The 72,089-nt window shown below is 35.1% G+C and overlaps 2 protein-coding genes across 2 annotated transcripts; one reads left to right on the top strand and one right to left on the bottom strand.

Annotated features, from left to right (window-relative positions):
- Positions 1 to 40,952: 40,952 nt before the first annotated feature.
- Positions 40,953 to 45,224, top strand: LOC149954420 (uncharacterized). The gene is made up of 4 exons (XM_090169115.1): positions 40,953 to 41,001; positions 43,208 to 43,428; positions 43,640 to 43,938; positions 44,945 to 45,224. Exons 1-4 carry the CDS (start codon positions 40,953 to 40,955, stop codon positions 45,222 to 45,224), a joined length of 849 nt encoding a protein of 282 aa, XP_090025241.1.
- Positions 45,225 to 55,243: 10,019 nt separating this feature from the next.
- Positions 55,244 to 71,270, bottom strand: LOC149954419 (angiotensin-converting enzyme-like). Its single transcript, XM_090169048.1, has 14 exons — positions 70,955 to 71,270; positions 65,204 to 65,469; positions 63,791 to 63,949; positions 63,104 to 63,215; positions 62,852 to 62,995; positions 62,289 to 62,480; positions 61,739 to 61,836; positions 61,149 to 61,318; positions 60,868 to 60,992; positions 59,717 to 59,815; positions 59,502 to 59,646; positions 56,967 to 57,065; positions 56,336 to 56,458; positions 55,244 to 55,608 (listed from the first exon to the last, which is right to left on the bottom strand). Exons 2-14 carry the CDS (start codon positions 65,435 to 65,437, stop codon positions 55,419 to 55,421), a joined length of 1,890 nt encoding a protein of 629 aa, XP_090025174.1. The 5' UTR covers positions 65,438 to 65,469; positions 70,955 to 71,270; the 3' UTR covers positions 55,244 to 55,418.
- Positions 71,271 to 72,089: the final 819 nt, after the last annotated feature.

Here is a 72,089-nt window from a genome sequence, read left to right as displayed (position 1 = left end):
CGTTAAAACATACTACAGAAACGATACCCAACTTGACCGGATTGCTAAATTTAACATTTGGGGATTTTTTTTTCATATTAGAGAAAAAACCACGTGATTCAGTACAAATTCGGCCATAACTCGTAAATGGTTCATCTTACGGGCATGTGGTTGGTCGCATTCGACTCAGGGTGAAATGTACCACCGGGACCAACACCAAACACGGCTCAATTCGGTGAAAGCAAATTTTGGGGGCAACTGCCCCTCCTGCCCCCCTTGCCCCCCTAAAACTGTGTTGTCCACCCCGCATCGCTGCGGACTCATCGGATCCTCAAAGTAGACATCAAAATAGAATTTTTAGGCCACATTGCAAGTTGGGACGAATTTTGCCGGTGAGCTACCCTCTTTTAAACACTAATTTTCTGGCTCATAGGGTGGCAAGAATAAAAATGGGGTACGCTTGGTACACTGCACAATTTTCTATAGACAGTGGTACTTAGATTGTTTTTAAGTCTTGTAATTTTGATATCAAGAAAAGGGGGTATATGGTTTTCTTCGAATTCGTGGGTAAATTGTATATTAGAGTCAATGGCATTTAAAGACTTTAGAAAATCGGGAAAGATATCAATCCCACCTTTCCATATTATAAAAACCACGTCTACATAGCGAATATAATGAGGTTTTTTTTGTAATATTTCTACAATCATGTTTTTTATTAACGACCAATTTTCTTTTGATGTAATCTTTGACGGTTCTAATTTTCATTGTCTCTGAAGATGATCGGCAAAGCTGATCGAAACTTGTCTAGGCCTTTTTAATTGTAAATATATATGCAAATTTAACGAAGTTTTATCATTTTCTTTAACAATTTTATCTAGCATATAGAATTGCGGCCCTTTTTAACAATTTAATTTAAAATTATATGAATTAAATTTTAATATTCCAAATATTATAATTACAATTTTTTAATTTAAATTGCCATAGGAATACTACTTATTAAACACTTTGTTTCTTTTGAAAAGATGGCACTTTAGATATAAATCAAAATGGCGTCGGCTGTTAAAGCAATACACTGGAGCTGAATGTGGTAGTCCCGTTTTTCCCCTGCATCAATTAGTAATAAAATATTTTCCCGCTTAAACATTCATTGAAACGGTATGAAATGTTCCAAAGGGCAGGGAAGCCTCACTGATTTATGTTACGTCACATATCATAATTGTACGCCTGAAACCAGAATAAATAAATATTTTAATAACAATCCTGCATACTAAAAATATAACTACCAATTTATGTTTCTGAATTATATAAGTAAGAATATATTTCTATGTGTAAATCAAGGTTTGTAGTCTTATTATAATAAATTCGATTCGAGGATTGGTCACGGCAATTAGGGCTGCGGCTGTTACAGTTTGCTACGAGGGAAGGGGGTGTCCCAAAGTTCGTTTTTCTGGTTTTTGAATTATTTTAATACTTGGATTTTTTTATCTCTTACTTGTTAGTGCAACCAATACGTTGGTATTTGTAACATTGGTTACGCATTAAGAAGGTTTTACCATAGGAATGAAATACCCTCATGACAAAACTATGATAAAACAAAAATACCAACGCAGTTTAAAGGCCGATAGAAGGGAGGTGGAATAGGTTGGGACCTATCAATGATCAATTATTTATGATATTTTAGATTATGAAACTTTTTTTTGCAAAAATATTAAAAAACGTATAGTTTAGTTTATTTCAAACATTAAAATCAATATAGTCAATTTTATCACCTTTTCGTAAATTGATAAATATATTTATCAGATGTAAATGTTTATATTTTTAAACTCCTTTGCTTAAATTTGAGCCTTGAAACCGTAATAGTAAATAGATCAAATATCACATGGTAAATGAGTACTTTAGTAGGCGCGGATTTAAATTTAAGAGACACTTTTCAAGCCAGTTTGTTGCTACTGCGCTTGTATACCAAAACCAGCCCGTACGCCCTCTTTTCGTTGTCATCGAAAACTAGGTTACATGCAAGCAGGCTCTACACATCTGTTTTGGAAAGCTTATATTTGATCCAGTTTTTGTTGTTGACATTTGAGGCGTCGTCTTCTACACTGACGTTACTCATTTGAAGCCTCTCCTGCAGTTTTGCTCATAGTGTTTTGTAATAAGCATTAAAATTTTATTGGGTTGTAACATCAAAATTACTATGAATTTTTTCGGTTAAAATTTTGTACACCTGATTAATGATTACTTAACATTTGCAATGATTCCCTTTGATTTCTATTGATTCCAAAATGATTACAGTGATTTCGGTGATTACGATTATTTCTACTTGATTACCAACGAACTCCAATGATTACCTTTGATTTCTTGTGATCTCTCTTGAATACCGGTGAATACCGCTGATTACCTTTGATTTCCTGATTATTTTTGAATACCGTTGAATACCGCTGATTACTTTTGATTTCCTGATTATTTTTGAATACCGGTGAATACCGCTAGCTGATTACTTTTGATTTCCTGATAATTTTTGATTTCCTGATAATTTTTGATTACCGTTGAATACCGTTGAATATCGTAGAATACCCGTGAATACCATTGAATATCTGTGAATACTGATGAATACCAAATTTTGCTACCTTATTTCCACGTAACTTTGTACACAAGTCCTAAAGAGATACGTGATTTTGGACATAAGGTAGCTATATAACCCTTGATTTTTTAAAAATGGTCTTCAATGTTTGGCGTACTAAATTTTACTGTCGCTACCGTAGTTCCAAAACCAACTATCTCGAAAAGATTTAAAAACATTGTATTATCATAATTAACAAAAATAAGTATGACAATTAATAAAATTTACCATGAAACTGATTTACATTGTTATTGCGCAATCAAAGTTTTATTTCAGCACAGAGGGCTGGCGTCACCAGGATTTTTAATTTGAGGGCGCTTAAGCCGATAACCCAATATCCAAAATGGTTAATATTTTTATTGGCTTAGAAAAAAAATGCGAATTAAAGGTATAAAAGAAAACATTTTCTTAATAATTTATTAATATAGGAACCGTTTTATTTGTCTAATCTAACCAATGAGATCAATAATCTTTCACTTTTAAAAATCTAGTACTAACAAGCACTATAATATTCGACAAAATTTTACTAGGAGCTTTCCTGGAATTTTAAGACTACAGTGGCCATTGTCTAATTTCGCGCTATTTCAAGCTGAACTCTTTTAATTTTGTAGTTTAACTTATAAAAGGAATATCTAAGTGTAGAACAGTCTCTTGTTTAGTGCTTAAAATAATTTTGACAATTTTAAATTTAAAAATAATTATTACGTTTTAAACAAGTTGGGCAAGCGCCCAAACTACCCTTTAGTTAGGACCTTATATCTCGTTAACTATTAATATTAGAATTATCAAAATTATTTTAAGCACTAGAGGAAGGTTGAGCCTAATAAGAAAAATTTAATTCAATTATGTAATTGTTAAAACATAAACGTTCAGCTTGAACGAAAAAGAGGCTTTTACTGTGCTTCCCCCTTAAGAGGCGCTATTAAGAAATTTTAGGGGGTGCTTCAGAAATGTTTCAGGTGGCTCAAGCGCTGCCTAAAACCCCCTGGCGTTACGAAACTTCCACCCAAGCCGTAATATACGGTTTCCGCCTTTACTCTAGTTTCACGAGTGGTGATTTTTTAAGGATTTGGAAACATTTAATGGAAGATATAGCAAATGAAATATTAATAAAAGTTTAATAGAAATAATTATTATTGAAAAATTTGAGAAAACGACAAACCACAAAGAACTTCCAGGAAATTTAAGTCTTTGTAAGCGCTCCACTTAGCCTGAACCTTTTCGGCTTGAATTTCACAAAATTTACTAAGAATCTGGATATTGCACCGGGTACATTTATTGTCGGAATATTATACTTTAAAATTCTTAACTTTTTGGTTCTAAAACCAGCAAATGGCAGCCTAGCCACGAAACGAAAAACCATTAAAGAAAAGAGATACGATAATTTACTTCCCTGGTCAGTTCAAGTCCAAGTCGAAGCTAGTCGAGATTATTAGTGTCGAAAAAAGGTTCCGTTTGAATAGAATAGCAAGTGTCGTACTCATAGATTTATGTTACTTATGGTATTATCTCTCGGTTATTTTGCATTGCTTTTTCTAAATGAAAAAAAAACTTATTTTTCGTGCTATGCTAAGTTACTAACGATAATAGTTAGTGTAGGGAGCTGTTGGCTCGATCGCGTGGCATGCAGGGCTTGCCACCACCCTCCTACGCAGTGTAACCCGGCCACCCGAATTAAAGGCTTCAAAAGTCGCTTGATGACTTAGGCCTTAGGTGGTGCCTTGGGTATTAGCCTAGCTGATTATTACTAATTTTGCAAAAAAAAAATAAAACTTTTGTTTGCGCCCGAAAGTCGGTTTACTAACTTTTCTAATTACAGTTAACAATTTGACGGAATCTTTCGGCACCTGTTTTTCTTCCGGGACTAGCCCGCGCCGCAGGCCCTTTAATACACCAATGTTTGAGTCAATAGCGTAGCCACGGTTTTTGTTTCGAAGGGGGCAAAAAAGTAATATAGAAAACTTTGTTCGGGGGACCGTGCTCCCTCTCTGGATACGACTCTGGTTTTTTATTGTATTTAAGTAAAAAACTCGAGCTGTACAATTATATTATAGATAAAGAAGTTGCGTAAAATACGAATTTTTATATTTCATGAAATTTTAATCAAACCCTGTTTAACTTTTAAACTACGCGTAACATCTTTGTTTAGGGTAAAAATTTTATCATTGATATCCGGTCGCGAAACAGTAAAAGCATAATATTTAATGACATAACAACAATGAAATTCCAATTCTACCTGATTGAGCGAACCATCTGGGTTCCAATTGAATCAGCTGCAAAGCACGCCGACGCCTTTTGCAGATTTCGGGGATGCTTTGGTTGGTACAGAATTCAATGAATATTCTCTTTCTTTTCCTTTCCCTTTCATATACGAAAAGTTAAGGACCAGGCCAATAAAATACCCCTTACCAGTATCTTTCTTAAAAAGTGCCCAGTCTGATATACTTAGTTGGTCTTTTTTTATACAAGCTAGATTTTGATTTTTGATAGTAAATCTATCAAAAATCGAGATGTTAAAGTTTCAGAAAAACTAGTAGACGCTTTTTGAGAGACTCTGTGTAGATGATCGCTATTTAAACTGTGATCCCCTGTGCTTAAAACCCAGCATAATGAAGATTTTCGTAAAACAATCTTTCTACCAACTTTGTTGGTAAGAAAAACAAACTTAATAGATTTAAGGTGATCCGTTATTATTTCCATATGATCAAGAGTATAATCATTTAAGTTAGAACCACCTGAAGATATCAGTATACTAAGATCTTCTTTTAAATCTATTCCTTGGTCTTTATTCAAGTCATCTTTGTTGGACATAGCGATAGACACGTTTCGTGAATTAAGTTCATCCGAATCTGAAAGGTCTAGGCCTAAGGAAAAAGACGATGTACCAAATAGAATAAAGCCATTCAGTGGGAGTCATATCTTTTTTAAGAAACGGTGCTAAAGACATCAGCGTGAGTTTTAGGTACTGCAGTGTATACCTTCACTTTCGGGTATATTTTAAAATAAGTTGTGTACTTTTTCGTCACAAAGATTTTCAACCGCCCGGAAGTTCATCTTATCCTTAGGTTCTAAATCAGTTTTGGTAAGTCCATGTTCATCCTTGGAATATTTATCTAACAACATGAACAGGTGAAATGAGCTAACTAGATTCGTTCCAAAAGGCATAAAGTTAGTTTTTTTTTTAATTTAGTTCGCATTTTGGTCCCAATATGTACCGTGTCTTGATTACAATTTAAACCATTACCGTTTCTTATCGACTGGCGTCTTTGGTATATCTTCAACGTGTCTCGTAGCCTTTAATAATTGGCTGTCACCGTCGATGAAACACCAAGTACTTCTATTCCTAAACTTTTTAAATTTTCTGTTATTGATTTCCATATAGCAAGTACATTTTCAGCTGTTAATTTATTATCCGTTCTGTAGATAGATAACCAAGAAGCTGGAGCTCTTTCTTGAAGAGGTTGAGCCATTATTACGTATGCTAAAGAAGCAGTTTGGTTTTGATAATTGTGACTATCAATTTCTTTCGCCGTATTAGCCGGACAGGATCTATCCTGTCCGGCTAATACTGGTACGCCTGTGTGTGTGGATTAGCCGGAAGTACGAGTCCCACTAGTTGGTTCTAATTCGAGTCATATTCAACTTTCTCGGTTATCCTAGTAGCGTCCTCGCTGAGCCATACGTTTAATGGCAGGTTCTTTTCTAAAAGAAAGTTCAATTTTTCACGCAGTAATTGTCTTACTACAAGATCCGTTCCCTTTTCAGATAGATATCTCAAGACAGTCGCTATTGACGGTAAAGGATGATAAAATACGCGAAAAGGTAGATAAGTTCATAATTAAAAGGGATAATAAAGCTAAAACCTAAACAAATTTGAAGAAAATTAAAAACTGACTAATAACTCGTACCGATAGGTCTTCGAGCAACGCCAAACTCGGATCAAATAGATCTTCGAATAATAAACTAAATTAAAAATAAATAAAATAGCCAGAAATTCCAACGGTAGACCGGTTTCGTTCTATTTGGAACTCGTCAGTACCGTGCGGGAAATCTGGCTGGCGACTATCAAATCGAAAAGAGAAACCAAGCCTAAACATTAAAAATTTCAAAACGCGTTGCATATATTATTATTTTTAATTTAGTTTATTATTCGAAGATCTATTTGATCCGAGTTTGGCGTTGCTCGAAGACCTATCGGTACGAGTTATTAGTAAGTTTTTAATTTTCTTCAAATTTGTTTAGGTTTTAGCTTTATTATCCCTTTTAATTATGGACTTATCTACCTTTTCGCGTATTTTATCATCCTTCTCAAAGTCCATAGGTGGTTTCTTCTTAATTGACGGTAAAGGTATGTTGGCATGCAAAGTTTCGTTTAATAAACGACCACCAACTAGGAATAAATAAGTCGAAAACATTTGAATTGTTTCGTCGTAACGTTTTCCTGGCTTCTGCTTTTTGCAATTATCTTCTGCGGTTTTCATAAGGACCGAAATAAATGAATCTGTGTTTTCGTCGATGTAAATGGAAGAAATTTGTTTCGATGATATAACGTTAGAGTTTCTGAATGTTTTGAGGTGTTCATTTAAGTGACGATTCTTTTTAATTAGTTTCTGAACCTCATTTAAAATGGCGAAAGAAGACGTAATAATAGGCTGATGACTATTCACTAAAATCGAACTTAAATTCCGCTTATTTCTTTCTGACCGACTATATTTTGGCAGTTTCCATTTACTTATTTGGGGTGGGACTGGATCATCTATGACGCGATAAGTCCCGATATCGAGCCATAGACACCTCCCCCAACTTCGACACTTCCTTTTCGAATCGAGGCCTTTTAACCTCAGAATTTAGGGTATTCTCTAGATCTCTCTCTGAGTTGTTGTCACTATTTCTTCGCTTACGTTTCTGGCCGTGTTGCTGATGCTTATGCTGTTTGTCAATGACCTTGAGGAACTTTTAGAATTCTTTGAAATATTGATGAGGTTCATTATGTCATTGCTTCTTGGATTTTTCGCTTTTAGCGTGCCGTGCGATCGCAGATGTCTCACGTAGTTTGAGATAACTCTTTTCAGTTTACCAGTTGGTGTAACAGAATATGATAATTTCACATTGTTATCACAGATTGAACATTTTACGGTTGCAGAAATGTTCGTTGCATCTTTGGAAATGGAATTACCATCGATCAAAACTACCACTTGAAAATCTGATAAGTTTACTTAAGATAATATATCCATGATAGTTTTATCGTTAGAGTTCTTCACGAACTGAACTAGTAAATCTTTCAGAGCTTGTTCCTCATTAATAGTTTGCTTGTCAATATCCGATTGGTTTTCGGGAGTTCCTAATTAGACAGTTGGGACTGCGAGGTTTGAGTTTCTTTTACTTTTGAGGGTATTTGGTTTGGCTACTCCTTGATTTGTTTTTAAAAATAACTGGTCATATTTAACGAAGTAATCTCCAGGTTTACTGTATATACACTCTTTAACTCCTAGATGCAAACGCTTATGTCCCAGTACAATACAAAAACTATCTTGCATTTCATGAAAAATTCCAAAAAATCTTCCGTGTTGTCGGAGTTCTTTAGAAGCTTTTTAACTGTATCACTTTTAATGTCTTCGATGATACAGCATTTTCAAAACCCATGAACTTCGTTATGTTTTGGATATATGTCGGTATTTCTACTCCAATTCCATTTAGTCTATATAATTAAAAGAATTAATTAGCAACTGCTAGTACTTCGAGTATCGGATAAACTCTCTTTACATACGTATCCCACTTTCCACTATTATATCATAATTTTAGGGGGGGGGGGGGGAAGCTTCGTATCGGTTTTTCTGTCGGGAAAAAAGTTATAAATAAAAACGGAATCCCGCTTGGTAAATATCAAATACTTTGGGCGAGGGGCATGGCCCCATGCCCCCTGTGTGGGAGAAGTCAGATGAGCACCAGCCTAACTATTTTAATATTTATATTATTAATATTTTATTAAATTCATAAGGGGAAACCCTTTAAATGTTAAGTCCCGAATAAAAGTGCTAGATGACAACAGCGTTTAATTTCAAATTAATTTTGCTTCGCTTCACGGTGTATTGACTAATACTGCTCTGACGAAATATTTTGTAACCAGAAGTTAATTATAATTTTTTCGCTCGAAATTAGTTAATTTATGGCCGAGATATATTATGTTAACTAAGTAAATTAAAAATAGCTATAGTTGCCTTAGAACAACTAAAAGCCTTACACGAAATATAATAAGTTTATACAATTTATGTAAGTATGACGCTTACTGAGAGCTAGTAACAAAAAAGACTGTATAACGGACTTCGGCGGCATATTGCGTCCGCTCGCTCTCGTGTCTCGCGTACCCTTTTTCTTACAATGATAACGTCACTCAGTTTCTAGCTCTCAGTAAAATATTGAAGAATATTATAAATTTATGGCAATACTAAAGGTAAATGTCGAGCGTTTCTTGTAAACGAAACGGTAACCAAATTCCCCACTTAAAATTATAATTTATTTAAAAATATTATAGGTATAAATAAAAAATCTAATTACTCTGAAACCTGGTCTAATATCTATTTATAAAATAAAACAAACCGCAGCCTTCTTATTTTATACCTTTTTCTCACAAAGTTACCCGTATTTGAGATTGTTTTTAAAAATAACTAAAGGGTTAATCAAAAATCGATTTACTCAAAACCCTGAGGCTCATATTTTAGTTCACGTTTCAGAAAACAAAAAGGCTCTACCTTAATTCAAACGCCTATAAAATGGCTTATAAAATAAATAAATAAACCGTTTTCGCAGGTGTCATCTGACGTAAAATTAATTATTTTAACGACCGGGTATGTTAATAAGGGTTTAATAACACATGTGAAAAAATAACTGTCTATATGTAATAAATCAAGCGTGAGTCTTATTCTAAATAAATTCGGTTTTCCAGACCGCCAGTTTTAAAATCCTTGCGCCCCCCCCCCCCTTGTGTGGAGGTTCTTCAAATGTGCACGTAAAAAACTCGAATGCAGTACCAGTTGGCACATTGTTTTTGCAAAACATAAAGCCGAAAAAATTAATTAGCGCGATAAAAGTCGATTTAAACTGTCACGGCGTCATTCCAAGACAGATTTTCCCACTTGTTCACCCGACCATCGTAAAATTTCGTGAAAACTTGTATTTAGGGTTATTTTGGCCGTAGAAGTCGATTCTGAAATTTTCAGAAAGATTGATCAAGTGGTTGCTGAGATACAGTGTAGTCACATTTTTGAAAATGACATTGAACCCTACCATTAACCATTTTTTATCTCAGCTTCTACTTAACCCAAAAATTCGAAAGAGGGTTCATTTTAAAGGAATTGAAGAGCGCAATGTAAATAAGCACTTAGGGTCATGCTATATATAAGATAAAATACAATAAATCAAGTTTTAAATAGTTGACATTTGACCCTGAAAATAGCTCATTTTTAATTTTCAAAATTTAATTTTTTTCCGCATTCACTATAAGCGCTTTAGTTGCAGTCAAAAAATTGCGAGGGTAATATTTTTTATTTTCGAGAAAAAAAAATATTTTGTATACCCCTCCTTAAAAAAATATATAGAAATTTAAAAAATATAAACAGGGTGATAACTAAAAACCGATACAGAGCCAATTACTCAACATGTGTTTTAAGTAACAATTTTAAATTTGCAGGTAACATAGAGGGTGCAGGGGGACAAATGTTAATGAAAATTTCAATGACCTTGAACCGGGTCTTCAAGGTCATTCAAATTTTATCTCGAGAACCATTAGGATTAGAAAAATAGTTCCAATTAGAAATGTGTTCAACGTTTAATTTTAAGTATAAGCAACTTTGACCCGATCTAATTTGACTAATGGGAAGCCGAGAAATGTAAGACCAAAAACCATTAGGTCGTGTGTGGTATTCTAATCTTAAATTTCTATATATTTTTTAAGGAGGGGTATACAAAATAATTTTTTTTCTCAAAAACAAAAACTATTACCCTCGCAGTTTTTTGACTGTAACTAAAGCGCGTATAGGGAATGCGGAAAAAAATTAAATTTTGAAAATTAAAAATGAGCTATTTTCAGGGTCAAAGGTCAACTATTTAAAACTTGATTTACTGTATTTTATCTTATATATAGCATGACCCTAAGTGCTTATTTACATTGCGCTCTTCAATTCCTTTAAAATGAACCCTGTTTCAAATTTTTGGGTTAAGTAGAAGCTGAGATAAAAAATGGTTAATGGTAGGGTTCAATGTCATTTTCAAAAATGTGACTACACTGTATCTCAGCAACTGCTAAACAAATAACCATAAATACAAGTTTTCACGAAATTTGGCGATGGTCGGGTGAACAAATGGGAAAATCTGTCCTGGGATGACCCCACGACTACATTTGCAAGAAGAAATACAATAATCAGAACTATAACATTGACTAAGCGTTAGATAGTGACTATCGCGGGCAAGATAGTGCGGGAAAGTCTGCCACTCTTTCACAATTTTCAAAACTGCCATCTTAAAATATTTCACAATACGCGAAAAACCTGTCTTTGTCATCAAAGATTGATACGTGTTTACCTACTTAGCTTGCAATGAAAGTCAGTTTTAAATGTCAGTACGTTGAAAGCTTTGGCCGCAACGCATCCTTCTCTCCCTTTCTTTAGTGAAACTTGAGCGGCTCTAGGCTGGCCATTTTCGGGGAATAACACGATCTGAAAGGGAATCCTCCTAGGAATGTCGGTACTAATATCCGCTGGTGATTCTTGGTGAATTCGAAAACCTTCCAAAATGATTTTCAAATACCACTGTTACTGAATTTTTTCCGCGATTATTTGTTTTCCCTTCGTCGTTCGTATTATAATTCGATTGCGTTTGAATACCACATGATTATTATTGATTACCACTGATTACCTAGTTTTTACGTGATTATTTGCTTTTCCTTCATCGTCTACATTATAATTTGATAAAATACGCGAAAAAGTAGATAAGTCCAAAATTAAAAGGGATAATATAGCTAAATCCTAAACAAATTTGAAGAAATTTAAAAACTTACTACTAACTCGTACCCAATAGGTCTTCGAGCAAAAAACGCGAAACTCGGATCAAATAGATCTTCGAGTAATAAACTAAATTAAAATTAAATAAAATAGCCAGAAATTCCAACGGTAGACCGGTTTCGTTCTATTTGGAACTCATCAGTACCGTGCGGGAAATCTGGCTGGCGACTGTCAAATCGAAAGGAGAAACTAAGCCTAAACATTAAAAATTTCAAAACGCGTTGCATATAGCAACGGAAAGCCGAAAAGGGGGGAGTGTGGTGGAGAATAGAATATACGATAAGTTAAGTTAGAAGGTTAGGTGGTTTCTTCTAACTTACATTATAATTTGATAACGTTTGAATACCAAATGATTATTATTGATTTCAGCTGATTATTGGTGAATACTACTGATTTAAGACTACCCTAAAAAAGGAAATTATTCCCAATTTGGAAATGTGAATACCGTTGATTATCATTTGATTACGTTTGAATACCACATGATTATTAGTGATTACGTTTGAATACCACATGATTATTAGTGATTACGTTTGAATACCACATGATTATTAGTGATTACTTTTGAATACTAGTGATTACCAGTCATTACTGGTGAATTCTACTTATATTTTATTTCCTCCCCAAAATGCAATGATTACTGAATTCAAATAATCGATTACTCGAACGTTTGTACACCCGATTATCCAAGTGAGTAACCCCTCGAATAAATTAAATTGTGTATAAACATAAAAATATAAACCCTTAATGAGTTTGCAACTTTTTATGCAAGTGAATTTTCGTTCTTAAGTTTTCTTGAAAAATTATGTAACCAAACTACATTTAAATTAAGGCAGGTGTTGAATTTATATGAATTTACAAAGCTAATTTTAAAGGTTTAGCACAAATAATAAGTAATTTACATATCGTTTTTTTCATTTCATTTTAATGTACATGTTATAGATTTACTGGTGTAATTAAAGAATTGTTTTTTAAAATATAAGTTTTTTGTATTTTACTAGCAATCTGTACCTTTGTCCTATTATTTTATGCGTTTTCTATTCCTTTATGTGAAAGCTAATGGGTGATCATCAATCAAATTTCAATAAAGCGTTTACATTTGTTGATACTTTTGGATGCTTGATATTGCATAAAATATTAATTGCGAAACACAAATGAACTCTTAAGTTGGTTCAAAAATTAAAAAAAAACTTAACGAAAGTAGAGTTTTTGTTTAAATAGATAAGTTTTTGTTTTGCAAGAGGAGCCAGGTTTGATCCCAGCTTGACACTGGGCAAAAAATGAATCAAAGTTCAATAGTATAAGCCAATTGCTTTAAGGGTTCGTTGGCGAAGTGGTTAGCACCTTCGTCTCGCAACAAGAGGAGTCAGGTTTGATCCCAGCTTGTGACACTGGGTGGAAAAACGAACCTCTCCTTCTGTGTAGAGCTTTCAAATTCTGTTCTCACTGGTTAAAGTGCTTTTTCCTCTTTCTCTTCAGATTCCTCTTTCCATAAAAACTTGCAGAGGTTAACGGTAGTACTTACGAGGAGACTACCCGAGGTGATAATCACCGATTTTGTTGAAACTAGGTGGGTATGTAGACCTTATGGTAACATGAAATTTCACAATGGGAAAAGTTGCAATGGGCATTAGTTTTGCCATGGCAACCGAAAATGTTTTTGACAACACAGTCTGTATATTGTCCCATTGAAAATAACAATTGATCAATTTTTACATATTTTGATCAAATTGACCAAATTCATCAACATATCATAAAATTCATTTCATTTGTCAATTTTGATCTATTTTTTTTTGGTTTTGAAATTTGAAATTTTTTTTAAATTTTTTACAGGGGGTACCCTTAGAAGTGCTCAGATTCCCATGTTATTTTCAATGATAAAATATACATACTGTGTTGTCAAAAACATTTTCGGTTGCCATGGCAAAACTAATGCCCATTGCAATTTTTCCCTTGGTGAAATTTCATGTTACCATAAGGTCTACATACCCACCTAGTTTCAAAAAAATCTGTGATTATCACCTCGGGTAGTCTCCTCGTTAGTTTAGGGAGCTGTTGTCATGAAGGGCTTGCCCCCACCCTCTTACGCATTGTAACCCAACCACCTGTTTTAAGTTACTGGAAGTCACAAGATTACTTTAAAATGCTTTGGTATAATTATTTTTGGTTCAACATAGTTCTGTCAGGAGGGTAGTTCATTCCTATGGTAAAACCTTCTTATTGCGTAATAAATGTTATAATATCAACGTATTGGTTTCACTAAGAGAATACAAAAAAATATATTTTCCATGTTTTAAAATAATTTAAAAAGCAGAAAAAATAAATTTAGGACTCCCCCTTCCCTCGTATCAAACAGTAACCGCCCCAGCCCTAATAGCCGTGCCAAATACTCGAATCGAATTTATAATATAACTACAAACGTTTTTATTACATCTAGAAATATATTATTTCTATTTTAATTCAGAAACACAAATTGGTCGTTGCATTTTTAGTATTTAGTTGTTATTAAAATATTTTAAATTTGGTTTCAGGCGAACAATTATGATATGTGACATTACATATATCAGTTAGGCTTCCCTGCCCTTTAGAACATTTCATACCGTTTCCATGAATGTTTTACCGGGAAAATATGTTATTTTATTGGTTATTTAAATGAAATAGTAAAATTAAGTTTCTATCAATGGAAATGATGTGATCTCCGTATTAAGTCACACTATCTCTCTCTAATGCTCAAACAATATCAGCTCACTCAGAATGCTTGAAAAAACCTGGTTTTCCTTGAACTTAGTTTTAAGTTAAATCAAGTTATAATTAAGCGTACTCAATTGGCTAAGCGACCAAAGCAGGGAAGTACTGGTAGACTTTAATTCTTTTATGCTTGTGTTATTAAATAGTTTCTTCTTGAAGCGATTGTAATATTAATAGTAATATTTACTTACTTGTTGAAAATTTATCTTAACATGGATTAGTTTAAAACAAGATTTTTGGTGAATTTACATTTACGAGTTTTTAAAATAAATAGATTTGTAAGTTTTGTAATTTCTCCATCATTGGGCTAAGATCAAAAAGTACTATATTTTCACCCACTTGGCCTAAAAGTTGTATCGTATTTTCAGCATAAAACTAATAAATAATTAAGGGTCATTAACCCTTAAAGCGTTAAGATCTTTACAGGGTTACACTTGAATGCCCAAAAACTTTAATGACATAAAGGTTACTCTATATTTATTAAATTTCATCCCAGAAATAAGAATTTTCAAAATGGTTTAAATATAATTACCTAAAACACTATTTAATACATGTAAAATTAAAATTGGAAAATTTAACCACTTCATTTGAAATAGTGCAAAATTCTCAACTGCGATGTAAAGGTAATACAATGGATAATAGAAATGAAACTTCTAGACTTTGATTTTAACGTTAATGTTTTAATGCGAAGAGCCAGTTAAACTAATATGTATGAACTAATCAGGGGCGGCTGAAGGGCCGGGCAACCCGGGCAACTGCCCGGGGCGCCGGTTTGAGAGGGGCGCCGAAATTGAGTTGCACGCCTTTTTGGTTTACCAAGAATTGGATTAGTTTATAAAAAATTTAATGAAAGCATAACATAATTCGAAAAATCTTTAGCTAATTCTGAACGAAAATGTCCAACATTGTCGAGGAACGTTTTTTCTCTACTATTTACTTTAAATTATCCATAAAATAACAGTGGATAGTTCTGACGGATAAAGCATTTTCCTGGTATTTTCATTAGAAACCAGGGTATACATGTATAATATGAAGAAGAAAAAGTGATTGGGCGATACTACAAGAATAGAAGGAAGCCCAAAGGAATACAGTACTACAATGTATGTTGTCGTTTATCCAGCTTTATGATAAATAAACTAGCAGGACATCTTCGAAAATTCTATTTGTTTTTTAGGCTCTTATGAACCGGCATTCAATCTTCTAAAATGCATTTACACCGTTTTCGATGGCTAGTTCCGAAGCAGTCTATCGTTACGATTTATTCTGTCGTGTGTCCGTGGTTACAGTTAGTCTCTTCTATTTTACGAGCACGCGCAGAAAGCCATTTATTAGTTTTAGTTAAATAGTTTTAGTTAGATAGATATTAATTAGAGTCACGTTGAATTGAATTAAGATGTCCGAGATAAAGAAGCATTCAGGTTCTTTTTATAAAAAAATGAAATTAAGAGAAGCCGTTGAAGTAGCAAAGCCAGAGACAGCTTTGAAAAAGTCCATAAGTGTAAGCCTTAAAAAAATCCCGCAAAATAGTGTTTTAATTAAGATGTTAAAGCAATTGATGTAAGGAAAAAAAATTAAGTTTACTAAGGACAAACCGATAGTTAAAAATAAAAATAAACATAATTATTATCTTTAAATCACGGGTTCTTCGTAAACTTAATTCTTTTATTTCACATATATTAAAGTTCTAAAGTTTTGAAGTATTTTAATTCCACGTCAGAGTAAAAGAGAAGGTCAGCTTAGAGCTGACCGAGATATTTCACGTGTGAAGTTTACGCGGTTTGGGAGGGACTTCAGGTGGTCCGGGAGAGAGCTCCAGTCCTTGATGGAGGAGGGAACAAATGCGTGCTTCCGAAGCTTAGTTTTCAGATAGGGGATAGCATATTATTGGCCGGTTTTAAAACCACGGGGGGCACGCATCCACGATGATATTGTATGCGCGATTGGTGAAAGCGCCGCATTCGCTTTATGGATGATGGAGTTTATCGCCACAAGACGTTTGATGCGGCGACGCGACGCGAGAGTGGGCCAGTTAACATTCTTAAGTACTTTTGAGATACTGATGTCCCACGAGTACGCGACCGATGTGGCAAAACGGACGGCCTTTCGCTGAACCATTTCGAGTTTGTGGGTTTCCGTCGCGGTGTGTGGGGTTCACACATCTGAGCAGTACTCCAAAATCGCAGTGACGTAGGTTTTTATATGGCTGATGCTTTCGTGGGAAAGGAGCAGCCGTGGAGGGTTCAGCTGAGGAAACCGAGAGCTCGGTGGGCCCTAGAGACAGTCATAGAAACGTGGACATCCCAGGAGAGCGTGGAAGTAAAAGTAACACCGAGATACTTGAAACCTTGAACGTGATCGATGGCCGTGCCTTCAACTTGGTACCCGAAGGAGGTGGGTTTAAACCCTGGGCGGTGAAGGCTTAGCACTTTGCATTTTTTGGAGTTTAGTTTCAGCTTCCAGTGGCAGCTCCAGAGCATGATTTGGTCGAGGTCCAGCTGCAGGGTTTCGTGATCGCCAGGGCAGCAAATTGCTAGAGACAGGGTGACGTCGTTGGCGTAAATGGACAAACGAGAGAATACACCAGAGCCTACGTCATTGACAAGTACTGAGCCCTGTGGTACGCCTGAAGTGACGGCATACCAATCTGACTCGGCACCAGGAAGGACTACACGGAACTCACGCCCCTCCAGGTAGGAGGCTAGCCACCGTAGAGTGGGGCCACGTACGCCGTAGTTATGTAGTTTCGAAAGGAGAAGCTGAAGAGTCACCGTGTCAAATGCCTTTCTGAAGTCTAGGAAGACCACATCAACTTGGGGGGGGGGCGGTCTCCAGACCGGTAGACCAAGCGTCCTCGCAGGAGAGGAGATTGGTTTCGGTACTGTAACCGCGGCGGAAGCCGTACTGGGCTGGAGTAATGGCCTTATGGAGCTCCAAGTGGGTGGTGACGAAGGAGGTGACAACGTGCTCAGCAACCTTTATGAGTTGGGCCAACCGATAGATTTGTCTGTATTCCTCAGGATCATCTGGGGGCCCTCCCTTTGGAATCGGCGTCACGTTAGCTCGCTTCCAGTCCTGGGCTGTGTGGCTGTGGAGGGCGAGCAAGCAATCATGTCCGCCACCGGAGAGGCCAGCGGTCCCGCGCAACGTTTCAGGATTGCCGGGTGAAGTCCATCGGGCTCTCGCGCTTTATGGGGATTTAGCTGCTGAAGGAGCGTTACGATTCCCGTGCTTGAGATTGTGATATCTTCCACAGGGGGCAAACCGGGGGGAGGAGGGGGACACCGAATCTGTATGAGATGTTGCGTGAGGGGTGTGACGTAAGACCGCCTCAGAGAGGGTAGCCTTAAAAGTGTCCCACTTGTCACACATATCCTGGTTTGGGAGGCACAGTAACTGGAGTTCAGCGGAAATAGCTTCAGTATCCACTTTGCCGATCGCTAGGTAGGTGCGAGGGGGGGCAGTCTAGGTGGTGAGGGGAGAACCGGCAGCGTGAATTGAAGGATGTCCTGGTCTCCGAGACCTGGGCGGTGTATCACGTCGCCAACAACTCCTGCGGGAGAAGAGAGCGCCAATTCTGGTAGCACTTAGAACTTTTGCGCCTCTCGTTTTTAAAGAGAGACCGGGTTGCCGTAACCGTTTCCGGTTACTCTGATTTGCTTTGCCGGAAGTTTCTAACGCAACCAAAACACGCGGCCACTAATATCAGTCCTTCCATTCCTGGGGCTTTATATTCATTGGTCAAGTTCAGGCCGACACGGTCGCTGTTTTGGAAGTGTTTTTTGGCACTGCTACTATTCAGTATGGACATTTAAATTAATGTACTTAAGGTATACTTGTCTTTCCACCTTACCTAGTGTTTCAAGCTCCATGTAAAATGGCTATGTACCATAAAGAAGGTATTAAGTATGTAAATTTATAACACGGACATACTGGTAATTTTTTTACGCCAAAGATACGCCTTGCCCGGGTGAAAAAAATTACTTGAGCCGGCCCTGGAACTAATAGAATTTTATAGGCTAATTGTTACTAAAGAAGCCGAGATTTAAAGGATGGATTACAATTAAACTTAAAACGGTGATGATACTTTTGATCGACAACTATATATTTAGGTAAAACTAAAGAAATTTTAACAAAAATGGCTGTGCTGATTTAATTGTGCCCTATTTGGAACAAGCTTGGTTTTGACGTGATTTTATACCGAAAGAAGAAATTGTCACCTCAAAACTAAAACCAAGTTTATTATAATATGCTTGTTGAGCATGTTAGGCGACTAAATGAAGTATAAGTATTTTATCTAATTTTAAACTTTATGAAAAACAAATATATCCAGGTTTAATGATTTAAAGGATATAAAACAACTTACTCACTGACAAACCCTAGGCTAGATCTCTAATGGTAAGAGTTTTTGAAAATATGAACCATACAATTAACCTACCGAACCACCGGGCTACTAACCCATACATATAATTGATTATAACTTATAAGTCTTAACTTAAAATATCGGAGTATTAGAAGTAATAAAATTTCTAGAAAATTGCCACGTGATTTCGACAGTCTTGTGACAAAATCTAGGAAAATATGAAATTTTAAATAAGGACGTGCCATGATTATAACCATTTAACATCCAAATAAAAGTGACAAATTAAGTGCTCGTAAAGTGAAAAGTTGTTACGTTCATAATTGGAAATTTAAACTCAATCAGGGTTGAGTGGCCAAATATAAAATAACGTAATTCTAATTTTCAGAATATCACGTTGCATACTTTAATAAACTAACTTTAACTATCCCGAAAAAAATTTCGTTCTTGTATCGGTGGGAAATAAGATTTGCGCTAAAAGCTAAATCGTAGCGAAGGGTTAAAAAATAGCGTGGCTTATAAGTTTCAGCTGGCGAAATTTTGCCTTTCAGGTAAAGAAGTGCCTTGGATGTATTTTGTCCCAATTGAAAATTAACAACAACATGTAACCGCACTTCGTCATCCCGACAATGAAAACCTTTAAGAGAAAGTCCTCTGCTATTTAATGTTTAACGTCTAGATTCTCAGATAATTACTACTTAGAAAATTGGTAAGTTACTCTCAAAGCTCACGTTTCTAAATTAAGGTGATACTTTATTGTGTATTTGTTCTTTATATAACATATCTGCGTATTTTTATCCTGTTAATGGAATTATCAACGAAAATAGTTGATCGATTTTTCCTAAAAACGCTTCGAAAACGGACAGTATTAAAAGCAGAAATAAATAAAACGATTAAGGTGGCTCGACAGATGAGACAACTGAACATGTCTCGCGATATTTAGGTGTACCAATAAAATCAATTCATATATAGATGTATGTAGACATTAAGGGAGACTAAAATTGATTTTGTTGCTTAGGATACAAAATAGTTCTTAGCACACCCTAAAATAAGCTAGCATTAATAATATATTAGATTATAGACACGCTTTGGAAGTGAGAATTCGGTAAACATTTTAAAATCATTCTCTTGTTCTTACGATTGAAAGGGTTGTGTAACATTATGGAAATTTATTTTATAACAAATCGTTAGATACAAACCCAAATATCTCTATCTACTCTGGCTGATTTCTGTTTCAATAGCGAGGAAAACTGTTCGAAAAATGGAAAATACTCCCACCACAATAAGGATAACTGGAACCAACGTAAGTCAATTTAAAAAATCTGATTTAATTTAATAAATAAATGGTATTTAAATTGGTCTCAAAATTCTTAAACTCCCACTGAAAAAATAAGTGTGTCATTTCCCTATATTAGGCAATATAAATTTTTACAGAAAGTTGTTTCTCAAATGACATTACATTATGCCAAGTATACGCACTTACCGACTCATCGGCATAATAGGCGCACGCATGGAGAGGTTCCATGGCGTAGGACCTTCGCGTGATAAACTCTTTTTCTAGTAGTGTAATTTTCTCGATAGATGTGCTATTTTTTTTCGGTATGACGTCAGTTCTACATCAATTCACACATAGTTATCAAAAACGGTTTCGACTAACAGACAATTTTATAGGTCTCAATGTTTAATTTTGAATTAAATTCCAAAAAAGGAGTTAAAGATTTTGATACAGAATTTTCTTTGAGCGACTTCTATCCTGACTTCAAACTGTCATTGTCCCCTTCCCTTTCCAATAATTTGGCAGTGATGGACACTAAAATTAACAGGAATTTTAAAGAAGGGGGAAATTTCCGGAAGTAACTTTCAGCACGAGTGGGCACTGGTCAGAAACGGAGAAGCTTTTAGGTTTCGGCACACTCTAAAGATAAAAAAGGATGTTCAGCTTTAAGTGTTAATTCTTCAAAATTTTTGAAACTCACAAATTTTATAATTTAATTTTAAATTCAAATTATTTTAAAATCGAAAGTCGCAAAAGTTTAAATAAACAAAGAACTTTTATTTTGTTTTTGTAGAATTTTACTACCGCTTTGATTTGCTGAATATGCCCATAAATTTCTTATTTGTTTTTCATGTCAGGTTATATTACGACAAATTTTTAATTAAATGTATAATAATAATAATCAGCTAGACTAATACCCAAGGCACCACCATAGGCCTAAGTCATCAAGCGACTTTTAAAGCCATTAATTAAGGTGGCCGAGTTACAATGCTTAGGAGGGTGGTGGCAAGCCCTGTATGCCACCCGAGCCAACAGCTCCCTACACTAATTATTACCGTATCCAAACTAGTTTTTTCTTTTGAAAGAAGGAACTAGAACAGATACGCACATGGATATCGGTAGTTTCGCGTTTAAATTAGCAACCTATTATTTTAATCGCGTTATACATATTTATTTATCAGGATTTTATTTTAAATTTTCTATATATCATTAACTTCAATGTGAAAATGTTATTCAAATATTTATGAACAGATATCGCCTTAGTGCACTGAAACATTTATAAAGATATTTTTGAGTTTTTGATTTAGAATAAGTGTTTTATATTTAAAATAACGTAGCCATTATGTGAAGTATAACTTTAGAATATCGCTTTCAAAACGTGTTTATATCGAAATATCTAAATAAATATGTTAAGGCTTTATTAGTATACCGGGCGTCTTAATTTAATCGGCCCAGGCGTTTTTCTCAAAAACTGTAGTTGCTAGAAATGTGAAATTATTAGGATATACTCTCTCGGGGAGGACCCTTTTCCTTTGGAGTTTTCAGAAAAATCGTGAAATTTTTCACCGTTTTGAAATTTTTATTTTTTGAACGATAGGTGGTAGACGAAACTTTTCAATCAACAAGTTGTAGAGCGTACTCGAAAACCTTTAATGAAATTGGTTTGGTCAAAAACGGTAAATTTTTCATTGTAATAATAAGTCATGAAAAAAACAAGTTGGTACTACCCAAAAAGGTTTACGTCTCATGAAAAAGAAACCTATCTAATTTGTAAAGATAAAAAAGGGACTGTTTTTTGAGCCAAACCATTTTAAATATTTTTTTAGAGAAAATACAATTTACATAGTAAAATTCCAGAAGTCACGCGTCTTATTTTAAATAAGGTTCAATAATTCCACCGTCCGCGCCAATACAAATCCGTGCGTGATGAAGCATATTTTGAAATGAAGCACGGATCATCTTGGGAGTTACGAGTTGGATCGCTGTGACGCTTATCTGCTGCAGATCTTCTTCGTTAGTGACAGGCGTTTTATACACTTCCTCCTTGACGAATCCCCACAGGAAAAAGTCCAGCGGTGCGAAATCTGGGGACCTCGGAGGCATTCGTACTGGACCGTTCTTGCCTATCCATCGCCCAGGGAACTCGTTGTTAAGGTACTGTACGACGTGTCTTTCTTGGTGGGCAAGTGTACCGTCCGGCTGCAACCAAAGGGACGTCAACTAATGGCACATCTTCCAACTCGTCTGCGACTTCATTTTGTAGAAAGGCCAGGTAGTTCTGCCCATTGAGTCGACGCGAAAGAAAAAAATGGACGAATGACGCGATCTCCCAGAAGACCAGCCCCGAACGTTTAAACGGAATTGTACCTTATTGTGGTGAGGAAATCCCCAGTGCGGATTTTCATCACTCCACATGTGGTTATTTTGGCTGTTAAACGGGCCGTCTCTCCCAAAGGAGCACTCGACGGACACAAGAATCAAACGGAGGAAATCTTCGTTTCCGTCGGCCATAGTACAAAACCAGTTACTGAAATCCAGCCGAAGTCGCTGATCACCATCGTAAAGAGCTTGGTGGAGCGTGGCACGAAATGGGTGATAGTTATGATGGTCCAGGTTAGCGGAATCTGTTAATCACGTTGCCTTCGTATTCAAAGTCACGGACAGCACGGAGAACAGTGTGTTGATTTGGAAGACTGTCAGGATACAACATTTGAAACAATCGATCCACTTCACGTGCATTTCGTTGACCATATCTGTAGTATAATTCGACCATCCTGGACCGCTGTTCACAGATATAACGAGGAATCTTTTTACTTTACTGGAGTACGTTTAGAGAATGATTTTAAAACGAAGCTTAGTCTCTTTAAATACTAAAATGGAGCGACACTGTAAGCGACAGAGTAGTGCAAAATAAAAACCCGTGGGAAATTCAGTTGGCATATATAAGACGGTTTCGCGGACTTCTTGCAACATTCTTGCCCCAAATAAGGCGCGTGAATTCTGGAATTCTACTATGTAAATTGTATTTTCTCTAAAAAATTATTTAAAATGATTTCGCTTAAAAAACAGTCCCTTTTTAGGTTCACAAACATACGATCATTTCAAATTAGATAGGTTTCTCTTTCTTTTTCATGAGACGTAAACTTTTTTGGGTAGTACCAACTTGTTTTTTTCCATGACGTATTATTTCAATGAAAAATTGTCCCATTTTGACCAAACCAATTTCATTAAAGGTTTTCGAGTACGCTCTACAACTTGTTGATGGAAAATTTTCGTGTACCAACTATCGTTCAAAAAATAAAAATTTCAAAACGCTGAAAAATTTCTCGATACTTCTGAAAATTCCAAAAGAAAAGGGTCCTTCCCGAGAGAGCATATCCTGATAATTTCACATTTCTAGCAACTATAGTTTTTGAGAAAAACGCCTGGGCCGATCAAATTAAGACACACTGTATATACGTAGATAATCAGTTGAATATTTCAGTTTGGAAAACTTCACCATATGAAAATATAAATATAAATGTGCTCTAATCTAGAAATATTAAAATTGTAATATTGCTTAATTTTAAACTTTAGGCTCGACCATGGCTGCTGTGGCCCCCAAACAAAGCTCTTAATGCAACTATCTACGATATGGGCGGAGTCATGTCTTATTTATTACGAGCTATTATACCACGATTGAAATTAAAGTAAGACCAGAAGAAAATTGCTATCAAGCAAACTGTAGAATTTTGTGCATATTTAAAAGACATCAAAAGCAAAAATGTTTGATATTTTTACATATTTAGAAGCTTGCCTCCGATAGAAATACAAAAAAAACTTATCTTTTAAGTCTTAAGGCTAGGGGGCAGAAGTGACTATCATGGTTTAATCTTAGCTAAAATGAAATACTGGATACGGCATTTAATGTTTTACACTGTTGGGAGAGGTTTGAACGACTTGGCAAATTTTAAGTATCAAAATGCTTTTTGAGACCCATGATAAAATAAACAATTAAAATTTAAAAGAAGGAAACACGGGGATATTTCAGTATCCTCCTTAAATCGTACCAACACATGTCAGACCACTTGCTTCGAATCCATTTATAAACACTTAAAAATATGTAATAAGTATAAACTATTGGAAACCCAAAGAGCTGGATCACCTGTTACGATATTTTATGCTGTCAAAAACTAAACAAATCAAATTCTATTTTTTTATATTTTATTTACGTGATGAATAGAGGTTAGAGGGACCAGTCTTAAGTCACGTTTTCATGACGGCAATTTTTCGCGAGAGAGCGGAAAAAATTAAGTGATGTCGCGGGCGATTTTTTGGTTAGGAAATCGCGATAGCGCTCCATTTTATTGTGGCGATATTTTGTTGCTAGAACATTCGAAAACCGTTTTTTGCCTTTTTTTAAATGACGGTCTCCAACCGGAGGAGCCGTTTGCTCAAATTGCTCTTGAAGAAAAAACTTTTATTTCTTCGAATAAGTTATTATCTAACTTTTATTAAGAAAAGAAAAAAAAACACCTAAAACTGGTGGAAAAATCCTATTTGGGAAGGGGATGATGAAACATTGGTAAGTTAAAAAAATTAATACAAAGACAGGCATGACAATTTGAAATGTTAAAATTTCAATGCTTTTTAAAACATGATCCTTCCATGTTCAAAACATACACCAGAACAATTCAAGCATTTGTTATCAATTGTTGGTCCAAAGATAAGAAAAAAAGTTATTAGTGTTCCAATTCCACCAGGTTTAAGGTTGGCTCTGACGTTAAAGTAAATATTAACTAAGTTTATTAAGACGAGGAAACAATTCGTTAAAACGCTAATATAAGTATCTTGCCACTGGGATCTGTTTGTTAACCCTAGTTCATCATCTTTGTAATTATTAATTATGTTGACAATGTCATTTTTACATTTTATTTTCTCGGCTGATGGGACCTTATCCATATGCTTAGTGACATACATTAAGAAACCTGAGGTATGTCCGAGGGTATGCGGTTCCTTTTTACACGCATTTATTTCTCTAAACATATAAATTAATTACTTATAATTTATGGTATTTACATTGACGTATATTATTTCTTGTCAAGTTTTGACATTTCAGCCAAAAAAAATCGTGTATATCAGCTATGTTTTTCTTATTTTAACAGGTTTTGTTTTTAAATTGAAACGTGGCGAACTAGTAACTTCTTTATTTTGGCTTACATCAGGTTCAGTAATCATGAATTCTTGGTTACCAATAGGAATAACCTTAAACAGAAATAATTATTAAAAACCACCCTACAGAAAATTTAAATTTTTTGTAATGTTTAAACAAAAACATTCCATATAAAAATATACAGGAAAATAAACCCCTAATGTAAGATTAAAATAGATATAATATTAACCATAATTATTAATTTAGTATTAACCATTATTATTAATTAAGTATTAACCATTTTTATTAATTAATTATTAACCATTTTTATTAATTAATTATTAACCATTTTTATTAATTAAGTATTAAACATTGTTATTAATTTAGTGTTGCATGCCTGGTTATTTGGAATTAATTAAATGGAGCATTTAAAAGATAAAAACTATTCTAACAAAAATATCTCCTTGATACCAAATTATAAATATTTTTACTTAAATAATACAATATTTGATATTATATAAATAATAAATGAACAATATAAATCATTATTATATTTATTACTTCTGGCCCCATTATTGTAGAAACTGATTCATCAATGTTTTCGTTCCCACCGCAGGTATCTTAGCGAATATAAATTGAATATGTTATTTGAACATTAACAGCGTATTAATTTTAAAATCAAATCTTTATATATAATAAATTTAATACTCACTCTCATCGTGACACTACAGCCTTTATAAATTGAAGCATTTGGAAAAAATGCCCCTCAACTGGAGTTGAATGGTTCTTCATCAAACTCTTGTTTGCTTTTTGTTATTGTCACATTTTCGAAATGGCCTCTTAATTTCCATATTTTCTTTAATTCGTCCACTAATAATTTTCATTTCTGGAATTATAACTTATTTATTACGCCCAACGACCAACATATTTTTAGGCTTATTTAATTACCTGTTTGTTTCATTTTCGTTGATACATCATCCCATGGATGCGCATTGTTCCAAGTCTCTGTTTCTATATTCTTCAGTCCGTGTATCCCAAATTGAAGGATGATTCTTAATTAGCTCGAACAACGTTTCTCTCCGCTTCAATCCGTTTTGCTTCCACTTTCTTTTTTTTTAATTTATCTTTTTTTATTAAGGCTTTTGTGGTTTTTATTACACTTTCCATTTTGCCAAACTGCTAAAGGCCCAAGTCCCAAACAAACAACGACCACGTGATGCCACACGCTCTGGAGGCTCGCCTGTTTACCCGGTTGTGTTGCGCAATTTTGAAATGCAAGTACAGTCTCATTTGTTGAAACCAACCACGTTAGTAGTGACGTGCAAAGCTCTCGTAAAAATCGCCGAGCGAGGAGTGATAAACTCTAGTATGGTTAGAAGAGGGCGATGGCATTTTCATCCTTCCCGCTTCGCAATATCGCTACCATGAAAACGCCCTGAAATTCTCTCGCGCGACTTTTAAACATATCTCTCGAAAATTGCTCTAATGAAAACGGGCCTTTAGTGTGACTTGTAGCCCACTTTTACCAAATTTCATAAAGCTTAGTTTATAACAAAATATCTAGTAAAAAAAATTAAAAATATTAATAAATCAGCTAAACAAAGTTAATTGACAGAAATACAATTTGCAATTTGGGGGTGATAATTTATCTTTGAATATTGCATTTTTTTAAAACTTTTTCACAGATGGATTATTTTGTATTATTATGTTATAGTAAAATTTATCATACAGTTTAACGACCACATAAAATATCGAGTTTCATTTTTTTGTCGTTAGGCAGATCGGTGGATTTAAAATATAATTGGACCTTGTTACAGTTTCTATAACTAGTGTTAAATTCAAACATTGGCTTTGGGTTACTATTCATTTTTTTTTAAATTAAATTAACACAAGAGAATCGATATATTTGCTTTACTTATCAGACCATAAAGAATCAAAAAAATATTGGTAATATGTTTCTTGAAAATGAAAATTATTAGCTACGGGACTATTCCGGTTACAGACGATATATCCATGTATACTTAAGTTCTTAGAACTAAATTTAATTATAAAATTTTAAAAGACACATTATCAGTATTTACCCGTGCAAAGAAATATGAAAATATGTCCAAAATTTAAAAACTCAAGAAATACTAGACAAAACGAAGAGTAGAAACTGATACTTTTCAACTAAAGAAACAATAACTTTATTATGATATGAATGAAGGTCGCTCCGAGTGAGGTCCGCACTTCTTTAGAGAAGCTACTGCATATAACAAAGGTTTTGTTTAATGTGTTCTTAGGGGGTAGGTCTAACGGGCCGAAGATCAAAGGACCAAATAGGTCCAACGGATCGAAAACTCTCGGGCCGAAATAAATCGTCAAACCTGTCGAAAGTTAAAAAAGTTTTTTAGACGTGTACAGGGGAAAAGCGCTAAAAAAATTAAAAATTATGTAGGCCTTTTTTTGTTAGTAATGGGGTTAGCGATGTCTAAGGATCGAATAGGACGGCATGATTTAAATATCTATTTTTAATTTGAAAAAGAGACTTTGGGTGGAGAATCAACTGAGAAATAAAACTGAAATAAAATATTTTAAAAATTAGAAAAGAAAAACACCTGTGTATACGGTTATAGAAGACAATACAACTTTAAAATAACACAGAAAAAGTTTAATTTTAATAAAAATTAAAGTTTTACTGTGTTATTTTAAAGTTGTATTTTATTGTCTTCTATAAAATATTTTAATTTGAAAATTTCAAACCTTAAGAGCCTCAACAAACTGATATAGATTTGGATTTCTACCCATTACAAGTTCCAAACAGAAATGTCAACCTTCTAAGTAGTTATTTGTACGCTGTCCAAAATTAGCATGGGGGTTTCAAATATATTTTGGGAAAAGGACCTTTTTGTCATCTGACAGCCATGTTTAAACAACATAATCTAAAAACAAAGTTATGCCCGGAGCGTCAGCTTCAGAAGGGGATACGGCTTCCATTTGTAGCCGCGCATTCTCTCTATCATCTAATTTTAGACACGCTAAAGCGATAATGCGTTTTACTGTACCTATAGAGAAATTTGGAACTTTAGGTCTTTTATGAAATTGAATATTTCGGGATATAAGGTGTAAAAATTATCACCATCGTCACTTCTTCATTTTAACAAAAGGCAGTCACCAATCCTTTATCTTGTACATTCCTCCATATGGCTTTGGAGTAATAGAAGAGGAAACCTCATATTTCCGCGAGAGGAAACACCTAGTTCATTGCCTGATGCGCGGCCGCTCCAAAATCCATTTGAAATGCTCTTTGGATTTAGGTTTAACCCGCAGTCACCATATATGAACGGAACAATTTGATCTTCAACTCGGCCATGTTCATAGAATAAAGTTGGAAAAAGAGGCTTGGTGAAACGGCAAATGTAACATTCATATATAATATTTCAGATTTGGTTAAGTAGCCAAAATACACTCCACTGCCAAAAGAGAAAATTTTAGTTTTAGTTCCCTCTGTAACTTTTAAGACATTAAAAATTACGCTTGATAACCAATAAAAAAAAGATTTTCTCCCTTTTTAAAATTAGTTCAATCACCCCGCTTTATTGATGGCAGCTCGCTACTTTCGAATACTTTGGTTCCTTTGTCACCTTAAGTAAATAAACGACAATTTATCGATATCATAAGGATTCATGGCGCTATACTTACATTGTGGTACCTTTCATGTTTTTCTATAGTTAGGCTTAGTAAGTGAAATTTAAGAGAAATAAAACTAATCCGTTCAGTTCTATATTTTAAGAACGGTTTCTTTTTACAATTTCAAAACGCGTGTCTTTAAAGTTATCGTGTCTCGTTCCCGTGCGTGTCAATTCCCCAGACTACAATTTTTAAAACCCTTTAATTACAAAGAATATAATTAAACATATGAGGCTATTACAGTACCTTTCTTGATAGAAGCCGATGGTGCAGCTTTGACTTTAGCTTAGTATTACATAACGGTTTCCATTCTAAATATAGCACCAGTCACTGTTATACTATATTTTCGCTCATTATAGGGCGACCTTTACATCTAAGTGGTTTATACTTCCGACAACGAAAATATTAAATAACGTTCTTCATTGTTGAGTTATTTAATATTGATATATTAAACTTGTTTTTAAGTGTAGTCCACGAAAGTGAATTTATTTAATAATACAGTCTTTTTAAAACATATTTTTTGAATCCGTTGAAACCTTTTATCGTTTACTATTAAAAAACATTGAAACTTTTTACCATTTTTATTAAAAACTTTTACACATTTGATCGGTTGGTGCTTTTCTTCGATTCGACAGACTTCAAACCATTGGACCCTCCTTCGATCGCTTGGTCTTCGGCTCATCAGACCCAGACCGTTCATAGTACATTTAGAAAACTTAAATATATTTTACAATTTTGTACGTATCACAATTAATATTTCTAAAGCGTAACTATAAGACAACACGGAAGCGGAGATTTTGGTGTTCTCAAAAAAGATGGAAAATGGAGTGGATTCATCGGACTCTTACAGCGAAACGTTAGTATTGGCATGAGATTACTAGGAACAATAATTATAGCAACACTCTCCGTTTTTATATAGAGTTTAATTGCCTTAGAAGTGAGGGAATCCTACTTGTGAAAAATGTCTACAAGGGCGTATTTAAGTGGGTTTTGGGATTTTAAACCTCACCGAAATTAATAAAGGGGTGTGCGAAATCACAAAGGGAACGCAAAACGTAAGTGGATTTTACGTGAAGGGATAAGGTGAATCCCCACCTAAAATGAAACCCTAGATAATGCTCTTGTCCGTCTACAATCCGTCAATCCAGCTATAACGGAAACAATAGAATAATATGAAAAATTTAGGAGTTTTGATCTGAATACTAAATTCCGAACTTATTTAGATAGCAGGGTACATTAAAAAGGAAACTGAAAAAGTATGAATGACTGCATTTCTTACATCTTCCTCGTATACCCTGCTTCTTGAAAAAATAATAGACCACCATCTTTAAGCGTATTCGCTGATTTTGAAATCTCGTAGGAGCTACTTTGATTTAATTTAAAATAAATTGTTTTCAATAGCTAGATTTAAATGAAGAGTTAGATGTATCAGGTCGTGGGACCATGGTTATGTATAGCTTATCTTTTACAAAGGAAGCTTTGCTTTTCATCAGTTAACCAAAATTACAAATACACCTTCTTACCAGGAGTCGGACATCGCTTGGCAACCCGTCATGATGACATACGAGAGAAGTACGGTGGTGACGTACTTACGTCCAATCATGAGTACTTCGTGGCTTTTGCTCGGAGGATCACCCGCTGAAGAGAAAACCAATCTCAAAGGTCTTGTTCTGGTCTTTGATTGGGAGGTAAATGAGCTGATTTTGATCACCAATGCACAAATATTATATACGTTAAATATGTTAATTGATACTTTATAATCTTTTAATCAACTTAAATATTGTTTAGAACAGATTGAAGGAATTGAGATCCAACAATCATGTTTTATAATTTTTGTTGGTTGAATTTAATTGAGGTTAATGGCCTGAGCGCCACCTGTTGCTAAGACGGTTTAAAAAGCGCTGTTCACAGTCTGATAAATAACAAGTAGATCACGTCACAAAAGCTAAGTTTGTTAGTTTTCATTTGTGTATATACGTTATCTGTACCATATAGGAAAGTATATCGTGAACGTTTTTCAGTTTTCTGAGAATGTACGCGTAGACAGATATAGAAATTAGGTTTAAAAATATTCCTTTTCAATTTTGACAAGCAGTGCAAATGAATTTGTTACGTGTATGTGTAGCCACCGGTAAAGCCGATTCTCGCGCCAAATTGTACATTACTCTTTCACATTTAGGTCTGGAAAGGTGAATGATATGTCAATCGAAAAATAAAATCCTTATCGCTGTGGCCCATTTTGAATTTTGGACATACAAGTTTGGTAATTTTTCATTTTAGTGATTATCGACGATTTTTGACTTGGAATCTCCCTACTTTTCTTAAATGAATATCAATTTAATTGAAAATTATATTAATTATTAGTACTCGTCTTTTCCCTACTACGTGTATTGTTGCAGCAACTGCAAGACATTTTATTTTAGAGTGATATTTGTGGCAAATTCGTGGGACCCCACGTACAAACTGTGGTGATCTTTGAATTAAGTATCAATTCAAGATTGAGAAAAAAAGAACCCTCGGTCTCTCAAGCAATTTGGAAACCCCAACGAACTGTGTCCATTTTATTCTACAGGGTGTTGGACTATAGTTGGATACTTTCGGACTGCTTTATAAGGCACCGAACATGTGTTATGCTATATTTTTCTATTGCTATACCGGGTGTTGAGTTCATTTGTTGCCTTTTTTTAAAGGGGCCAATTTTCTTATACAGGGTGTTTGTTACTACACTATTAATTATGATGTTCATTGAAAATTTATTTTTATTTTAATGAATTGGGATCGTTGTTAATGCACTAGGTTTTTGAGAGAGTTCGGTTTTGGTATGGTTCCTTTTGAGCAGGTTGATTGTATTTTTGAGGTAAAGTAACTCTCTGGTTGGTAATGATTGGTAACCTGATTATGTTAAAGAACAGGGTGATTGAGTGATTCTACAGGTTGGTTAATATTTTGGTGAAATAAACACTTAAATATATAAGCGTACTATAACAAAATATAATGTCCAAGGTGATTGAAATAGTATTCGTAAATAATGGACAAAGTTATTACTTAAGCTCGGTTACGGATTTTTCGTTGAGTTGAAATTACTCTTTGGTTGATATAACTTAGTGATTTAGTTATGTTAAATGAACGGAGGCTTCAGAAAAACGCTCATTTCAACCAAATTTCTCTTGAGTTCTTATAGTAAGTTTATTAAGTAGATTTTTCCAAATTTAAATTTAATGTTCAATATTTAATTTATACATTTGGGGATTGTATGATCTTAAATGTCCGAGATAATTTGTTATTATACCTAACAATTTATTAAATATAAATATTTTTTGATAATAGGAAAGTACCCTAGCCCTTAAACGCCTCCTCTCACATGCTTTATTTTCGTGTCTTTGCTCAAATTACTAAAGGAAAAAGTCTGTTACAAACAATTGACGGTAAAATTAAGGGGAGTGGAATTTTTAACAGTTCCTGCTTCTTTAACAGTATGCTATCTATGAAGGGAACGTCAGATTGGTTGATATTTGACCATGTGCAGAGACCGACTTTTGCTGTTGCCGAGAAACCAATATCTATGGTAGATGTAAATCACGATTTCTCATGGAGCACGTGGCGCCATCAAATTAAACTGAAAATTAAATTTTTAAAATAAAGGCTTGACAAAATGCATAATGAACTAGAAATTTTTCTCGAACTTTGAACTCGTTTAAATAAAACGCAAATTAGTAATTGAATTAATCATCATTGAAGTAAAATTCGGTAGGAATGATCTCAATACCTATTGAAGTCGCGAAGTGCTGGGGAAGACCCTAACTTCATAAGCCGTTGGAATTTATTTTACCGTCTATTGTCTGACCTTTTTTCGCTTAAATTAACCAATTTAAAGGGATCCGTCACTCACAACAGGGGGAGGCAGAGGGGTAACATAAAATCCAGACTTGCAGTGTGCTTCAAAACCAGTTTTTTTGTGACCCCTCTGCCTTCCCCTGTTGTGAGTGAGGGATCCCTTTAATATGATTTTCTTTTACAAGTAAGCGACAAATTTGATCTTATCAGGTTTCCAAGCCTTAACAACGCTTTACACGGAGAAAAACAATTCAACATGATTGAATCAGAAGCTAACGCAGACGGAAATTTAAAATCCAAATTAATTTAGAAAAGCCATTTCCAAGGATTCTAATTTTTAAATGTTTTCGTTTGACACAATTATTGAAAAATATTTTACTATTAATGGTCAATTCACTAATTACTAGCTAAATTAGGAGTTGATTAGAACTTTAACGTAACTAATTATGGTTGATCTTTGATGAATAGTAGAAAACGTATTATCAATCCCGTATTAGATAATTTTATAATACATGTTTATTTTGGAAAGACGATCTAAGTAAAAGAGGCATAACTCCCAAAAGTGTGTCGTTTGTTTAAATGTAAAATCTTAAGTATTTAATGAGTGATGTTAGAGCATATTTCTAGACACACTCCGATGCATTATTTTATATGTCGGTAGCGAATTATAGCTTTTGGGTTCGTGTATTAGAACATGCTGGTGAAATTTTCAGCTTTTTTCAGATTTTTAACTTGTGCATTTGATATGGACATTTGTAATATATACGGATTGGAATCTCAAAGTCAATTATTTTCCATTTGTAGATTTGGGTGGGAGTGTTACTGGCAATGACAGTTTTAGTAGTTCTGTCGTCGAAACTGGTGAACCAAAGTGATGACAATCCTCAATCGAATCTAGACGAAAAAATGAGTATATATCAAACGACGTTCCAGTATATGGCGGCACTTTTAAATGAAAGTAAGTTTTCTTATAAGTTTTATTGCGTTGAATTAAAGATTCATATGTCTTCACTAGCAGGAGTGCTGCTCAATACACAATGAGAATGAACCCGTAAATTATTTTAGCCGAGTACCTCGTCCTTCGTCTATGCCTTCCGCTAGTTACGTTGATTGCAAACACTTACAGTCTAAGGCCTAGTAATATTAATGACCCGTATCCTGAAATGGAAAACTGTATTCCCCAATACTGGCTCCCCGTCGCACCTACGGTAAAGCAGCTCGTGCTAAAACATTAGCCTGAGCCTGTAGCGCCATCTTACGGCAGGCAGTGTTACTAGATTAACATATATAAGTGTACCTATAATTTCGTCTGCTAGACTTTCGAAATAAAAAGTGGCAACGGGTTTTTCTTTGGTAAAGTAGTTGAAACTGATTTTAATTAATGGATGAAGCTGAAAGTTTGGTTTTAGTAGCAAAATATTGTAATATCTAATTAAACAATATATATTTACCAATACAACAGTATAAGGTCAATGGAGGTTAGTGTGTTCAGATGGTTAGTGTGATCACCCCTATTTTCCCCCCAAATATTATGCGACACTTTTTTAAAACATAATAATAACTATTTAAATTTATAATGATTAATTTAATTAAAATGATTAGGGAAGATAAAGTTAAAAATCATATCGTTGTCTAGGGGATGAATTTGGAATATAATTAAATAATAAGTGTCAGCATTAAAAGAGAAACAAATAGACGGAACTGGCAATGGTAAATCATTTATTGGCACTACTATAACCTTAACAGCAATACAATATTATTAAATCTAACAATACGTAAGCTAACTTACAACTAAAAATTAAACAAAACAATTAAAGCTACGCGGAGAGTATATAATATTTAAAGCGTTTGGCTGGTTCCCCATTTTAAAAATAAATTGTCTTACGGTACCACATTCACACAGATCCAACGCTGGCTTCGGCTTTACGATGTTTGGGCCGGACGGTGAGGACAACGGCAGCTACGGCACAGCGGCTGGTCAGTTGACCTAGTAGCGCGTATTGTTTTGTGACCCGCGACTGGACATTTCTCAGCTCGCGAAAAACTTCACCACGAAGGTGCACCACTATGAGCTTGATATTCTAAAGCGTTAGCATCTCTGGTTTCAGGCACTGTTCTTTTTTTGAACAAAGGGGAGCTACCCCTTTTTATAGGATCGACAGAGGCGTCCCGTAAGTTCTTGGAAAACCCAAAAGACGTCAGGGCCAAACCTGGAATGTTTCGGAAGATGCGCGTCGCAAATTTCCGAAAGTGATTTCCGGTGTTTTTGGGGAACCAGCGCTTAGGGGAAAACCAGCCATTGAATTTTCTTTTTCCCGACACGTTCGTTTTTATACAAAGGAATATATATAGAAAATTAAGCCTAACACTGATGTATAACGATTTACCAAAATTTAAAATATTTAAAGGGGATTATTAAATTTATGAATTAATTAATTATTTGTTACAAACTCCCCCACGCGAAGTTTCGAGCGTCCGCGCGAGACTAGTACAAGTACCAAAACAATAGATATACATATATTTGAGATGCCATTGCCAAAAAAAAATTAATCATGATATAAAAGGTTACATTTGAACATTGGATAATAGAAAATAACATGGGCAACACAAGTTAATATACAAGAGGATCCTCAAATTGAAAATATATACAATATATACATTGGCCAAAGAAAAGGAGAAAAAACACAATTGGACGTCGATATTGACATAATGAGAAGTTGTTTAACACAACGAAATTCAAATTTATGTTGAAATTAAAAAGAAACTGCATAAATTGTTTGGTAAACACAATAATATTTAACTGGGGGCACTAAGGGGGTTAATGACCCGCTTAGTGACCTGATCCCGTGGACGTAACCGTGTGCGCATTGGTTGTTCACCGTTGTTAGGCGCATGGTCATCGTTTAAAGGGACATGATGATTGTTGTTGCTATTCGCAACCGTATTTACGGGCCTATTGAGTTCATACTCACGCTCATAATACAATTTCAATTGGTCCACATGAAAAGTACCCTTCAGGGGGCGTTTGGAGTTTTGCCTACCCAAAACATAAGTGTGTGGAGGGAACTTTCGTAAAATTACATATGGCCCATCCCATTTATCCGCAAGCTTAGCTGCAAACCTTGCACCCGCGTTTGACTGAAAATGAGTTTTTCGGTAAACTAATTGACCGACCTCAAAGTGGACATCGCGGTGTTTTTGGTCGTAGTACTTCGCTTGCCTTGCTTGGGCCTCAAAAAGATTTTCCTGCGCGACCTCTAATGCCTCGGCTATTTTGGTTTTTACTGAACCAGCGTGTCGGTTGAGATTACTCTCACTGAGATTTACTTCAGGTTCAGCGGCAGGTGTTATGTCAAAGGGGGTTCGAAGTTCACGGCCAAAATTAAGGAAGGCTGGCGTGAAACCAGTACCTTCGTGGGGTGCAGTGCGCATGGCCATAGCTAGCTGTTGAACTCCCACGTCCCAATCTTGGTGATCAGTGGTGTAAATAGCTAAGGAAGTTGATAAAGTGCGGTTGTACCGCTCAGTTTGATTGCTTTGGGGCCTATAAAAGGAAGTATGGCGCTGGTGTACACCCATTCTATTGCAGACGGATTTCATAATGTTACTCACAAACTGACGTCCGTTATCGCTTACAATAGTACGAGGCACTCCAAACCGAGTGAACACCTCGTCAACTAATTTCGACACAATAGTTTTAGTTGTCGCGCGCCTAATCGGGAAAATTTCAACCCATTTGGTCATATAATCGACCACGACTAGTAATTGAGTTATGCCTCTCTTGCTTGTGGGATACGGGCCTTTAAGGTCTATGCCTACTACCTGCCAAGGGTCAGAAGGAGAAGCGGATTTCATAGACCCGGAGGGCAAGCGCTTTGGATTTTTATTTTTCTGACACAACTCGCAAGATTTAACATATTTCGTGACACTATTTGTCATACTTTCCCAGGTGTAACGGGACTGGAGACGGCGCAAAGTTTTAAGCATGTCTAAATGTCCGGAAATGGGTAAATCGTGATTAAGGCGCAAAACGGTGGGAACAAGTGACGGAGGAATCCATATACGGAAGGACTGGTCACAATTCGAGTGACGAGACACGTCACGATAGACAATGCCATCTACCAACATACATTTGGGCGCAGATTCTAGAACAAGTTGTTTAAGAGAAGGGTCTTTAGGAGTTTCTTTATCTAACAAATACTTTCTAATTGGGCTAATACGTTCATCAGCATTTTGGGCGGCGATAATCGCGTCGCTGTCAAAAACAATACTACTGTCTAAGCACAAAGCAGAAATAGGGGTAGAGGGGTTCGCTTCGGATTCTGACTCTTCCTCGACCAGCGAGTCGGGGTCATCGTCCGAAGGAATACGAGAAAGCGCGTCCGCCACCTCGTTTTGCTTACCCGGAATATGCTTAATTACAAAGTCGTAGGACTGTAGTCGAAGGCGCCACCGTGCGAGCTTCCCTGTAGGATCGCGTGCATTGCGGAGCCATTGTAAGGAACTATGATCGCAGAACAGTTGGAATGGGGCCCCTTCTAAATAGGGTCTAAATTGTTCTACAGCCCAAATTATGCCTAAACATTCCCGTTCGGTAGTTGAGTAGTGCCTTTCGGTTTCCGATAAGGAACGGCTAGCGTATCTGACAACTACCTTTTTCCCATTAATAACTTGCTGTAAAACAGCTCCCAGTCCCGTTAAAGAGGCGTCCGTCATAACTTCAAACGGAACGGACCAATCAGGAGGGGAGACTATAGGCGCGGAAATTAAAGCTAGTTTCAGGGCGTCGAAGGCGCTTTGCTGCTCGATAGCCCACAACCAAGGTGCGTCCTTACGTAACAAAGAATTAAGCGGCGCAGCGACGTCCGAGAACCCTTGAATAAAACGACGGTAGTATGACGCTAACCCCAAAAAACCACGCAACTGTTTGAGAGTTCGGGGCGCAGGGTAGTCGCGTATAGCGGAAATTTTGGAAGGGTCGACCTTGACTCCCTCCTCTGAAACTATGTGGCCCAAAATACGGGCTTCCTTTTGGCAGAATTTGGTTTTACTGGCTTTGATAGTTAGCCCGGCGTTTTCAATATGGCAAATACCTTGGACAAAGTAGCGAGATGTTGCGCAAAAGTCGAAGAAATTATGATTATATCATCTAAATATGCACTGACGCCTTCGCTACTGAGGGGTGCAAATAGACGGTCCACCATCCTTTGAAAGGATGACGGAGCTCCCGTCAACCCAAACATTAGTACCTTGGGACGGAAAAGTCCACGGTGACAGACAAAGGCCGCCTTATCTCGACTACCTTCGTCCAACGGCATTTGCCAATAGCCGGATTTCATATCTAATGTGGTGATGAATGTCGGGGACTTTAAAGAATCTAAAATAGCTTCTATTCTGGGTAGTGGGTATTTGTCTTTTCTGGTCACGTCATTAAGTTTACGATAATCTAAACAAAGCCTGGGCGAACCATCGTTCTTTTTAACTAAAATACAGGGGGAACACCAGGGGGAATTACTTGGTTCAATAATATCAGTAGCTAACATATCGTCAAGAATTTCGTCTATTATAGCATTTTTTCTAGGATTATACCTATAGGGGGCGCACGACACTGGCAGAGAGTCACCAGTATCGATATAGTGAGAAGCTACATTAGTAATACCAGGGGACTTTGCGAATAAACCTTTATTATCAGTAACCAGGTTTTCTAGTAGCAGGCGCTGTTCGGGACACACCTGAGCGATAGAGAGGGCGCGCTTTCCGAAGTCTTCCTCGTCGACTTCGGAATTGTGTAACGCGAGAGCGAGGAACGGGTCGTCGGTACTCGAATAGTTCCGGAGAAAAAGACGTTCTTCGGTTACCGAGTCGGGCCAAGTATAACACATGGTTCCGTAATCTACGCGCATACCCGTGGCTTGGACAAAATCCATCCCGAGAATGCAGGGGAAAATTAAATTTTTCACAAATAAGACATTATTTTTCACCTCCTTGCCAGGAAGAGAAAATTGAGCGACCCCACTTCCGGTTGTACTGAATCTAGTTCTATTGGCTAATTTTATACCTATACGTAATCTACCTTTATTATTTTTAAGCGCGGGAATTAAATTTTTGAAACGGTCATCCACTAACGTATGGGTGGAGCCATTGTCTACTAAAGCTACACATGATTTGTTATTAATTTTAATTTTAAGTTTAGCGAGGACCGGAAGTTTCCTAATATTATTACTCGTCCTGGCAATGGGGACTGCGCTCGCGTTAAAAGAGGATTTTAGTGGCGGGTAGCGGGGGGCGCTCGAGTCGAAACGGCCCCCGTCGACAAGTTTCCCTGGTTATGACCTTGAATTGGTGGATTCGGACGGAGTCCGTTATTCAGAGTGGGGCAATCTGGGCGAATGTGACCGGCAACCCCGCATCTATGGCAGACAACACTGCCTCTATTATTAGGCCTAAGCTGTTGCGACTGGGTTTGTTGGGAACCCGATGCGTTGTAGGAATTAAAACTACCGTTAAATGGCCTATTTTCACTTCCACTCCCAGGTCTTACGCCATTACTCTGAAAATTATTGCGGTGATTGACATTTCGGTTGGGATTTCCACTACCGTTTCCTCTATGAAAAGAATTATGACGGGGAGGCGGGTTTGTTTTCGCGGGGCAGTGATTTTGATAGTGCCCGTGCTCGCCGCAGTGAAGGCATATAACACCTTGACCAGTTTCGGAATTCGCGTGAGGCTTACTACGGGTCGTTTCTGGTGCGGAGGAGCGGTCATTTCCGCGGCGCGGGCTACTCGCTTGTTCGATTAGGGTTGCCGCCGTAACTAGCTCGCGCACTGAATTAAACTGCGAAGTGGCGAGAGCCTTTCGTAGGTCCTGACATAAATTTCGACGAATAAGTCTGATTTGGGCCGAAAGTGGGAGCGCCTCTGTCAACGTACGCATTAGCGCCTGCATAGCTTCTACATAATTCGCGGCTTTTTCGCTCGCGCCTTGCATTCTATTGTCTATGCGTTCTAGAATTACGTCATCGCTAACGCTGGATTGAAATTCGCCCGATAGAGCCGCTGCGAAGTCGTCGAAGGACGCGAAAGCGGGCTGGGCGGAAAACCATTCAAAAGCGCTACCTGTGAGCATGGTTGGCAGCCAATGTTTTAAAAATACATTTTCGGGACAATCCCGGGACAAGCGAATCTGCCTAGCTTTTAACAAAAATTCTTTGGTATTTCCCTCCGTTAGGGCCCCAGAAAAAGTAGGGGGTGACACGGCGGGAACCCAACTGCTAGGTAGGCCATGCGGCTGCTGCTGCTGGGGTGGCTGCGGGGGGTTAGAATTTTGGGCTTGAAGGAGCTGATTGAGCTGCTGGGTAAGAAGTTGCACCTGCGCTTGAAGAGCGCGGATAGTGGCCGCGTCCCCTCCCCCCACTTGAGCCGCCTGATTATTGTCAGCCGGCATTGTCGCACTAGGAATATCTTTCGCTTCGTTACGCTTATTACGACGATCTAACCTGGCACTAGCTTGTAAGGTCTTGTGTAAAGAAAAACAGTTTACGCAACTATAAAAACTACCTAATTGTGGATTACAAGACTTACAAAAATTTGTACTCATAAAAAAAAATTGTGCTAATTAAATTAAAATTAAGCCTTAAGGGGATTCAGAAAATCAATTGAAGCGATCATAAACAGTTATAAGGAATTAATTGAAGAGTATATATCGTGACCGGCACCAACCAAAACACACACGATTACCAACAATTAAAAAAAAATTACTTATAAAACATTGATAAAATAAAATTTGCCATTAACTTTTCGCTCGAATCAAAAATTACGGGGAGTTGAAATTAAAGGGGAAATATTTTTGCCAGTTCGGTTCATTTGATCCCGGACAAGGACCCCCAAAATGCGACACTTTTTTAAAACATAATAATAACTTTTTAAATTTATAATGATTAATTTAATTAAAATGATTAGGGAAGATAAAGTTAAAAATCATATCGTTGTCTAGGGGATGAATTTGGAATATAATTAAATAATAAGTGTCAGCATTAAAAGAGAAACAAATAGACGGAACTGGCAATGGTAAATCATTTATTGGCACTACTATAACCTTAACAGCAATACAATATTATTAAATCTAACAATACGTAAGCTAACTTACAACTTAAAATTAAACAAAACAATTAAAGCTACGCGGAGAGTATATAATATTTAAAGCGTTTGGCTGGTTCCCCATTTTAAAAATAAATTGTCTTACGGTACCACATTCACACAGATCCAACGCTGGCTTCGGCTTTACGATGTTTGGGCCGGACGGTGAGGACAACGGCAGCTACGGCACAGCGGCTGGTCAGTTGACCTAGTAGCGCGTATTGTTTTGTGACCCGCGACTGGACATTTCTCAGCTCGCGAAAAACTTCACCACGAAGGTGCACCACTATGAGCTTGATATTCTAAAGCGTTAGCATCTCTGGTTTCAGGCACTGTTCTTTTTTTGAACAAAGGGGAGCTACCCCTTTTTATAGGATCGACAGAGGCGTCCCGTAAGTTCTTGGAAAACCCAAAAGACGTCAGGGCCAAACCTGGAATGTTTCGGAAGATGCGCGTCGCAAATTTCCGAAAGTGATTTCCGGTGTTTTTGGGGAACCAGCGCTTAGGGGAAAACCAGCCATTGAATTTTCTTTTTCCCGACACGTTCGTTTTTATACAAAGGAATATATATAGAAAATTAAGCCTAACACTGATGTATAACGATTTACCAAAATTTAAAATATTTAAAGGGGATTATTAAATTTATGAATTAATTAATTATTTGTTACAATTATTATAACAAAATATTTTATAATTGGATATTGAAATATACTTAATTAAACCAATTTGGTTTATTTTCAATATTAATTTAAATTAAATTAAGTTTTTAAAACTTTTAGTTGAAAACTCTTCTACTGGTGGTAAGAGATTTTATTCCCAAACGATTTTTTTTAACTTTTTTCTTAACTATTAAACCGGTTTCATATTTTGGTATTTTGTAGTCTGCTTATCATTTTACCTGATGGATTTTTTTTAATTTTGCTAATAATTTTAGGTTTTCAATTTTTAATTTGGAAAAACTCTTTCTAAATTTGCAGTATGTGGTGAGTGTAATCAGTTAATCAATTTGGATAAAATAATTTATGGTGTATAAGACAACTTTTTATAATTTTCTTGCTATTTAAGCTTCTGGGAACTTGAGTTTAAAAATATATTTTTTAGAGCTACGAAAAAAATATAGCTTTATTGGGACACCATATTTAACTTGTTGAGGTTAACGGTAATAGTAAGTGTATGGAGCTGTTGGCTCACGTGGCATGAAGGGCTGGCCACTACCCTCCTACACATTGTAACCCGGCCACCTGAATTAACGACTTAAAAAGTCGCTTGATGACTTAGGCCTAATGTGGTGCCTTGGATATTAGCCTACCTGATTATTAATAAAAAACACCTCTGTATGTAATTTCATTGCGATTGGTTGCCCCGCATTTTAGGGGTACGTGTGATCAGTAACATAGTTAAATTAAATAATTAATATTTAAATAACTATTTGTTTGAAATTAAATTAGAATGCGAAGTTGTGTAAGATAAATTGCTATATTAATGGTACCAATTCTTAAGAGGGTGCTATGTTCAGCTTAGGAGTAATTTCAAGTAAACTCCCAAAAAAATATGTTTTCACACTTACCTCCATGGACCCTAGTTGTGTTCTTGAAAAAATTATTTAAGTTCAAACTATTTCCGCTAGATGTCTACTCCATAAGTTCTTCTCCGTAATTTCCATCCTCCTAAGACACATTCCGCAAGTTTGGAAGACAATCCCTTAGTTAAAGAAATAATACGCAAACGTTTGATACACCAAGATGCAACCCACGATTTTAAAAAGCTTAGACATAAACCGCGAGTTTAAAATAACAAAGGGAAAAATTAACAAAACGTTTTTATCACCTATAGGTTACACTTTCCTTGACACCAATAGTCATTACAAGTTTAGAACATCTTTCACTCAAAGTGGCACTCAAACCGAAATTAACTGTGTTTTAAGATCTAACGTGACCATGGTTTGAGATAAAAGGAATTCGTTTGGACAACGTTTGTCATCAGGGACAGTGTTAGGGCAAGGCGAGCCAGGCGACCGCGGCCCGCCTAGGGTCCCGCGCGCATCACACTGCTTTCAGTGTCAAAATTTTTTGGGCTCCTATCTCATATCATGCTGCCTATGACCCAACACACCGTAACACAGAGCCTGTTTGTCATCTATTTGGGCACTGCTTACTAAATTTCAGATTATCCAAACTAATTAAGGCGGAAGACTATAATAATAACTAAATTTCAACAATAGCATATTATCCAAGTACGTTATCGTTATTTTAGCTCCAACAATGGCCTCATAGAGGAACAATCAGCGAGACTGTCTACCTATTTTAGTATTTATTGTACACGTAAACCATTTTTTAAATTCTATTACTGGCTTTAAGAAATTAAGACCTCAATTAATGTTGCTCAACAACCTTTATAATTGTAGCCTCTGCCAAGGAGCCCGGCTCGAGTTTCAAGAGGTTTCTTTTTGGCACGTGGCTTCTGGCCATTATCGTTCTGACCAATTCTTTCACCGGTCACTTCCGGGCCAGCATGATGATTTCGCTGCCTCCTCAAAGAGTCAATTCCCTGGCCGAATTATCCAATTCCCGGGGGAAAGTTCAGGCTTTCTCGTGGAGAGGGACTTCAGTAGAAGACTTCTTACGTGTGAGTGTCCGTTAGAAAGCTCGTTAAAAATGACGATTGACTTAAACCAATTAAATCTGCAATAATCGTTCCCAATTATCAAAATGAAAATACAATATTTTGACACCTCTTTTTCCTCTTAACAAAGAGAAACAACGGAAAAACAAAAATTATTTTGTACTTTTTGATTTAATTTGATTGAAATTCTATTAACTTACAAATATCCCGGCAGTTTTCAACCAGTCCTGAAGTTATCAAAGTCTGGAAAGAGATTGAGAAGCACAACCGTATGTTGCTATTCACCGAATTGCTTAGCGTGGAAAAATTAATTTCACTGGGAACGGGAAGAGTAGTTCTGATTGGGGAAACCAGCACCATGAAGTCAGACATCGGGAAAAAGTGTGAAACGATGCCTGAAATCGGAAACAGCAACCTCTATTTCTCCAAAGAAACTATTCTGTCTCAATACGGAGCGGTGGTGGTCAGAAAAGGTCTCGCCAACTTAGATATCTATAGAAAAATTGATGAAAGGTATGACTTTGAGCTTTTTGGATTTAAGAAGAGGCTCTTTATTCTGCTAAACTGCTGCGCGAGTGCTCTCTCCCTTTATAAATTGGCCTGATTTTTCTCTACGCATGGAGACACTGTAAGGACGTAACAAGTCTGCAAACATATATGCATGGTTAATTATGTAAATATGAGAACGAAATGTTACTCATTTATCTGTAACGTATTTAAATTAACTATTGTTTATGGTTTAAGTGTGGTAATAGTTAGTGTATGGAGCTGATGGCTCGCATGGCATGAATGGCTTTCTACCAACCTCCAACGCATTCTAACCCGGCCACAGGCTACTGGCTTTACAAGTCGCTTGTTTACTTAGGATTATGGTGGTGCCATGGGTATTTGCTTAGCTCATTATTATTATTATTATTCTTATATTTTTTATTTTTATAATAAATTTATATTATGGCCATATTTTGATATATACTTTCTTCACGTAAGCTACAAAAAGTAGCCTTATGCTTGGCAATTTAGGAAATACTAACCAAAAAGAGCTAAACATAAATCGAATTTAAAAATAATAGACACAGATAAAAATCCATTGGTGTGGTAAGCTAAGCTAGTAATCTAAAGTAAGATCAGCCAATTAGTGGGTCAATCACCACAAGTGGAATAAATATTCCACGCGCGCTGATTGACCAATTTTGATCCCGCGGTCGTTGTTTCCATAGCCTTATATGTTACAAAAATGACTAGGCATTTATGCAATTGAGTATATAATTAGAAAGCTTCATTTAAAATTAGAGGTCGGCGTTTGGATAAGAATTAATAACTTTATCTCTTTTTATCCACAACCAACGATTATCCGAAATATAAAATAATTTTTGCATGTTAAATCCTTTTTTATCCGTGGATCATATCTATAAATAAACCGTTAACCGCAATGTTTATGGTTAATCGATATTTTGGCAGTTAATTTATCTGTTTGGCCGACCTCTATTTAAAATACACATTTCTGGTTTCATTTTGTCAGATTGCAGTGGATGGTAGAAAGCGGTTTGATCGTCGAATTGGCCAAGCGGGCGTTTCTAAGCTTCGACAGATGCGTCAGCGACGCGTCAGGTGCCGAAGCTACAGAGAAGCCTTTGGGTTTGGACGACGTAGGTCCTCTTTTTATCATGTACCTGGTAATGCTCGCCATGTGTATCGTTGCATTTGGAACTGAACTTCTTCATTACTCTCTTATACAAAGAAAATCTTTATCGTATCTTAAAAGCTTAAAAGCCATTTCACCAATTCCTTGGAATCAATAACTTCCAATTTGTGATAGTTTAATTTATTTCTAGTTGAGCGAGCGAGCAAGTACTACTAGTCGATTCCAAATCTGTGTGTTTTGCTTTAACGCTAAGGCTAGATTTATCCCAAACATTATTTAAATTTAAGCATCACATTAATTGTTTCTTTCTTTGCTAATTGTTTTTGCTGCTATTCTGTAATACGTTTTTGAAATGTTTCTTTGTAAATAGACACCTATATAATATTTTATTTTGTACAATATGGATGGCGTCTTTAAAAAAATATGAAATTTTAATCATCCGTTTCTTCGTCATTAGTTTTTTTTATCTGCTTAGCTTATGTCTGTCGGTTTGCAATGAATTTATTTTAGTTTTAGCTTTAAACTATTGGGTTTGAATTTTGATCCATAGCAACTGAAATGATAATATCTTAACACAAATATAAATAATCTGTAATCTGATTGATCGTTGGTCCTTTGGCCAGATAACAGCATTTTTACCTGGGAATAGATCAGTAACGCTGCCGGGGTTTGAAGTTTGGAGGTAGTCAACCATAAGCGCGGTAAAATAAGAGTGTTTTGAAATTTTTAAACAGATTCAGTGACGATTTTCAACTTAAATAAAGTGGCTTCCCCAAATTTTGCATCGCAACATGCCCTTAAATGCGCCTCAGCAAGATCTATCAATATGTAGAAATGTTAACGTGCAATGGCTCTCGGGGTCTCTCCGTGGCGTACGAGAAAATTGAAATTGCGTCTACTCCTGGCATAAAGCACTGGAACAATTCGATATTAAAAAGACGATATTTAAAAAGCCCATATGTATATCCATTTCAACAACGCTCACCGCTAAAATAAAATTTTCTTATTTTATTTAAATGCTCTTTCAAAAATGAAAATATGCAAATAAATTTGTAAAAAGCTTAAGTAATTTCGTTATAAAACAAATGTTCATATTACACATTTGTGTATTTGAACGAAAAACGTAATTTTGAGTATTATAATTGCGTTATCCGTGGTTACTTTTTAAATATAAGTTTGTGCTTTTTTCAATTAAAAATCGTTTAATCATAATTTCATAGAAAAAACCTAGTAGGTAAGACGTTAATGTTGTACTCATATTTAGTTGCTTATCTGTATAGGCTTTAATCGTGTTTTTTTGGCTAATGTTAAAAGATTTCAACTGTTAAAAACGTTTTGTTTAGCCTAAAATATTAACGTTTCAAGATGTTTAACTTGAAAGAATTAGACTATACATTAGATTATACATGTTCATATCTATATACAGGGTGTTACGGATAAGAGTACCGAAACTTTTATAATGTGTTCTATGGGTCAATACGAGTTGAAAATGTCTAATGAACCATGGTCCTAAAATGTACCGTTTAGGAGATACAAGCTTTCAAAATTTTACCTAAAAAACATCGAAATTCACGCAAATGTGAAATCCTTATTATGCCTTGATCACAATTGTTGTCTTAAAATGATCGGTTGTTTTTTAGAGATAAAGTGATAAAAGGATCGCTGAATATCAAAAGATCATTACAATTTACTTCCGGAAGTATGCACCTCCAAATTGTGAATTTACGAAGAAGCTTTAAAAACAAGACTTGTAATAATTTTCGACGTTTAACTGTAACCTAGTCGTGTTTGACAGTACAAAAACCAGGATCACATAATTAATGGTATGTTTTTATTTATCAAAACAGAACAATTATTGACATTGTTACACGCACCGTTCACATTATTTACAAGAGTTGTTCGAAATTCCCACCTTTAACTCTAATGCACAGACGACAACGTCGTACAAATGATTGACGAACGTTTTCCCAGATGTCTGGTGTGTTTCGAATTGTCTCACATGCATCGATAATACGCTGGCGCAAGTCGTCGACATCTCGGACCTCTTATTTATAAACTACGTCTTTCAGATGTCCCCAAGGATAGAAGTCACAAGCGTTCAAATCGGGAGCTCGTGCTGGCCATGGAATAGTTCCTCCTCGTCCTATGCACCTTAAAGGAAATGTCGCATTGAGGTGGTCTCTCACGGCAAGGCTGAAATGTGGTGGCACCCCATCGTGCAAGAACCACATCCGCTGTCTAGTCGCTAACGGAACATCTTCCAGAAGCTCTGGTAGGGCTCGTTGCAGAAATTCCAGATACGACTCTCCATTCAATCTTGGCGGAATGAAAAAGGGTCCCACTAAGTTGTCTCCAACAATGCCACACCAGACGTTTAGGCTGAATCTTTCTTGGCGAGCTGCGACCACAGTTCCGTGAGGGTGGTTTTGGCTCCACTGATGGGTAATGTGTAAGTTGAGAATACCATCTCGCGAGAAATTGGCCTCATCGCATGCTAAGATGACAATTGGGAACTGCGGATCTTCTTGCTTTCTGTCCACAATCCACTTACAGAAGTTGCGGCGGTGTGGATAGTCGGCTTCGCTTAAGGCTTGAACTTTCTGTAAGTGGTAAGGGTGATAACGATGACCATGAAGAATTCTCCAGACCATCACGTGATTTACACGAAGCTGTCGTCCAGCTTGACGGGTACTTGTGCTGGGGTCATCATCGAAAATTGTCAGTACCTGAAACATTCCAGATGGTTTTTTCAATGAAAACACTGTTATAAACTACATCGCGCAAACAGAGATTTCAAATAATTTCGAGTTCTTCTACGTCGAGTGGAATGTCTCGCACTCGTTCTCGAGAGGGTTGAAGTTGACCAGTTTTTCGTAAACGCCGGTCCACACTTTCAAAGGTTCGTCTATTCGGTAGTTTTCTGTTAGGGAAAGTTTCTTGGTACAATCTTCGGGCTTCATCTCCTCTTCCTTCGGCTCGTCCGTACATCAAGTGCATGTTGGCGTATTCCGCCTTGGTAAAATGCGCCATCATTATCGAAAGTCCGGTGTCGAAGTAGGTACATTTCCAAATTAATACGTCGTTTTATACCGAAAATTGCAAGAGCAAAAAATTCGCAGTACCTGAAGCCAGAAATAACTCGGAAGGGTTATCAGTGGGATGGAAGGGGCGGGGGTGGAAAATTCATACAGTCAAAGCTACGCCAAGAAAGAGGGTTTTGTGAATACGTCTACAAAATATTTTTTAATCAACACGTTTAATTGTAATAGATGCTCTAGTGATGTTGCAATTTTCGGTATAAAACGACGTGTTAATTTAGAAATGTACTTACTTCGACACCGGACTAGACAGCGGATGTAGTTCTTGCCCGACCGGGCGCCACCACATTTGAGCCGTGCCGTGAGAGACCACCTCGATGCGACATTTCTATTAAGGTGGATAGGACGAGGAGGAACTATTCCATGGCCAGCACGTTCTCCCGATTTGAACGCTTGTGACTTCTATCTTTGGGGACATCTGAAAGACGTAGTTCATAAAACAGAGGTCCGAGATGTCGACGACTTACGCCATCGTATTATCGATGCATGTGAGACAATTCGAAACACACCAGACATCTGGGAAAACGTTCGTCAATCATTTGTACGACGTTGTCGTCTGTGCATTAGAGTTAAAGGTAGGCATTTCGAACAACTCTTGTAAATAATATATGTATATATATATATATATATTGTCAATTGTAAAAAAGAAAGCAGCAATACGTATTTGTCTTCAAAAGTAGAAGATAAAAAAAATATAAAGCATTTATGTACTCTTGTCCTAGTTTTAAATGTTTAGATCTGACAAAGACACAAAATTATAGTTACATATATTAAATTGTTTTGTCCAGTGAACTAATTAAAATTTTTTCATGTGCTCAATTTCTGTTTCATTTATGTTATAGTTATAAACAATCTTTTTGGTTTTTCTGGTGAATGACACTTTGTAAGTCTTAGCCTTATTTAGTGGAATACGATTATTTGTACTCCATATATTTACATTTTCTAAATCAATATTTAACGTTTCACAGTCGTGTCGCGTTCTAATTGATCTAGAAAGCTTATTATCCGCAAAGGCACGAATATTTGTTTCCGGACTGACTGTTTTAACAAGGTCATTTGTAAAAATAATAAAAAGTAGGGGGCCCAATCCTGACCCTTGTGGGACCCCAATATTTGCTACGTACGATATACCAGTTGGGGTGCCATTTACTTTGATTACTTTTACTCGGTCTGATAGATAACTTTTTATCCACTTTAATACATTTCCACCTAGTCCATAACTTTCCAATTTCATTAGGAGAAGTTTATGATCCATTCGATATATATATATATATATATATACGTACAGATATATACGGAAATTGTCTTTAGCTTTAGTCATTAGGCATGGTTAAAATAACAAATGTGTGCCTTATTTTAAGATATGTTTTGTGTGTTAATACATCTAACGATAAAATGGCACCATCAGACAGTATATACTTTACTATTTAGGAGGATGATAAATAGCTATCTGTGTCACCCGATGGCACACAACTAACAATGAAGCAGCGCCACCAGAGCGTAAATAATTAACAATGAAGCAGTGCCGCTATAAGGTATACAGGGTGTTATGGATAAGAGTACCGAAACTTTCTATATGCATTCAATCGGTCTCTATCAGTAAAAAATGTCCAATAAACATGGGTCCTAAAGTGCTTCGTTTCAGAGATATGGGCTCCCAAAAACTACCCCAAAAAAACCGGACACAGCCTTAAATCTGGCAAACAATATTCTTCCTTGAACCAAATTGTTTTCATTAAACTATTAATTGTTTTTTATCCGTGAGGCGAGAAACTTTAATAACTAGTGGCAAAAGTTCATTCATGTTATTTTAGAAGTAAAATGAGTTTGAAGACAAAGCTTTGTGCCATATTAATTTTATTGACTCGGTTCCAAATAAAATAAAAACATTTTGTCGTTACGAACGATTTTAATTATCAAAATTAAAGATACAAATGTCATAAGATTTCTAAAAGAATGCTTTTAAGATTGTCTAATTCGTACTGTGGTTAATATGGCACGTCCAAGAACGCTTATTGGGTTAGAAGTTCAAAGATGCAATCGTTCGTCTTTTTGGTAAAACCAGTCGAAATATTATTTGTATCAGTCTCTCTCCAGGGTTACATGCCAATCATAAAAAACCATTGTTGAAACTTTGTATTTTGAACTTTTTTTAATTTTAAAATAAGTATAAAATATCTGGTTATTTGGGAAACTTATTTACTTTATAACCACAATTGCAATATTGATGGCACATTTTTCTAACGCTGAATACGCGGATATGCACTTGATGTACGGACGAGCCGAAGGATCGTTACCAGAGCTATTGGAAGACAACTATTGGCAACTAGAGTGCGAATGTGGTTCTTGCACGATGGAGCGCCACCACATTTCAGCCGCGCAGTGCGAGATCACCTTGATGCAACATTTCCAATAAGGTGGATAGGACGAGGAGGAACTATTTCGTGGCCGCCTCGATCTCCCGATTTAAACCATTGCGATTTTTGTCTTTGGGGATATCTGAAGGACCTTGTTTAAAAAAAAAGATGTCCCTGACATTAATGTACTTCGTCAACGCATTATTGATGCATGTGAGACTATTCGGAACAAACCTGAAATCTTCGAAAAGATTCGTCAATCATTTGTACGGCGTTGTCCTTTTTGTATAGCAGCCCAAGGTGGGCATTTTGAGCTGTTATTCTGATGTTTTACAATTTATTAAGACAAATTAATTATTTGTAACTGGTTTTTGCGTATCGCTTCCGAATAAGGTTTAGCTAGCGTTATCATTAATCTAAACGAATTACGGATTATTTAAACTTTTAGGTTTTAAGTTTATTCTACATAAACACCAATTCCCCCATACCACCTACAACACGTACAAGTTTCAACAAGGCTGACTTTCCTCGTAGAATGGACAATTGTCAGTGCCCCAGCAAACCCAACATAATCCGTCCGGCGTCCTATGGACAGTACGCCGCTATATTGCATTTGTCCGTATGATGTCCTGAAAACCGGATTAAGATAGAGATATTGACGTGACTCGGAGGTTAAAAGACGAGCAAATGTCTGATTTTCTCAGAGTCAACGTACGTTCCGAGGACAAGTACTAAGACGTCCGTCGGGTTTTTAGTGAACATCCCGAGGATGAGTGAAAGTGAAGCCTAAAGGCGTCCGAGAGTATTCAGTATGGTTAAATATTAGCTTAATCGGGACGTATCCAGGATGTTCATTTGATGTCTTGTATTTCTCTTAGCCGTCTATCTACAGACTCAAACGCCAACCGATCTGACACCAGTCTTTTTTCTTGAGCCCGTCCGTGCAATAAGCGTTCCTGGATCAATGTGCCATATTAGCTACAGAACGAATCAGACAATTTTAAAACCATTCCATTAGAATTTTTATGACACTTGTATCTTTAAATTTAATAATTAAAATCGTATCAATAAATTAAAATGGCTTGTATTTGTCTTCAAACTCATTTTACTTCTAAAAGGACATTAATGAACTTTTGCCACTTGTTATTAAAGTTTATCGCCTCACGGATAAAAACAATTGATAGTTTAATGAAAACAATTTGGTTCAAGGAAGAATATTTTTTGCCAGATTTAAGGCTGTGTACGGTTTTTTGGGTAGTTTTTTGGGAGCCCATATCTCTGAAACGAAGCACTTTAGGACCCATGTTTTATGGACATTTTTTACTCATAGAGACCCATAGAATGCATAAAGAAAGTTTCGGTACTCTTTTCCGTAACACCCTGTATAGATAAAAATATATCTAAAAATATTGGTATTTTTTCAAGTATATAAACTTATTTTTGTCCCAATTTTAAAAGACTAAATTTATACAGCCGCTTAAATTTGCTAATCGATGCTGGAAAATAGGTAATTTTACTGTTCAAATAGTTAATAAAATAATAATAACTTCAATTGTAGCCTATAAAGTACCTAGGCATTCTACCGTTTATTGCGAATGGAAAATAGTTTTGTCTAAGCATGTGAAAATACATATAAGCATTTCGTCATCTATTACCGGTTATACATTGGGTAGAACGTATAGAACAGCCGAAGGCTTATTTTGATATTTATGGTTTCCTATGTAATACTTTCAAGTAATTTCAAGAAGGTGCGTCATTATTCAATATATTGAGAATAACAGTTTTCTTGTTATTATTATTGAATCTTTTTGGCATATTAAATAACTGATAGTACAACCGGAATTAATACACGTTTATGTATACAGTTCAGGTAGCCAATCATACGGTTATAATTTAAATAACTAATCGGGAGCACGTGGCCTACTTTTTTTGGTTCTTTCTTCTTTACCTTAGAAAGCTGTTTCTTTTAAAATCGGTTTAGCTTCAAGTAGTGGTTTTTTCAAATAATATTGCCAGATAATTTGAGTTTAACTGGCTTAATTCCACGGAATCATTCTATGCCTAGCTAGACCTTACTTAAAATATATGTAAAATTCTAAATTCTCAATTAAATTTTGATTTTTAATTTAGAATTACTTATCTGCTTACTAAGGATATATCGACTGCTAAAGCTCAGCCAGCTTTAAACATGATATAGCATAGCTTTGCTCTGTTTGATGTTGACCGTAGCCAGAGCCGCATGCTATCTGAGTAGTGAAAGAAGCTTAAAAACCAAGTTTAAAAGCTATTTTTCCATTTGATAATAATGTGCTTAATACCAATATAAATAATAATAATCAGCTAGGCTAATACCTTAGGCCTAAGTCGTCAAGCGACTTTTGAAGCCTTTAATTCAGGTGGCCGGGTTACTATGCGTAGGAGGGTGGTGGCAAGCCCTGCATGCCACGCGATCGAGCCAACAGCTCCCTACACTAACTATTACCGTTAACCTCAACAAGTTTTTATGGAAGGGGAAACCGAAGATCTCAGGGGAAAACCCCTTATACCAGTGGGGAGAGAACTTGCAAACTCAACGCAGAAGGAGTTGTTCCGAGTTTTCACCCAGTGACACAAGCTGGGATCGAACCCGGCTCCTCTTGCTGCAAGGCGAAAGTGCTAACCACTCTGCCACCCCACTTGTTAGATATTTAGAAACCATGCATTTACGCTGAGCACATGGCTCCTGCCATAGATAAAATAACTTCGTATATAGATAGGAAACTTCAATGGGGCAAACTGACTCTCACGAGATTGCCCTGACATCTAGTGACTGCGCCAGTTGGCTGTGCTCTCAAGAGCGTAGAACGTATTGAGAAATTTGAGGTCGGCGTTTTGCCCAATTACAATTATTATACATTTATAATTATGAAACATAAATATGAAAATATTAAAATAAATATTTTGCACTAACGTAAACAGCATTACTTGAACATATTATACGGGATATGTGAAATGTTCTTTACTATCACAATTTCCTTTACACGGGCACATAACGGTGTATTTGAGTTTAGCCTTCACATATTTTCAGGTGGTACAGTTTAATATTTTTCAGTTGCATTTAACTAGATAGGATAAAGTCGATTCTTTAGGTTTAGTTGACCAAATGGCCTGTCATTGGTTTTCAGGGCTTAAAGACCAACCCCATTCTTGGGATCAGCGAAGTGCCATCTGGAAATAAAACACTGCCCTCAAATAGGTTAACCCTGAAGAAGTGCCCTTTTTGTGTTGTTCTAAAGCGTTTTGGTTTGTGGAATCAGTTTGTGGGCAATAAGAGGATGGCGACCGTCATTAATGCTCGTTAACTCTGACGTCCGATCGTAAATCAAATTCCATGTCAAAATCCATATTAGGTTTTAAGTAGTACTATAACACGTATCACCATAAAAAATTAATAAATTTACCACCTTAACCAACCGAGCTACACGCGATGTACCATTTTTCCCTATAAAGAAAAAGGTAAAATCGTAAAAAACGTCAAGTTAAAAAAATAAATCGATGTGATTCCAAATCAGGTTTGATGTAGTACTATGACACGCATCACTATAAAAAAATTATAAATTTACCACCCTTACCAACCAAGCTACACGCGATGTACCATTTTTCCCTATAACGAAAAAGGTAAAATCGTAAAAAACGTCAAGTTAAAAAAATAAATCGATGTGATTCCAAATCAGGTTTGATGTATATGACACGTGTCACCTAATAAAATTAATAACATAACCACCTTCACCACCCGAGTTTCACGCGATTTATCATTTTTATTCCTAATTTTGCGGAGATAACGAAATTTCAAGTAAATAAAATCGTACCTTCCTATGTCAAGGAGCTCATCAGAATTTTCTAGAAACCTGATTCTACCCAATGACTGTTACTGAACGCAGCCTTAATTAACTTTTGTTTTGGAAGATAGTTATAATCGGTTTTCTTTACGGGTCATTGTAATCATTGAGCATCTATACGGGCCCGAGTCATCATTTACCTTTGTATCCTTACCATCAATTGGACTAGACGCGAGCTCTAAATATTTAGTTCATCTATATTGGTCACAGACTTTATCTAACTCGACAACAGTTCATAGACCCCCAACAGAGACTTCTTTCATTCTGAGCAGCATCACGGAAGTCTCCATTATCAATAATTTGAGACCTTGATCCGTCAAGGGGCTCCATCTAACTTTATCTTTGTTTGAGGGCTCATCAAAAGAGCGAAATAATTTTTCTTAAAGACGTTTGCTCTAAGTAAGACCAAAAGGTTTCTAAAATTACCCTTTATGCAAAGCATCTTTCTGGATTAATTAATCTTTAGAGGATGCCATATACGATTTGTTATCAACAATGAAACATTGTATGTTTTTCAAACAATGGTTAATCTTTACCAAGATGTGAAATCTGACTAAATGACAACTAAAATTATAAGAAAAACCTCAAGAAGAGTGCTATATTGACTTTAAGTCAAATCTTAGAGAAATCTATTGAATGTTTAAGGTTTTATAAAGTCTTAAGAATGGTCCGTAGAGAAACCTCAAAATTTCTGTTGACCAAAGCTACAAATTTCTATAGAAGCTATAGAAATTTCGGGAACTTTGGTTTGGGAAAATGAAATGAATAATAAAATGTTTCTATGGAAATGTTTTGTACGGGAAATGTGAATATAAAATTTGAGAAAATTATTTTTAATCATTTAATGATGCTTAAAAATGAATTCCAATGTATGGTGGCCGTAACAAAATATTATATATGGTGGCCGTAACAAAATATTATATATGGTGGCCGTAACAAAATATTGTATAACGAAAATATTTTTAAACAGACAATATGTCAGTCAAAAATTTCAAAATTAGCGAAAGACCCCGGATATTTAAGGGCAAATAGTTGGGTCGTCGCTTTTCCAGCCCAGAACTTCATTTTTGTTTTGTTCTTTGAGCCAATCAATTAAGGGCGCGAAATAGTCCAAAATGGGCTGCGCGTCCATCTTATCCGTTTTTCCTCTGGTCATGACTTTCATGACCTCCGTCCACGGCTGTGAACTGCCAATTTTCATCGCTTCGCTAAAATGAAGAGACGTAGTATTTTAACAACAGAAATGAGAACATTATATAAAACGATGAATAGTTTGGTCGAATATTTTTTTTCAGAGACGGCGTACCGGTCACTGCACTTACACACTGAAATGTTTCATATTTCGTCGGGAGCATTTGATGTTACATTCGATATTTTTTTTAATGTTTGGCAATACACTTAATAATTCGTTTTACATATGCTTATCCGTTAGTCAAAATAATTACTGCTAACAAGGACTACCAGCATAGAGAGCATGGTAGCAGGGCTGTACAGAGGGGGATGAGGTCTTAGGCCTATCGTGGTGCCTTGGGTATTAGCCAAGCTTATTATTATTATTATTATTATTATTATTATTATTATTATTATTATGCGAAAAATACCCAAGGCCTGACGAAAAAGTTTCCAGGAAACTTGCTTTCTAGGGTCCCGGTAGGATAGGGATCCATCGCTTTGCCTTTCATCAGCACACTCCTTAAAAACTCCAGTTAGTAGGGCCTACGATGGTAGAAATTGCCTCATGTCTTTTTAAATGTATTTGCACGGCCCTGCGTATTAAACATAATTACTAAGCAAAGTCCACCAAAAATGCTTCGTTGATGTACAATGACTCTCAATAAACCTTTAACATGCGAAACGTAATTATGACTCAAGTCCTGGATAAGAAAATATTATCCACCTATTTCATTATTCATCATAGGTACGAAAGCGTCATACCTGAACAGTTTTCCAGCTTCTTTGGATTGGTAAATATCACAAGTGTAAAGGGGTCCGGTATGATTTGCGGCATCACAGAGTGCTTTGTAGAATTGATACTGAACCACGGTGCTCACGAAGTATCTGAAAATACAAATGACTATAAGCATCAATATTTAAAAAAAAATTGGAACAAGATAGGTTGTCACTGTCACCATTCCATACTCTCTTTATTGACGAAAGTTTATGGAGAAGACACTTCAAAATCCTAAATTCCAAAATAACCATAGAAAAAAACGAAAAGAGTGTTTATAGTAATAGATTTTATAAATAGGCTCGCAGTCGATACTTTTAAGTAGACGTTACCTGAAATCCTAAAGACGCGCGGAAGGTTGTCAGTATTTAACCATGCATTGATTTATTTATACTTTATATGAAACCGAAATGAGAATAGCGTAGGAAAATACGACGTGTAAAAGTAGGATAATTAGTTACTGTAGCTACATTGTTGTAAAGCTATTGTAAGTATTTAGCTCAGTAAAGAAGTTGAGAAAACCATATTGTCTAAAGAGTGATGATAGCAAATTAATATTATTATTTTCGAAATGTGTTTATTAGAAATTCTAAAATTGATCGACAAGTATAAACAGACCTGATGTAAGGAGTGTCAGCGGGAACGTGGAATTTTGCACCTGGATCAAAATCATCTTCGGTCCTTTTAACTGGAGGGCACAGTCCTTGATATTTCAATCTACGTTAAAAAAATTGATTTTTTTTTAAATTTTAATTAAAAGTTTTTAATATACTTGCTGAACTGGAATATAATTCCTAAAAATAAGTTATATTTAGAACTTTATCTCAATTCATAGACTAGTTCCTTGCTAAGGATTAACTGAATATAAAAATTTAATCATCAAAATATAAAACTTAAAAAACATTAGGCAAAACGTATTCGCTCACAAGCGAACGAAAACTGTTTCTTTTTTGCGCTTTTCCATTTCATTTGCTTCCAAATTTTACACTTACCACCCTGCACTACATTTCACGTAAAACTATACGGTGGGATGTCAGGTTTTTTGAAACGATTGTTCATATTTATTTAAATTGCTGGGTGGGCTAATACAATATAACGCTTTTACGAATTATTCTTCAGAGCGTGAAGGTAACAATTCTGACGTCATCTGTCGTTCTTATTTTACTTTCAGGAAAGTGTTATATTTTAAATTTAAGAAAAAATATCGATTTTTTTTCTTTTGTTTTCTGAGACCATAAGCGTTTCCCTCCTTTTCATAATACAGGCTGTTTCAAAAGGTGATCCAAAAATTTTAAGGAATTGTAGGGTGCGAGTTGAGAAGTATCCCTTTTTTCCTACGATGAGTTAAAAGAGCGCCAGAGAGCTACTAAGTGTGACCTACTAGCCCCTGGAAGTAGGCTGCAACCAGCACATAACCAAACAGCAGGGAAATGTGGACATTAAGCTTTGGGTTCGTAGGATAAGAAAATAATGACTTAGAAAACAAATCGAAGTAACCAGCGTAAAAAGTAAACTTAAACAGTATTTAAAGTCGTGATGGACCGCAATTTCTCATCACTTTCAAACTGCAGCAATTGAGCTCACTTCGGAAAAACTGTAGGATTTGCATTTAGTGTATGGACTAGCGGACGGCAATGATTTGGCTGCTCATCGTCTCTACCAGGAAAGGTACCCAAACCGGCGCCTCCCCGTCTCAAGGACTTTTACCAATGTCCATCGTCGATTACGTGAGACAGGCACATTCTGGGTAGTTACTTAATAATTCTACTTGAACTTATCTGCGACTGGTTCGTTTCAAACGTATTGTTCGTTTTACAAAACAGGAACAAAGTAGGTCGACCACGGGTTTCCCACAATTTTCAGTTGGCTTTGCGCTTGTTGCAGCCTATTTCCAGTAGGCCACTTTTTGAAGCTCTCTGGCGCTCTTTTAACTCATCGTACGAAAATGGGAAAAAAACAGGTACTTATCACCTCACGTCCTACAACTCCTTAAAAAAAAATTAATAACCTTTTGAAAAATAATAAACAACACTCTCCGTATTTCTCGTTTTTAAAATCGTCCTTCATATGTGATTATATTAAGAAGAACAAGCTCTTTCAAAGTTGTACTCAAATAACAAATAAAGTATCCATCTATAACATTTCAAAACTAGGTTTCTATACTGATACTTTTTATGCTAAGAATTTTCCGTCAGAATAATAAACCCTGCAATCTGAACTTTCTGATTAGCGAATGTATTAGCATGCCAAATTTTACAAAACAACATCGATAACTTTATGTTAACGGTAAACAGTCTTAACCTTCCCTTCAACTTTTGCATCATGAATTGCATTTATATTCAACGACGTTTTCATTGACATACTTTCGGTCCCTTCTTCGCTTTTGATTTAAATAGAAAGCACCAAGTATTTCTAGTAATCGGCTAATTTGCAATTAAAAACCGTACAAGGTCCTAATCTATATTAAAAATTACTCGTAAATATATTCGTTTCGTTTTCTTTAGCACACCTGCTTTATATTTAAATAGGAATACCCTTGGCAATCTATCTGCAGAATCACTTGATGGAAGATACCAAAAGACTGGTAAAAGTTTCTTTAGGAGGCGGTCGTATCTCCATGGTGGCTCTTTCAAATACATACGCGAATTGTAAAACTTCTAGAAATGTTAACCTTTCAAAAACATTGCGGGAGGAAAAATATCATTAAATACCTTTTGCATTACCATTAGCAAAACTGTTCAACAAAAATTGAAACTGAAATATCTTAAACTGTTAAAAATGCGTTTACTAGCTTCTGCCAATGTACAGCTGAATACCGGACACCAGTGCTGCAGTCATGACATTCAACGCCTTGTCTGCTAGAAAACTACTTGTCTGAAAATGTGACATATTTAGAACTTCTGACATGATGCCATTACGAAACACGAATTTGGCATAATTGACTGTCCTATCCCTTATTTGTTGGTCTAAGGTAGACAAATTGCCAAAGTCGCCCCCTTAGCGGTGACGTTGGGTGTTGCTCAAAGATCTTTTTTGAGTGTATAGTCCTTTAATTATTAATTAATTGGCTTATCCGACTGGTCCAGTCTTGGTGCTTTCCATTTAAGTTGAGTACTTCGTTACGGTGTGATATATTTCAACTGAAGTATTTACCGTAGCTCCCACCATTTGGCGTTCATTTCTTCTGGTTTGTATTCGCCACTGAATATTCGCCAACGCCAGAGATCGATGAGATAGCCAGATGGCTGGAACGCCAGCTTCTTCAACGCCACGGAATATAGGAAATTTATGTCACCCTCTGAAAACGAAAAACATAACAACTATTTTTAAAACCAATACCAAACTTAAGACCGATGAAGTAAGCGTACCATTTCCTTCAGGGATCTTATCCAGTAGTCCGATTTTCTTCAAATGTACCGGTGTTGAAACCGATAACGCCAATACATCGCCAATAGCTTCATGGAAACCTAAGTGTTCCAATCAAATATTTACTCCCTTATCATTTTCGATATCAAAATTTGGCACATTAAAGAAGGTTTAAATTCATCATTAAATATTTTGTCTGTTAAAACAGGCTTCAAAAACTTGTTTTTTTTTCACATCTGTTAATAGTAGCATATGTTTAAACAGATGACATAAATTTTAAAGTGGTTTAAATTCGATTCTGAAGTTTCATCAAAATTCATCTGTGTTCGAAAATTAACATCCAAAATTTATAAGATTAAATATTACTTTGATTTGTCCAAATTTTTTGGATTCAAATTTGGACAATAGATTAAATCATTTTTGTTAGAGATGTAACTTAAATCTTCCTTTAATGAGCTCTTCTGACAACTAAAAACCATTAGATCTAAAGTTTAAATTCATAGCGCTTTTATAGGGTAGATGGGATATGTTTTACCAATGGATATAGAAACAAAAACTTCACCTTACATTATCTTTGACAGATAATTTTGGTTGATCTCACCCACGGGAATATTAACTGTGATGAGCAGGACCTATGTGCCCCTTCCAAAACACTTACTGGAAGGCGCAGTTAATGCATTTACTCTCACTTTAATTTGAAGTGTTATTTGTGCGATAAGTTTAAACCCCGATTAACCGAGTAAATTAACCCTTTCAAATTAAAATGGCTAAGATGCTACCCGAAGATCATTGATAAAGGTTTGCGTTGCTCCCTCCAACTTCTTAAACTTTGAAACGACTCTGATACCACCAAAAAGCCGTAGCCGCACCACATAATAATTGAAAAAATTAAACCATTTTTTTAGGAAGTTTCGCTACTTCCGTTGCAGATATTAGATGTTATCATGATGTTCTGAGTATGGACTTGGTTGAAAAACAAATACCATAACAAAAAGGTTTTGAAGCTATAAGGTAAGTTATATCCCATTATCGAAATTTTATTCACGATCTTAAGCGAAATAATAAATTACAAGAAAGTATCACGGATTGACCTACTTCTGCGCTAGCCCTCTCAAATTATATAAGTATTTACTAATTATAAGTTATAACTTACCTGGATTAGCTCCTTGTCTGAAAACCAATGGTTGATGGGCGTACTGCAGATAGTATTCAATATGACCCATTTCGTGATGAGCAGTTATCATGTCTCTCATATTCTGATCCGTACACTGTTTTACCCTGTGAGAAGATTTTTATGATAACCAATTTATTCAAAGTTAAATTCATATTTGAAATTTATCACGTAATTTTAATTTACAAGCGACTATGTGGAATTAATATTAAAAATTAAATAAGAGTTACAAGACCATAGCATTAGCTTTAATATAGTCTAACCTGAAATCAATGCCGTTACAGAAGTCCCAAGCGCTAGCGTGACAAACAATTTCTCGATCTTTGGGCTTTTCTAAAATTGAGTGGTCCCAGAACTTCTGTGGCATTGGAATAAGACCCAAAGAAGTGAAGAATTCATCTGATAATTTGAAAATCTCCAACGCTGATAAATTCTAATGCAATGACATAAAAATGGTTAAACTTAATTTTTGTATATATTACCGTATTTCAAATGTATCAATTTTATCCTTTTGTTTAATGACTAGGCACTTTTTTTCAATAAGTGGCATAATTACCAAAATTGTTAGTTTTTCTTTCAAATACTTTGTGGATATAGAGGACATAGAAGACTTAAGTGGGATGGACTTTTTCGAAATTTTTATAAATAATTTTTTGTTTTATAATGTAGATAGCAGTAGCATTTTAATACACTCGCGTTGTGATGATTCTCAACCGATGGCACCAAATTTTACATTTCGACTTTTTTCTCCAGTGCATGCTTTTATTTTCGTAAATATTATTAATATTCAACACCGCTAACATTGTCTCATTAACTTTTAAATGTAATTACGACACATTTATTTATTTATTACCTTTTGAACAATGGTATTCGTTACATCAACTGAAGGTTGTCCAGGAAAAGGGAGAGTAGAGTTTTGAATGTTTTCCCAAGATTGAGCCCACATGCTTCCTAGAAAATCATAAACAAGATCCAAATGATTAAAAATTATTTAGTTTTAGAAATAAAATGTATAATTGTGTTAATTAGAACAAAAATATATCAAAAATTTGGGTCCCGTTTGTAACACATTTAAATTTAGACCTTTAACCCTTTGGCTTTCATTATCGTTACTTATTTCGCTTATTATATTATGTTTTGGAAAAATCAATTACACTTGGAACACCTCTAAATACATAAATACTGGTTTTTTTCCCTTTTGGGCCATAATGTGAATTATGGAGTTGATATTTCTGAAGCGTACGAAATATTTTTACCTAAAATTGGATGTTGTTTAATTTATTCTAACTGTTCAATATAGCGCAAAGTTTAAGGAGTTCTTACCCCATCTAGTGGCTGGTGCCAGTAATAACCATTTGTTGTTTCACCGTTCAGATATATTTTCAAATTTAAAGCTAAGTTACCCAGTAGATGTGCTGGAATGGGTCCATCTGGCTTAATGAGGTCATTTCCGAATTCGTTTATAAGTCTCCTTCTTACATACGCGTGGATTTGTTCATAGAGAGGGCGAAGCTGTTCCCAGAGTACATCCAAGTCTTTCACAAAGGTGTCCGATTCATATGGCTCTCTCCACAATTCTCCCGCATTTTCAAACCCTAAAATTTTACAATTGAGAGAAAAATATCAAATACAAAATAAAGGCTGGTGCTTAAATCGGCTTTAAGTTAAATATTAATATGTATATGATAAATTCAATAATGAATTTTATAAAGGAGTTAAAAACGCTGGTTGTAGGCTATTGATGGCACCCATAAAGAGTTACGTTAAAGTTGGTATTCAACAAAACGTTTCTTGGATTTATTACGCAGTGTGTGCTTTCGCAATTAAGATCGAAAATCGCACTTACAAGGTTAGAAAAGAATGCCTCGAGCATACGAAGATAGATCGCTCATTTTAAAATCCAAACTGGATACGTTTCTCGAAGGATGTATAATAATTTTCTTTTGGTATAATTACTTTTTCTCACCGTTCAATTTGGCGGCCTGATTGAGCAGTTGAACGTATCTTAGATACTTTCCCTTCAATTTTTTCCCTGACTCGTCTCGGAAACTTTTCCAAACGTGCTTCAGTTCTTCGTAATCTCTCGATGACTGAAGAATTCTTTTCATTTCTATAAATAACGTTTATGTAAAAAAAATTATTTATTAACACAGTCCATGACAAAAATATTAAAATTTATTACATATACTTATGTTTAAATGTTTAAATATACAATTACCTGGTTCCAAATTTAAGTTGCATTTCTGTTTCACTTTTTTATCTTTCTGATTAAATGGGCATATTTTCGCAGTGCTGTAGATATCTGTCATGTCGGCAATCAAAGCATTTAGCTGTAAATAATTTTATTTGTGATAAGGGAACTTTTCATCGACATCAATGAGTTGCGAGGCTACTAGTAGAAAGCAAGAAATGCTAATTTTCAAAAATATTTCGAATATAATTAGTGTTTCGAAAAATACTGCACATCTTGTTTAAAATCTAATAAAGCAATTTCAGTTCAAGAAAGGCTCTGTAGTTTAAATTAAGAAATTTTGATTTAGAGAAAGGCACTGTAATCTAGAAAAATTATATTGGTGTTGAATAAGGATCTGTAGTTAAGTCAAATTTAATTTGTGTTGACAGGACTTCTAAACCTTATAGTATGTATGTTCTGAAAGAATTTGTAGTTAAGTCAAATTAAATTTGTGTTAAAAAAGACTCGAAGCCGTATAGTATGTATGTTCAGAAAGGCTCTAAAGTTAAAGTTAGTAGAAATAAAAATTTAGTTAAACTTAGACTGTATAATTTATAGACATTATGTTTTCAAAAGGATGAATGTAACAGCAAAAAATCCAGTTCGTAAAAATTAGCAACAATTTCAAACTTTTTAGCGACTCGCTTTAAAATTAACACAACAATTATTTACCTCTTTAAGTTCATCTTCAGGCAAAGCAGCGTTTCCCAGAACTGACAAACTTTTAAACCACCTTCGCACAGTCGGGTCTTTAAAAGATTTCCAACTGAAGGATGTGGCATTCTTCCAACCCTCTTTTTCAAATAATGCTCCTTTGGCAATCACGTCAAGCTACAAGAAAAGGAACTCTTTTCATGTAAATTAAGTTTTCAAACACATTTCATTTCATACGGCAACTTTTTTTCCAGAAATTTAATGGTTTGGTCTTCATCATTTTAAAAATTAAAATTTAGAATTTAAAGGTGATTTCAGGATTGGGAAACTAATTTTGAGTTTTAAATTTCCAGATTAAGTTAATTTCAAGATATTTTTTATTTTTTATAGGATGGTATTTTGATGAATGTAAGACATTTCGCATTAAAAAGTAAAAATGAGTGTACGGAGCGATTGACTCGCAGGGCAAAAATGGGCTGTCCACCACCCTCCTACGCAAATTAATGAATACCCTCCCGGGTAATTAATTTTACCCGGTAAAATGAACTAATGACATTAAAAGTCGCAATATGACTTGGGCATATGCTTTTGCTTTATAATTCGCCTAGCTAATTGTTGATACCTACTGATCTATTTAACTACCCTTTTTGTGATTTTTATATTATTTTTTTACCAACATATTTCTTCGTAACTGAGAAATTAGTAAAACTTTAAGCAAATCCATAGTCTTGATATTAAGTTTTTGTCGCATTTGTTTCGTAGTTCAAATTCTGTGAATCCGATAATAACCACAATAAAAATGTTTTAGTAGAAAATCTTTACAGGTTATCGTTTTTTTTTGTCACAGTAAGGATACATTTTGAAAGCTTCAATGGTAACAGTGAAAGTGAGAAGCCGGTTGAGGCTTATTTAGTTTTTCGTTTTGTGAGGTAGTAAAAAATGAACCAAGTAATTTATTTCTGGCTTCGGTGTTACCATTAGTCTTTAAATATTTTGCCGTAGTGTGTCAGTTAATCGAAATTTTAACCAATTTAGCGACATTTAGAGTTTCATTCTCAAATCTATCAGCGCCTCCAGTGATAACACTACTTGTCTCAGAAACAGACTATCATTCCCTAGCGAGGTTCCTTTCCTATCAGTAAAGGACCCATCTTATGCTCTTGGACTTCGCGTTAACTCCACCTAAAAGGTTTTGTCATTCTAGAAATGGCTTTCATTAAAAACGTTATTTATAGTTATGCTCTTCGTGTTAAAACCTTTTTATTCTTGCTCGACACATTTGGTGAAAATGCTAAACCTTGTTTATATTTTTGTAGCTTTTTATCAGCGACTAATAAAAATCAACCATATTCCTTAAATATTTCTAAATTTGATATGCAATTGTAAACGTATAATGTAACTAATGCTTTGAATTTGGGCAACAGAACTTACCAGTTGCTTTTTGTTTTCGGTGGTGATGTTCGTGGCGTATTTCCATTCGGCTACAACCCTGTCGTAGCATTCTACCGAAGCCAGTTTGTCGTGGACCTTTAAAAATTCCACAGCTTGCTCTTCGTCAGCATTCGACCCCGAAGCGTAACGGGCGTCATGGACCACTGTGTCATCCAAACACCAACCCTCTTGCTGGCACAACAAAGTCACGATGAATGCCAGAGACAACAGCATGGCAAAGAATTGTCTTCGCAATACTCGTCTATCTATTTATGGAATGTGGCGTATTAAATATAAGCAATTGTGATACGTCTTTAAGTTTTGACCATCTAAATGCAAAAGCTTAATTTTGTGATTCTGTGTTTTATCTATAACGCGATATCTAAAGATAGATTGCGCCAAATTGTTTGAAACTGATATATCTTTTTTTCTAGGTTTTGGGGTTATTTTGTGACATTGTTTTATCAAATATATAACATTAATATTTAGCCAGCAGCCTCAAAAACCAATTTCTTGTACAAAGTAAATTTGTTGGTAATACTTTTTGTCTAAAATCAAATTGCTTTACATTTTCGCATCTGTTTTTAACACATCTCACCACGTTCACTACTAAAAGCCAAGCGATCTAAGATATTCGTGATCTCCGGTCCCATTAGTTCTTATATATACCCAAATAAATCCTAGATTAATTGTATGGTCACTATTTGCGTCAAGCTATTTCCTATCACCTATACAATAAAGACTAATTGATTTCAATTATTGATTTTTTTAAGATGAAGACGATAAATAGTCGATTTAGAAAAAAACCGCCTTCATTTAGGTTACCCAACCCTCAGTAGCCCAAAAGAAACCACGAAACGAAATCTGATAAACCTAATACATTTTTTGAGAGAACAGATCGGTTCTTTTACCTAATGGAAACCAGCTCTTATTTCTGGCACGGTTTAAAGATGATATAGCTGGGCTTTATTCAAGAAGCTATTAAGCATATAAACAAGAATTCAGCTGTAGTATTGAAATAGAAAATTGGTGTTAAATCTAGCACTAAAACCCCAAAGGAAGAGACGGCCCTATGGCGAGCAATGAAACCTTTCTTTTCAACTTATTTTGTTAGTTGGTAAAATGGAAGTTCTTTTCATGTTACTTTTCTTTTAAATAACTTATTTATTGAAAATTTTGATATAACTCTGCGTTTCTTGGGTGTTGTAGAAAAGTTACGCAAATAGCTATTCGTAAATAGACGATAAAGATATTTTACATTTTTAAAACCGCTTTAAAACCGCTTTAAAACCTACAAAATTTAAATTTAATTAACGAGAAATTTCCATTTATAAGTAGATATTTTAAACAATGCAAGTGAAAGACTTCCAATTATTGCAAAATTCACAATTTCTGAAGATTCTTATCTCGACCGAGACTTTCAGGCGAATTGCGTAGAAAGTGTTGTCTGCTGTTAAAATTATTTTAACTTCATAAAAAATTATAAATTTTTTATACGATTTCTATATAAATAACATAAGATACAGTCAATATCTTTTCTATTGAATGATTATTTTAGAAATTAGTCAATTTTTAAAGAAATTTTTAGAAGGACTTAAACAAATGACAATTAAATTCAGCTTAAAGTCGACAAAGAATGCGTGGCTTGCAGCATTCGTTGATTTCCTCAAAAATCCTTTAATTAAAAGGTTCTAAATAATATTATAATTCTGAAAAGACCCAAAAAAATCCAACCATTCTGAGATGTTCTTGTAAAATTCTTTTTTCTGAAACGTTCTTTTCAAATCACTTTATTATAAACCTTCCTACCAACTTCCTTAATTATACGTGATCTTGTCATGTTCTTATACTAAATTATAATCCTTTATTTATATTATATAGTTTGCGGCTAAACATTCGGAAGGCAAAGAGTGATAACACTGAACTGCCAATTGTAACTAATTAATTGGTTATTTTCGCAAAAGACATTGCCTTAAGGAACGTTGAGAGTGTCACTGACTAGATTCCTAATTAAAGACTTAATTTTTATTAATATAACCTAATTTTAGTATATTTTAATGCTTTAAAACTCTTTAAAACAGGTAATTTAAATTTTAAAAAGGGAGATCGTGTATATCCTTCATATTTGAACAACAATTGCCTGGGAGCCCTGCGAATCCAGAAACAACTATTATAAGGAATTCAAAAAGGTTTTCTCTAAACTACGTGGTCTTTAATTTTAATGTAGCTCTAAAGTCACTTCAAGCGCCCGTGCGAAGGTTATACAGATAAAGATTTGACAAAGTAAGATCTAATATTTCAATTTCTAATTTAATTTTTAAAGAAAACAAGTATTGCTGTTAATGATACATGGTTAAACAATAGTTTCCGTTTAAAAAACCATAAAAACGGCTTGTAAGGATTTACGAAACAAAACGAGGAAAGCAATTTCTAAAAATAAATTAAACGCTTACCGGTACACTATATTACTTCCAAGACAAAATTTGCCTCGTGAATAATCAAAGATCCTTCCTCCTCCGAAGAAAGACGAATTATCTTACGTAACGCAGCCGTACCCACCTTCAAGAACGCCAGAAGTCCTTGGGAGAAAGTACACTAACCCTCCCTGCGGGACCATAGATATAAATTCAGGAAAAAAAGGCTTTCGTATATGCAAATTGGACAAAAGTGGCTGGGCCGGTTTTACAAAATCATTCTCTTTTAAGTATCGATAGGGTTGACTGGGAAACGGGATACAGGGTTGCCTGTTGTCCTGTTTTCCCGCGTCATTTGGCTTCTTTTAAAAGCACCATGACTTAAAAAATGTCCGCTTGAGACGCGGTTTTTGGCTTAGATAAAAATATTTGGATTATAATAAAATGCTATGCTCATATCTTATTATTGTCGGTAGAAAACCATTTAACAAAACATTTTAAATTTAAATTTATAGTTTATTTCAGTAATTATAATAATTAGTATATTTTTATTTATAATCCAAATAAATTATTGTGGCAAGTGCTTTGACTTTTTTTGGAAGTTTAGTTTTTTTATATTAGGCCAAAAAATGGATTCCTTTCTTTAATCATATAATAGAATATTTTATTAAGAACAAGGGTTAGTTTTAAAACTCAAAATACTTCTACGTATAAATGTAACGATGTCTGAAAATTAAAATAACTTAATTTTAAGTAATTAAATTGCGCTAGGTAACTTGGGCCTATAGTAGTAACTTGGATACAGGCCTAGCTAATATAGCAATTATTATGTGTCTAACAGACCTACGTACGTTTAAACTTGTATTTGTGCTTTAGGAAAAGCCCAATTTTAATAAATAATAATATTTATATGAAACGATAGAGTTATTAACAATAATATAACAAAAATAATAGTTTTAATAAAAAATAAATAATAATTTTATCAAAGAATAAATAATAATTTTATCAAAGAATAAATAATTTTTATAAAGAATAAATAATAATTTTAATAAAGAATAAATAATAATTTTTTTAAAGCATAAATAATAATTTTAATGAAAAATAAATTAGAATTTTAATAATAAAATAATTTTATTAAACAACAAATTATTTTAATAAAAAATAAATTATAATTTTAGTATTAAAATAATTTTATTAAATAACAAATTATTTTAATAAATAATAATGATGAAAAATAACTAACAAAAATATTATAATATACGTATTATTTTTATAAACGCTTGTACAACTTCAAATAGCCTTCTTTCGGGATTTCCATCTAAAACCAGCGGTGACGTTTTGTGATAGTTTTCGTAACATTCAGACAAGGGATGTGCTATTATCTGGCAACTCTGGCGGAAGAAATAGCAGGCGAACCACTTTTCAGCAAGAGTGATGGAGAATGGGCTAGATCAACATCCTAATTATTATGTCAGTGGAATTTTGGAATTGAGCCTTCGGCGATAACCGCTTTTTTCTCTCCTATATCTATTTTTACTGGATTTTATTTTCTTAAGTCAGCTGGTTTTTCGTCTCTTATCGCTTATGATAAAATCAATTCTTTGAAATGTAGAATGCAGTCCAACTGACAAGTTGACAGATTACACCGTATTTTTTCCTTTTTGACATTTAAGAATTAAGATTAATTTTGGTAAAATGATTTTTTGAGAGTTCGGGCTAAGTGCTATTTGATAGCGTACATATTTAAAGAGAACATTTTGATTTTTATTATTTTTATTATATTTATTATTTTTTTATTATTCTTCTTATTTTTATTATTTTCATTATTGTTGTTATTTTTATTATTTTTATTATTTTCATTTATTATTATTTTTTATTTTATTATAAATATTATTATTATTTTTTATTATAATATGGATATTATTATTTTTTATTTTATTATGAATATTATTATTTTTTTGTTTTTATTATTATTTTTTTTTAATATTTGTGTTACTATTATTAGTATTATTACCATAACTACAATAAAAGCCATGAGTCGAACCATGCACGATTTCGATGAATTATAGCATCTCCGTTAGAAATAATTTCTTCTAGAAACGAAGGGAGTGTTTTCAATATTCGATTCAATGTTTATATTATATTGTGTATCGATTTATTTTCAAAATTTATTTTCATTTTTCAAAGTCATTGAGCTCCATAAAAAAGCTTCCAACGGAAACGACGTTGTTATCAGTTAACTGGCAGTTGCCAAGATTACTAAGATATCCGTTTTAATGCTGCTTACATATCCGGGGATTGGCGGGAAACTTCCTCGTACCTGAGATTGTACGTGTTTCATGTTTAGCTTCAAATTTCCAATTTTCAGGACATATTTCAAATTCCTAGCTAAAACACATTTTGAATTATTGCCTTGTTTAGCTTTTGGTTAACAACCTGCGTACCATACGTCTCCTGAAATGGCAGGACGATATGTAGATTTTATATTCTTCATCAAAATATTATCTGCTACGGGTTGTTTTTAACTCAACTAGCGTTAGTTACCCCTAGCTTTTGTTAAATGTGAAACGAAATATGTCAATTTACTTACTAAAAAGAAGTAGAAAGTTTGAAATATACTGAAAAACATTAATTTTTAAATAAATCTGATTGTGTTAGGGCGCCTGAAGAAAAATATAAAGTATACATATGTCATGTATACCATGTAAAATAGGGTTCACTAACCTCGAATTACTCGTTAGCAAAGAACGTAATAGTGGTTCAATAACTTGTATGTTGAAAGACGCCCAAGGTCAATTTCTAAAATACAAATACGGTTGAGACTGCTCATTTATATTCAAATAATTTATAGCTAAAATAAGGTTGAGTCTACAATTTAATTATTGGGACGATTTAATTCGTAATGTATAAATCGATCAAATTTTTAAGTTAAACGTGACTGATATGGAAAATACCACACTTTGATCTTGACCAAACAATGAAGAAGCTAAATTTTAAATTTGAAAAACAGTTGCTATAGTTGGCGGTGCCTTGCGTTTTACCTTAGCTGATTTTTAAAATTATAATTATTATTTTTATTCCAAAAAGGTAAATTTGTCCGAAGTCATAAATTATTTATTAAACAAAATATTGTTACAGTGTCATAAATTTATAAGGAACATTTTTCAAAAATTTAATTGTTAAAACTCTACAGCAGAGAAAGGGATTTCTCTAATTTAAACATTTTGCTTGTTTGTTTCATCCTGTCGCTTGAACTTAAACTAAAGTTCAAGCGACAGGATGAAACAAACAAGCAAATCTGATTTCGAGTCTACTTGCCAATTAAAAAGACAATTACCTGAATGAAGTTCGCCTCAATGATGTTACGATATTTATGGTGATTTCAGAAAAATCGTCACCATAAGTTTTTCAAGCGTTTTAACACAATACTTGTATAGTTTTTCACTTAATATCAAAGGGGATAGATTTCGCCAATCTATCTGTCTCTTTGTTGGCGGAAAGGTTGTTATTTCCGGAATGTGATGTACTTGTAAGACAGGAAATCGCGCTTGCCCATTAGATCAAACTACTGAAAATTTACGTCGGAATATTTGTATTTAGAACGATTACTTTTAAAATATGTCCTTAAAACGTTTGCAATAAAAGCGAATGTGTTCTCTTTGAAGTATATTGTAAATAAAATAGGCAGCAGATAGTGTTTTTTTAACTCTTCTATAAGCGTATCTACGAACGAGATAATAATAGTGGCTTCATGAAAAGTGCCTCTGATAGGAAGTTAAATTAATAGATAAGGAAACTAGAGATCACAGCCAAAGCCAAGAGAAATGTAAATTCAAGTTGAGGGGAAAACGTTGAGTGACACGTTGACGATGTCCGGTGATAAAACGTGTCGTGGAACGTATAATAAAACGTTATTTACTCTATCATGATCTACCAAATATTAACTAGGACGTCTCAAAACCCGGAGCCGGCATTCTCGACAATGACTTGAGCGGAGCGTGGGCGCTACGATAATCGTGAATTACGGAGTTGTCGAAGAGTTGTATAACTTTAGTAATGTCGTATTTATGTTAATTGAACATTAATACCAAAAGAAAACTAAACGAATTTTATTAACCATAGAAGCCGTAGAATACATAAATGATATTATAAATAATGTTTGTAAATAATGTCTTGATAATAAAACGTAATTAGCATAAAAGCAATAAGAAGTGTTTTTTTTAACTAACTTAAAAACAAGCAGTTTATTAGTCCAATGTTTTTTATAATTTATAATAAGTCCACTCTTTATTTTTCACTTAAATTATATCCTGAACGGCAGTGCCTTGTCCCGCCTCGCTTTTCTTGCCCCCCCCCCCCCCCTCTCTCGCGGCGAAGGTCTCCCTCTCGTTCAGAATCCCTTTCTTTTCTCCCCCAAGTGCGACACACACACACATACCCACACACACAGCCAACTTTCCCATTGAAGTCAT

The sequence above is a fragment of the Leiobunum rupestre genome, chromosome 3, assembly GCF_980474605.1.
Source record: "Leiobunum rupestre chromosome 3, qqLeiRupe1.1.hap1, whole genome shotgun sequence".
Taxonomy (NCBI): Eukaryota; Metazoa; Arthropoda; class Arachnida; order Opiliones; family Sclerosomatidae; genus Leiobunum; species Leiobunum rupestre.
Note: the sequence above shows the minus strand (reverse complement) of the source record. Positions and strands in the feature narration are given on the sequence as shown.

Bases quoted from the DNA above. Each gene is read 5' to 3' on its own strand.
- LOC149954420 (XM_090169115.1), top strand. From the start codon at position 40,953: ATGTTTGGGCCGGACGGTGAGGACAACGGCAGCTACGGCACAGCGGCT. The intron at 41,002-43,207 runs GTCAGTTGACCT...TTATAATTGTAG, and splicing joins CAGCTACGGCACAGCGGCTG to CCTCTGCCAAGGAGCCCGGC. The intron at 43,429-43,639 runs GTGAGTGTCCGT...ATATCCCGGCAG, and splicing joins CAGTAGAAGACTTCTTACGT to TTTTCAACCAGTCCTGAAGT.
- LOC149954419 (XM_090169048.1), bottom strand. From the start codon at position 65,437: ATGCTGTTGTCTCTGGCATTCATCGTGACTTTGTTGTGCCAGCAAGAG. The intron at 62,481-62,851 runs GTGAGAAAAAGT...GTAAAATTTTAG, and splicing joins TCAGGCCGCCAAATTGAACG to GGTTTGAAAATGCGGGAGAA. The intron at 55,609-56,335 runs GTATGACGCTTT...TCTTCATTTTAG, and splicing joins GAAGCTGGAAAACTGTTCAG to CGAAGCGATGAAAATTGGCA.